This window comes from Candoia aspera, chromosome 2 (genome assembly GCF_035149785.1).
Source record: "Candoia aspera isolate rCanAsp1 chromosome 2, rCanAsp1.hap2, whole genome shotgun sequence".
Lineage (NCBI taxonomy): Eukaryota > Metazoa > Chordata > Lepidosauria > Squamata > Boidae > Candoia > Candoia aspera.
Window position 1 is genome coordinate 149,791,470 of NC_086154.1, and position 51,179 is coordinate 149,842,648.

General features: G+C 43.8%; 2 protein-coding genes and 2 non-coding genes across 4 annotated transcripts; 3 read left to right on the forward strand and 1 right to left on the reverse strand.

Moving 5' to 3' along the window:
* Nucleotides 1-8,272: 8,272 nt before the first annotated feature.
* SSR4 (signal sequence receptor subunit 4) lies at nt 8,273-14,263 on the forward strand. Its single transcript, XM_063294236.1, has 6 exons — nt 8,273-8,426; nt 10,790-10,908; nt 11,412-11,486; nt 12,259-12,348; nt 12,920-12,985; nt 14,132-14,263. The coding sequence occupies exons 1-6, from the start codon at nt 8,360-8,362 to the stop codon at nt 14,234-14,236; spliced, it is 522 nt and encodes a 173-aa protein (XP_063150306.1). The 5' UTR covers nt 8,273-8,359; the 3' UTR covers nt 14,237-14,263.
* Nucleotides 11,032-11,168, forward strand: LOC134492607 (small nucleolar RNA SNORA42/SNORA80 family). The gene has a single exon (XR_010067483.1). It is a non-coding gene; the product is annotated as a small nucleolar RNA SNORA42/SNORA80 family (small nucleolar RNA).
* On the forward strand, nt 12,023-12,159 carry LOC134492608 (small nucleolar RNA SNORA42/SNORA80 family). The gene has a single exon (XR_010067484.1). It is a non-coding gene; the product is annotated as a small nucleolar RNA SNORA42/SNORA80 family (small nucleolar RNA).
* Nucleotides 14,264-17,936: 3,673 nt separating the features above from the next.
* Nucleotides 17,937-48,058, reverse strand: PDZD4 (PDZ domain containing 4). Its single transcript, XM_063294237.1, has 8 exons — nt 47,704-48,058; nt 29,392-29,663; nt 28,425-28,515; nt 26,354-26,452; nt 22,591-22,653; nt 22,154-22,255; nt 21,424-21,534; nt 17,937-20,057 (listed from the first exon to the last, which is right to left on the reverse strand). Exons 1-8 carry the CDS (start codon nt 47,761-47,763, stop codon nt 18,723-18,725), a joined length of 2,133 nt encoding a protein of 710 aa, XP_063150307.1. The 5' UTR covers nt 47,764-48,058; the 3' UTR covers nt 17,937-18,722.
* Between the last annotated feature and the right edge of the window lie 3,121 nt (nt 48,059-51,179).

The following is a 51,179-nucleotide window of genomic DNA, read 5'->3' on the forward strand; positions in this document are numbered from 1 at the left end:
TCAGCAGCCAGGCAAGGAGTAGAGACAAATCAGATCGTTGGCAACAAGCAGCTCCGGAGACAGCAGCAGCACAATGACAGCCAGCAACTGCAGAGGCAGTAGCAGTGCAGCAGCACAGCAGGAGACGAAGTTGCTCTACCAAGCTGAGGAGAATGGATCTAGGACCAGTGGCAGCGCCGCAGCAAAGCAGGAAGCAGGAGACGCGGCCGAGAGAGATTCCGGGGGAAGTGGCGGCTCTGCGGAAAGGCAGGAAGCAGGAGGTGTGGCAGAGACAGGATTCTGAGGAGAAAAGTTGTCACAGAAGGTGGGGAGGTTGGCTGAGGCTGGTTGATCTGGGAGCACGGCTGGGAGAAGAGAACGGTTGTCATCGATAACCTGTTCTCTGTGTGGGCACCTTTTAAATGCTTGACTTTCCCGCCATTTTTGGCGGGGAGCCAATTGCCTTTCAAGCTCTTGAGCTCTCTTTGCCGCTCTCCACTGTCGAGTGGTGATTGGCTGCTGAGTCTCTTCATCAGAGACTCCACCAATCAGCAGCTCTGAAGGCTCTTTGGTTTTCGCCCCCTCACCAACTGTCATCCGGTTCTCCTCCTCCAATCTGTCTTTGGAGTCCTCAGACTCCATCTTTACAGCCACGCTGTAGCCTTAAAGGGCCACTAAGAAAGGGCCACCCCATTTCTAAATCACTATTTTTTTTTAAGTATATGTACCCCAAGAGAGGCTTTCTACAGTGAGAAGTTGGTTCTGTTGGTGCTTAATGTTATTTTTGGGATTACTTTTTTTTTAAAGAAAATTATTTTAAGTTTTGGATTTAGTTTTCCTTCCAAAGAAAATTCCAAAGATTGAGAGTGAACAATTGTCTTTCTGTTATTATTTTTGTATTAAATTTGAAGATATTAGCATTTTCCTACATGTTGAATCGGCCGTTCTGAACTTCCAGTTTTCTGCTTCTACTTTTCCTGGGGAAGTGTCTGCATATCTTACATTCGCTTATATAAACGCATTCCAGCATCCTTTCATATCTTCAACTTTTGCTGGTTAAGCTCCTAGGGTGTACCATAATTAACTGCATGAGACATGGAGGATTTCGAAGAGATACTTTCTGACTTTCACCAGGATTTTAAACAGATTTCTTCTGACTTCTATCAAGCTTTTATGCAAGATATCCAGGACATTGTGGAAAATATGAGATCTAAAATGTGCCATCAGGTTGGGGATGTGGTGGATGAAATTGAGGAATTTAAGAGCGATAGGTTTTTTTGTAAGACTGAGATTGGGATTTTTATTGAGATGCTGGGTGAAGACAGGATAATGGAGTTGGAGAAATCTAAGGGAGAGAGTGATCTGCAAGTCATAAGTAAAATCGATCTCCTGGTGGAATGCCATGAAAAGAATCTGGAATCTTTGAGGGGGCAGTGGGCTGTTTGATTCTTTCAAGAGGAAAGCTCTGCGCACATTGTGGGGATCTGTAACTGCTTTGGTTTGTTTTGAAGTGGGATAAGGGTTGAAGAATTTTCATCTGGTTTGCTTTAAGGATTTGACTGATGCTACTTGCCTTAAAAGATTTGGATTTACTGTTTTGCATTGGCTTTGTTTTTTGGGTTTAATAAGATTGGGATTATTAAAATTGTACTATTAAGTACAATAGCAGACAACTTAGGTGCTTTTTAATTTGATTCTTATTATAGTAGACAGAAATGTATAGAATAGTAGTAGGAAGGGAATAATTAAATATGTTTTACCTTTTGGAGGGGAGAAAGATGTTTAGGTTTATATGAACTTACTTTTTCTTTAATATAAGGGGGAGGAATAACTGTACTTAGTGATTTTTATTATGTGTTAAAGTGGAATGACTTACAGAAATAATGTGGTGTTTTGGTTTAATATAGAGTAAGAGATTGATTATGGAAATTTTTGTATATCCTTGCCGTTAAAAGTCAGAAGCCACATCTTTTTGTAAATTTGAAAAATTTTTCTCCTGTGTTTCCACACTTTTTTAGTTCTTCTTCTTTCTTTATAATTTTTTTGTTTGTAGTTTTTATTCTTCTCTTGAAACCTAATAAAATTTACTACAGTATACTGGTAGGATGACCAGTGAAAAATAGAATAGGACCCCTGTACTTCAACCAGCTTTGTGGAAAAACGGAACAGAAATTCTAAATTCTAAAATACAGGAAAGTCCTCTTCTTCTTTTTTCAAATCTGGTCATACTGAGGAAACCAATTATTTGCATGTAGAAGAAACTGAAGATGTCGAAGAGATGGAGATTTAAGCTTTGGTTCTCACCAAAACTTATCTTGATTCTTATGAAGTATGCATATTAGCAGAATGGCTAAGATGTGAATGGCTCTTTTTCCCTAATGAAAGAATAAAAAACTTCAGCAAAGCTATGCTAAATCAGACCAAGGGCCTATCTAGTCCAGCCCTCTTTCCACAGTAGACAAGCAGACACCTTTGGGTCAAGCAAAACATAAAAGCAAAACATCAAGCAAAACATAAAAGCAGAAACATCTTCCCACTTCTGCTCTCCACTAAAAATGCAGAGTGAAGAAGTTCCACTTATCTTCCTCAGTCTTTTACCATCTGACTTCACTGGGTCATCTCAGGTTGTATCATTTTGAGAGAAGCCTATCTACTCTCTCCATTCTATACCTAAAGCCACCCTGACCCACTTTACCAACTCCCTTGTTTTTATTATCTAAAAAGTTTTACATTTTGCAAGATGCCCTCCATATGGGAGCAGCTCTTATCTCTTCTTTCAATTGCCCTTTTTCTTTACACATTTTCTAGTAGTTAAGGTGCTGGGCTAGAATCCAGGAAACCGAGAGTTCTAGTCCCGCCTTAGGCATGAAAGTTGGCTGGGTGACCTTGGGCCAGTCACTCTCTCTCAGCTCAGCTCAACTCACCTCACAGGGTTGTGGTTGTGGGGAAAATAGGAGGAGGAAGGAGTATTCAGTATGTTTGCTGCCTTGAGTTATTTATAAAAATAATGAAGGTGGGATAGAAAATAAATAAATAAAATAAAGGTAAAATAAAGAACACGATCTCTTTGGATCCAATTGCACCCAGGCTGGTTAAGCATAAAAGAATTTTAGGATTTAAGTGGCTGTGAAGTGAATGGTTACAGCCATTAACATGAGTAGGGTAATAAATGCTGTCATGGGAGGAAAGATGAAAAGGGATGGAGTGACAGAATCACAGAAGGCACCAGGGTAGGCCAAAGATCATTTGAAAAGATAATTTTATTTATTTACTTACTTACTTACTTACTTACTATCCCACCTTTATTATCTTTATAAATAAGGTGGCAAACATACCTAACACTCCTTCCTCCTCCTATTTTCCCCACAACAACAACCCTGTGAGGTGAGTTGGGCTGAGAGAGGGTGACCGGCCCAAGGTCACCCAGCCAACTTTCATGCCTAAGGCGGAACTAGAACTCTCAGTCTCCTGGATTCTAGCCCAGCACCTTAACCACTAGACCAAACTGGCTCTCATTCTTTGCAGAGACCAGACATCTGGGGAATCCTCCATTTGTCATTGGTAGGTATCCGCAGGCTGTTAAGGGAGCTGGGAATCCATTCTTTACCACTGCTTACCATCTACCTACCATTTTCTCATTCCTCATCATTCTCAGCAACTAGCATCTGTTTCATATGGAAAGGATCTTCACTTGCATTTCTCCTGCACGTCAGTCCACCACCCCTTAGCCTGTCCTTGCCAGAACACAACAAACTTATGTTGGACTGTAAGAAAACACTTAAATTGTATGAGTTAAGCTGCCTGTTAAAAGGGATTCAAGTATATATTTCTCAGGAGAACAGAACAATCCCCAACATGGGAATCTGCCTTTTTCAAAGCAGACACCACTGGCTCAGCATCAGATCAAGCCAATATCGTTTGGGCTCACAAGCCACAAAGAGTCGGACCTGGTTAGTACGGCCTGGAAGAGCACCAGGGAACATTATGGCTGTAGGTTAGACTGGGAGTTAAAAAAACAAAAGAACCATCCCAGAAGAAGGAAATAGCAAGCTACTTCCATACTGTTCTGCAAATCTGCATGAATGTGTTCATTTTTCAGGCTTGGCAACTTTCAGACATGTGGACTTCAATGCCCAGAATTCCCCATGCTGGCTGGGAAATCTGGGAGTTGAAGTCCATACATCTTAGTTGCCAAATTAAAAAAAAAACCTGATTTAGACACCAGGAATTGAACTTGATTCAAGGGAATTTTATCTTCACCATCACAACCCCACCATCCCTTTCCCAGTCAGTAGCAACTAGCTCCCTTTTGTTTTAATTGTTTTAAATAATGTACTGTACTGCCAAATTTGGCCATTTCACTGATTATTTTTAATTCCATACCATTCATGAACAACTTTAAAAAACACTCTGGTCCCAATCCAGATGCAGGGGGACCCGGTTTGTTCTATCTCAGGAACAGAACATTTATTCTTTCTCCATCCTTTCTGTTCTTTATTGGGTTACTGATCCATGTATATCTGAAACTTTTGAAAGTTCAGGTAAATAATGTCAACCAGATTACCCTATCCATATACCTAATGGGGCTTTCTAGCTTGTTCCAGACTACATAGCTTCCTTGACAAAATGGCTAGGTTCACCTTGCAGAATAAGAGCTTCCTGACTACAAAGGGTTCTCCACCCATTCCAGAGTCGGCAGAAAATTATACTAACATGACATTTGCAGTCCCCATTTGCCAGCCCCCACCCTGCCTCTACTGCCTTGGTTCTATCTCACTGCCCAATAGCACTGTCCGGATTTTGCTGTGCGGGGTGTGGGAAGCAAAGGGATTAGCTGATTCCTCTGCCTTTGCTGCCCTCCTGCTTCAGCACGTCCTTAATCAGGGGCCACATCATTGCAGCAGGACAGGAACAAAATAGGCCTGGCTGAAGGACTCTGTCTCATTTCTAGGTTTGTCTGTTTCCTCGCCTACCCCCATTCTGCCACAGTCTAAGCTGAATAAGATTGAAAAAATGTTTTGGAATCACAAAAGGAGCCAAGTCATAAGCAGCATTTTAATTTAGGATTTCTCTCCCCTTCTTCTCCTTATATAGGCAACAAATGCCAACTTCTGGATTCCTCTGTCTTCTGTTTGGGAGGCAACAGCCCCATCACTCAACTCTTTCATTATTTCAGCCTTCTGCTCAGCCTGTCAGGGCCACAGAGTTAAAGCACTTACTGTACTGCTGGCTGAGCAATCCAACCCTATTGTGCGATTCCAATGGACAACCATTTAAATTTACCGGCTACCATTTGCTTCCAACATTCCATAGAGTTGAAATGCTTCTATTCATGCATCACATTGTGCTGTATGGATAGATGTGTGCTTGTGGGAGGGACCCATATGCCCCCAGATGGAGCATTGGAATGCCAAAAGGACCCGTGAGCTGAAAAAGAAAGCTCCAATGCTCTCAACAAATCCAAAACACCACTGGAACAGCACAGCACTGCTTGCAACAGCCAGCTCTTTAGAGAAGTGACAGCAGGACAAAGCTGACCAGGACTGAAAGGGGGAAGGTGTGTCCACATTTGGCTCAAATAACCAATAAGCTCTGCTCTGATCCTGCCAATTCCTAGGCACCTAACTCTGCTTTCAACATGATGAAGGGTAACAGCTTTTTCACACCACAATGGCTGCCCTTGAACAGCATCAAATTAGGAAGACAATGCTATTTTAACATTGATACAGCTAAGGATGACTTATGCCTGGATCATTCATAGCCTGGGGATGAAAGGAAGGCAATATCATGGGGAAAGAGCAGGAAAAAGAATGTTGCCAGATTATGTTTGCATCATGGTTAGGTACAAGTAGGGAAAGGTCCAAACCATAATATGGTTTGTTTGATTTGGTTTGGTTTTAGTGAGATGTTTGAAACTTCCTCCCCAACAGTTCAAAAGGTATGATAACATCAGTGATATCATTTTGCTCTTATTTGTGACTGTTGTCTTGGAGTCTCTGGAACAGGGTGGGAATCCAAAATATAAAAGAAGAATGTGCATGCTGCGGAGAGTGAGAGAACCATTTAGGCCACATTCTATGCAATTAACACCTTTTACCCATTGAGTGCTATGAGGTCTGGAGGGTTTCTTTTCCTTGGCATGATGACAAAAGTTTGGTTTACTGTGATGCCCAGACATAAAGGGCATGTATCTATGGCAGAGTAGACTAGACCAGTGAGATATAATACTTCTAGATATAAATCTATGGAAAGGAGACTGAAGGCTTCACTGGAGAATCAGGGGATCACTCATATTGGTTTCACCTAATGACAATTATACAGCTTTAAGCCATACAAGCTCCAGTGATCAAGCTCAAACTACAGTAATGTGACCCAAAATCATGCCTCTTGTTTAACAATCACTATTTACAACACATGATTAAATTTTGTGATGGCTGTTCATTGTGTTGGAGACATTAATGGTTTACATCCAAACACCCTGGCATCAGCCATTTCCCTCTCCCGATGATGGGATTTAGGTTGACTTCCAAGTGAACTTTTAATCCTAAATGACACAACCAAGATCATTATCTGATTTTTTAAAGTATCTTCTGGAGACTTCCCTCACATTACAGCATGGTTTATTGGATAACCCACAGTTGGATAAATTATTTCAGGCTAAGCCACAAACCATGTTTTACAAACCAAACAAACTTTTAGGTTTACATCTATCTTCTATATATCACTACAACTCTCATATGTTTGATACTTTGTAACCTCTAACTGGGCGAAATGGTGCATTGTAGGGCAACAATTTTTGAACCAAGGTACCTCAAATGGGCTAATTTACAGAATGCATCCAAAATCCAGGACACATGACCCCCAAGGAATAGAAATTTGGCAAATTTTATAAAATATTTTATATCATAAAACATTTCCTGGGTCAGCTCCTGATGTTTGACTGTGTTCAACATTGGCTACTTTCAAGGCAGATACATCTCTCCGTGAATTTTTAAGAACTTTCCCAGTACATTAGAAGCTCTGCCATTGTTGAAGACTGAGGAATCTGGTAAGGAAATATCTCTGAAACAATGACCCAACAGGTCACAGACTGTCTAGTAATAAACTAGCAAAAAACAAATTATGGTATAGTGTGATACATGAACTTAGTCATAATAGCAAAATGACAAAATGGACAAAACCAGGATTATTTATTGAAAGCAGTATTCTTCTCTATCTCACTTAGTAACCATGTGTCAGGTGAATGAGCACCACAGTGATACTGTAACCTTAAATTGCCGCATTTCTTCAGATTAACTTCCAGGGCTTCAAAATAGCACACTTGTTGCCAGAGAGCCGGGATCTGGGTGTACAGAGCAGACATGCACAACTTCTGCGCCATGGCAGAAAACTGTATTTGCAGCATTCTGTGTAATAAACTGGATAGTTTCCACACCCAACTTTCTATTTTCATAGATGTCACTGTGGCTCATTTACCTGAAGAAGCACATTAGTTACTACCAGAAGCAGAAGAATCAGCTACCCGAACCTTCTTACTTCAAGGCCAAATTCCCCTGTTAGTTGAAATGATTAACCTAACCCTTCATTAGCTTTGGCATCATTTCCCCGTTTGACTGTAGAGTCGGGTCACTTCTAACAGTACATGCCGGTCCGATATCCTGGGCTGAGTGCAACCCCCAACCTTCCCCACATGTAACTGGATCACCACCCAAATGTAGGCTTTTTGCTGCAGCAACGTGCAGGCGGTTGGAATATGTTCGGCGGAATTATTCTCCGTAACATTTAATTAGCCGAAAAAAGGCGGCTCTTATCTCAGTGCTCTTCTGAGGAGGTTGCATCTCTTAGATCTCTGTTCCACGGCAATCGATCTATTTTGCAATTGCTCCAAATACCTTTTCTCAAAAAGTGTTTTCTAATTATACTGTTGTTAAGGAACAGCGATTGGGCGGCCATTGCAAATTGATTACCGCAGATATACTTATCCCTAGTTTAGCACCGTCTAAGCAATTACTCCACGAGCGCTCAGTCAGCAGCAGCCGCCTACCAGCGCGCGCGACCGGACCCAACCCTTCCTCGGGAGAAGAAACAAGTTCTATGTGACGCCTGCGCAGTTTGAATCGCTTTCAGCTGGTTCCGCCCCCTCGCCATTGGCAAGGCAACAAAAGTTCCGAGCAGCCATTTTAGGAACATTCCTTTCGCAGAAGGCCACGTTTCTTTTCGCTCAACTTGCCCCGTGTCACGTGGCACAGCAGCGGTTGCTGGATTAGCGCCGCCTCTGCTGATTGGCTGGCGGCTTTTCCCGACGTTCCTCGCGCCGGAGGCGGATGGCTCGGCCTCGCTGCAACAGGTTGGTCGTTCCTCGGTCTTTTCCTGCTTGGTGATGGCGGGGGCCGGTTTGGGGTTGCCGTGGCTGGTGTCCGCGTTGTTGGTGCTGAGCGGGGCGCGAGGTATGGAGATCTTCCGTGGCTTTTCTTGTGGCCTCTTTTCCTTTCTCATCCTCGTGCGAGTCCCTTGGCTCCTGGTCTGGTCTGGCTCGGCTCGTGGGCCCTTCCGAGGACCTTTCCTCGTGACCCGCATTTCTTCTCCCAGAGATTTCACCAGCTAGTTTGAGGGCAGTTTCCCCAGCCCGGTCCCTATTTGCTGCCCTGAGAATAGAATTCGCAGATAGTCCTAATCATAATAGCTAGGGATTATGGAGCTTGTAGTCCTAACACATCTGGCGGGTATCTGGATGGGAAGTCTGTTAGTTAAGGTTGGAGAGGCCGTGTTGAAGTACCTGTTCTGCTCTGAAATTATTTCGTTTGTGCCGTTAGAAAAATGGGATGGCTATTTACTGTTTCGTGTCTCACCTACCTCCAGGCAAATTGTCAGGGTAAATGAAGACAGGAACTATGGAGAGTCCTGAATATCACAGAACAACTAGATTTTAAAAGGTTGGCTTTATTGGCTGTTGATGCATCGCCCAAAACTGTTATTGGAACATTTACATAAAGGCTACCATGAATTTCTTTGATTTTTTTTACACACTTCTAAATAATATCTTGTCTCTTGGAGCAGTTTTATGAGGCAAGGAGTTGGGTTTTGTAGAACTATTAAATGCAGCCTGAGATATTTTTGCCTCAAGCACAATCTAAGCCTTATTCCTTAAAAGTTGTGGAATTGACTTATGAGGAAATATACCCAGAACTGGGTTGCTCATGCAGTGCCTTTTCTATATTAAAACAAGTTGTAAATGTTCCTTTTTTCTTAATCACCATAGTTAAAGAAGGCAGTTGCTATTTGCTGACTATTTGGGTATTCTCTGTTCTGTTATTGAAGATAATGCATCATTTTAACCAAAAAAGTAGTAGCTTATAGTCTTTTTTTAGAAGTGTATGAAAATCACAAAGTCATGAGCAGTCTTGAATTTCACATTTCCTGGAGCTTGATGTTACATAAGAATGAGAAACAGAGATTTAAAAAGCCTCACAAGTAAAGGGCATGGTGGAACCCCATCTGAATTATTCAACAATTTTCATAAGAGACTATAATGCTTTGTAGATTAACTAGGCCGGATCTCAGGTTGCATAGCAGTATGGTAAACCAAAGAAACAATAGCTATTTTTGGTTTGCAAATATAAAAAATTATATTCAAATTACTTAGAACTGTTTCTAGCATGAATTTTAAAATCCTTCCATTAGCAAAGTTGGCAAATAATTTTGAAAATGCACTAAATATAAAGCAAAACAAGGATAATTATCAAATGTATCAAAATAAATTTAAAGTATATTGTAGGAGGGGAGCAGCATTAATTGGTGGTAGTGAAAATCAAGAGCAGTTTGTCTGAAAATGCTACCAAGTCCTCCTGTTTTTTAAAATGCAACCTTAATTCATAGTTAGGTGTATATTTCTCATATTGTAAATAGGAGATAAGGTTTGGGGGAAATGATTTATCAATTCATTTTTACATTATCTTTAGCTATAATTGGTAACCAATTTCTTTCAGAAAAAGGAAAAAAAAATGAGATTTTTAAAAAAAAAACCTATCTGTTTGGGGGAGCAACATAATGACTGATAGTCTCTTAGCTGCTAGCTATATTGTGTAAAATAGAATGTTGGTTTTAATTTCTACCTCTACACATACATCTATCCTAACTGCCTTAAGCAAATCTTCAGTCTCTAAGTGCTTTCTATTCATGAAACTTTGGTCCTCTTCACATTTTAATTATCTTGCCGCTGCATCTCAACTTAATGGCAAGTTTTGATATAATGGAGCCTTATAATTCATATATTCCCTATGAATGAAAATAGTTTAGTTATGAGCTTGATTATTGTTTGCACTGTACTTGCTTTCTTAATGCATGAACCAATTTACATCCAAAGCTTTTGAAGCAGCTTCCAAATTATATATATGTATGTATGTATAGTATAGGTAGATAGATAAACAGTGTAACAAATTCAATATTCCCTACTCTAGAACAGTTTAATCTATCATCTTCCTGAACAAGAGATTCCATAACTGAGATGCCTTCACACTGAAATGAGGTGACTCACAAGAGCTTCAACTTTAGAAATGCTTGTGGAAGAGAAAACTCAACCATCCTTATTCTGGGAATATAAGCACATAGCTATATTTCTGAACTGTGAGGTAGTTGTAGTAGCTGTTGATTATGGTACAATGCAATTTCTAATAATGCCTTGAGACATTCCAGTATGATATGGTGAGCTCAGTAAGGATTTCATTTCTTTGAACATCTTCATTGAATGGTAACTCCCACTTCAAGCTCTAAATATTTTATTTTGATAAAAATCATTTTTCTTTCCTGGCAGCTGAAACCTGCACAGAACCAGTTATCTCCCCATCCTACTATACTACCTCAGATGCTGTTATTTCTTCTGAAACAGTCTTTGTTGTTGAGATCTCCCTCACCTGTAAAAATGGAGCACAAGTAAGTGCCTGAATGATTTTTTTTTTTACATCTTAAATGAAATACAATCTGGAAAATTTGCCACAGATATAATAAATTATGTTCTAGTGATTATGATAGGACAGTGAATCTGTCCCATCATGTGCATGGCTTTGGATTTATGGTAGCTCCCTTTCCATGGGCTTCCCATAGTGGACTCCATGCCAGAAAAACTTGTCTCCCCGAACCATTGGCTGGTCTGACTTACTGTAGTCCTAGCTACTGATGTGGGTGGTACATTTAAAAATGACAGAGAAGTAGCCATCTGAGTTCTTATATTGATAGAAAATCTTGACTCCCCTTTCCCCTGAATTTTCTATTAAAGGCAAGTTTGGAGGGTGTGCTGGCATTTTATCTGGTGGTAGGGAATGAGGTCTGTCTTTCTTGTTATTCCAGGTTCCTCTTGCAGGACAATTAGAATTTCATGATGAGAGTATTTTGTGGATTTCTGTTACTCTGATACTCATCATACTTCCTTTCTGTAGAATGTTGCCCTCTATGCAGATGTCAATGGCAAGCAATTCCCTGTTACACGGGGTCAGGACGTTGGTCGCTATCAGGTAAGAATAAGCATGATTCCTGCTGTAGTTAATAAATGCTAATTTTACCCTTTGAACAGGTCTATATTGGGACGTCAATTGAAATTGTAGCATTTTCATACATCAGCAAATTTGAAAATACTTGGATTCAACTTTTCTGGAATTTGTGAGGTTATTGTTAAAATTCTGCCTTGGTTTGTCTTCATATTCTTAGAGTCTTGGTTTCATTATTTAAAAATGTAAAAGGAAGAAACTGTCCTTGTATCAACAATTCTGGTTCATAGTTTGATTCTTTAATGTGAAATACAGATTCCTAACTATTACAATCTAGAAGGATTGTGATATGAAAATCGTGCAACATATAAGTAACTTATAGGCAGAACTGAGTTTTGCCTGTGCTGGAGGCAGCCTGGAAGTTTGATTAAATAAATAAATGACATAACAATGCTTACTCTTTAGTAGGATTAAGGGCATTTGAGATTGGCGATAAGAATAAATTGCCAGTCCTTATACTGTATAACTTTCGGTAAGGAAGGCAGTGGTTTTGCACCTTAAATGCATGGCTCTGGTTTTGTGGTGGGTCTGATTCTGTGAGCCCCTCCTTCTGTTCTCCATGCTAAAGGAAATTGCCACTCCGAACCATTGGCTGGTTTGGTTTATTATAGCCCTGGCTACTGAAGTGAGTGGCACATCTGCGTGAATGTCTTTGGTTGTGTGTTCATTTGTGTACCTGTGCTGTCAAAGAAAGATGCAGCTTCTCTTACCACTGATCCTGTGTCTTTTTCTTGGGCAGGTTTCTTGGAGCATGGAACATAAGCTGGCTCGCTCTGGCACCTATGAGGTGAAGTTTTTTGATGAAGAGTCCTATAGTATCTTGCGCAAGGTGAGATTGCTCTGGTGGATGGAAGGAAAAGATTTAAGTAGACTTTGTAGACTGTGCAGATTTGTGATCATATAGTAATAGGGAAACCAAATGTTTATGTTTTAGTATTAAAGTTGGCAGGTTGACTTTCCTTCTAGTAGCGTAATTAAGGAAAAAACTCTCGGTCTTGGAGCTGTAGTCCCATGAATTAATCCCATACTGCTGTCTATTGTGTGAAAAAAAAATGACATAATTGTAAGTAAGAGTAGAATATTTCCCTTGTTACTGACATACCACAGCATGTCTATGCGTACTTGGAACTGAGACTGGGGCATCCTCTATCAGGTGACCCATGGAGATTAAAATTTAAGAACTACCTCACCTACATTGACATTGAGCTGAAAACACAGTCCTAGTACTCTGTTTCACTGCTAGGTGTATTGTTAACCCACCATGCTTTCCTCTGCTAATTCTATCCATATAGTGTCTCCGGTGTGAGTAGATGATGATGGTGTCAAGATTATGCCATGGGCCTTTGATTAATTAATTTGAGCCTTAACTCAGCTATTGAATTCTCCTCCCTCCATCTTAGGCTCAGCGCAACAATGAGGATGTCTCGGAGATCAGGCCTCTCTTTACAGTCAGCGTGGATCATCGGGTGAGTAAAATACCTGCAGCTTCTGTGGGCATGGGGCTACTATAATAGGTAGCTGATACAACCAAGCTGGACCTTAAATACTGTAACCACAGTTGATAAACCAGGCTATTTATAGCATAGGCTACTTTCTGAGTGCAGTTTGTGTGTTCTGTGATGGTTTCTTTACAGTTACTTGATCAACTATATATTGCATTCTTGTACTTGCCACAAGAAGAGAATTAATGCCCCCAACCTCAAGGAGGAGGATATTATTTGTACCACTTAGGGTTTGATCCAGGGATAGATGAGATAAAAACTATTTAAGATGTTTTTTAAGTATACAATCCCTGGCAAATTACAAATAGCGTACAGGGCGTAGGGAAAGGATCTGTGTATCGTTTGGTGCATGTTCCCAGAAGTCCAGCTTCCAATGTTTCTAAATACCCAATTTGCGTTCAATATTGAAATTTTGCTGTATCATAGAAAAAGGTTCCTAAACTTTATACTAGCAAGCACAGAATGGCTGCCAGAGAGGATCGTATCAGTACATAAAATGGCTGTCATAAGGGGCCATTCATACATTAGACATTTCATAGGAGGCAAACTAGGGAAGCTAAAAAGTTTGTCTGTTTCAAAACAGGTATTCCTTTGATTCTCCATTAATAGGAAGATTGCTCGAATTTATTTCCTCCAAATGTGCACACTGCAAGCATATATGCCACACCTACTTCTGCCCAGAAAATCCCAGTGGTCTCCCTTGATAGGCTGCATTTGGGCCACTCCCTCAGTACTTTTACTATTTCAAAGTTTCCCTCTGCTCAGTATCAGTACCTTCCTTTGACTGTTTTACTAAGTAATGAAGAGAAAGAGAAAAACCCTACAACTGCGCAGTTGATCTAGTTGATTATTCCCCACAGTTTGGGCAGTTTTATTACTTGTCTGAGGTTTCTTACACTACAGACAGGCCAAATCTAGTTGTAGTTCCTTATGTTCAGATAATGTGTCCTGGTACAACTGACCTCTCTGCTGCTGCAGTTGAGTCCCTTGCAGTCCAGAGAAGGGTTAAAAAAATAATAGTAACCAGAAAATTCAGTTTCACTACTTCTCATTCTTCCCATTAACCATACTCTATATTCAACATGTTTCTGTTCCATCTTCCCATTGCAGGGTGCTTGGAGTGGACCATGGGTCTCCACCGAGGTACTGGCAGCTTTAATTGGTCTCCTGGTATATTATATGGCATTCACTGCGAAGAGCAACATCCAAGCATAAAGCACTTCAATAAACTCTCTATACCAACTTTGCTGTTTTCTGCCTTTTCTTTGGAAGGTAAAGATTTCCCTCATAGCTGTCTTTGCCACATCAAAAAAATAGCCTCCATGTGTCTTGTCAGCCCCTGATTCTTAATTTCTATCATGTGTTGCTTTGGTTTGAAGCAGGTCAGAATAATAGCTGAGTGTAAGAGCCTGCTGCAATTTGATCAGAGAGCATTTGCTGATTTTCCTTCTTGCTGCCTTTCAAAGTAGTTTTTTGGGGAGAATCAGACTGCACCTAAAGAAAGAACTAAAAGGACCCAATATAGCAAATGCCTTCCATGGAATTGGAGTTCCAGAGAGAAGCAGAGGATACACACATGCCGTAAAGGTGCATACTTTTCTCTGCCAAACTAACATTCTGAATTGTGACTGGCTTAATATGAGGGATTGACTGGGATGTCTGATTACTTCCCACTCCTGAGTTAAGGCCTATTTTCTTTTGCCTTAATCCCACCAAGTGTTGGAATTATCAGGGGTCAAGTCAGCATTGTCTCATAAGCATAAGGGGGTCCCTCTAGAAAATTGTGTCTCTATTGTGCTTGTGGGATGTCACGTGGGTCACCTAATTCCTCCTCCTCGGGCTTGGGGATTAACAGTCTCCATTACCTCATGGGCAGACATGCAAGCAATTAAGCTGCACAATGCAGCTCCTCGCACTTTTTCTATTCCACATAGAAAGTGTCTACAAAGAACCAGTGATGATTAAGTGTTTTCTACTATGAATCTACTTGTATCCAGATCTACTGAATAAAAGTAAGCTATCTCTATTTTCTTCATCTAACTACAGTGTGAAGACTGAATTTAGTTCTGAACATAATTAAGCTTAATGTGCAAGTTCCTTTTTTGGTTCACGCTTCTACTCTGCAAGATTGCTGTTAGCTGCTTGGAGTTCTTTTATTGACCTTTAAAAACTCGATCATTAAGGAATGCATCTCTGGGTGCAGTCATAATTATGCTATAGCTCATTATTTGTCTAATGACAGCAGTTCCTGGCATGAGCCACTGCAACAAGGGTGGGATTACCTCACTGCTCTAAAGTTGTGTTCATGCCAGATTAAAGGGGAAAGCCTGCCACGAGGGGGCTGAAGGGAAAGTATCACAGATTATAATATACTAATCCTAGACAGGCAGTGAATCTTCCTAATTTAGAAATGGGTCCTTTTCCAACAGTTACACTGAATGTAAGGCTATTTCATTTGTAACATGTGTCACTATTACAGTCCAGTAAGATCTTTAGCTCCTGTTAAAAATCCTGCTCCTTCATATGAACCAGTGTAGAAGCCAAATTCAGTTACAGTTGTACAGACCATTTTGTAAATTAAAGGAATATTAAATATTATTTCAAACTCCTCAGTTTTAAGTGAAGTATTTTTCTAGAAATCAGAGTGTTTACTACAAAACAATGGGAAGAGCACAACAGGAAGGATTCGTGATGGAACTTGCTACTAACTTTAGGCCATATTTATTCCATTCTTTCTATGTCTAGCTGTCTCCTCTTCTACAGGTAGCCCTTGTTTAGGGACCACAATTAGGACCAGCAACTCAGTTGTAAAGCAAAGTAGTTGCCAAGTAAAAAACTTTTTTTTTTTTATTTTCTATCCCACCTTTAGTTTTATAAATAACTCAGGGTGGCAAACATGCTCCTTCCTATTTTCCCCACAACAGCAACCCTGTGAGGTGAGTTGGGCTGAGAGAGGGGGACTGGCCCAAGGTCACCCAGCCGGCTCTCATGCCTAAGGCGGGACTAGAACTCTCAGTCTCCTGGTTTCTAGCCCGTTGCCTTAACCGCTAGACCAAGCTGGCTCAAGTGACTGTGACTGTTTATGATCTTCAGCTTTCCTCTGCAGACCCGCAAAAGTTGTAAATGTGGGCATCGGTCACAAAATTACTTTTTCATCACCATCATAACTCTGAATGGTCACTAAATGAGGCAGTCACTAAGCAAGGACTACCTGTAAATGGAACAGGCAGTGGAAATGAGTTCTCTTCAAACATGGAAATAAATTTAAAAAATGGAGATAGGGCTGAAAATTAGGCTACAGGCATAAGACGGTATGGCTGGTGCTTCCTGTAAGATAGAGGGACATTTGCATCCTAACCATTTTCAAAGTACTGGACAGTTTCTATTCCTTCTGCTAGGTTGTTACCTGGAGAGGGTGGTGCAAGCCCTGAAGTGTTTAATTGCTGATTTGAATTGTAGCTCATTTGAAGGCTTGTGTGTTTGTTCTGCACTGCCAATCTCTTTAAGTGGAATGAAAGTTAGCATGCTGGGTTCAGCCTTGCTTTGCCTGGCATAGGCATAGTTTTTCTCCTGGATATAATTTTTTAAAATCTCTATTGCACCAGCTTAAATAGTATGTTTCTTTTTTCTTCACAAAAAGCTCTGAGACTTATGCTGTGAATGCAATACTTTTCCCTATATACATAAAGCTTCCAGGGTTCATAGGAAGGACAAGATACAGATCTGTGTTTATTATACGTCAAACGCAATACTAAGAACAGTATTCCGTTATATACTCTGTAAACCAGCAACAGATAAAGATGCTGATGTGTAATAATACTGGAATATCTTCACTTACTCTTTTTTGGCCGCTGTCCTGTGTTATAAATTGTGAGTTTTTGCCGCTATCTAAAACTATCTTAAATTGCTCTCAACAGCCAAGAAGTATCTTTGGCTCATCCAGCTTACAGCTGGGTGCTACTTTCATGGGCATAGCTCAACAAGTTTCAGGGATATATCCCAACTTAACTACCTGAGTCCTTTTTAAATGGAGATTCCACTAATCTAAGATTTCATACAAGTTTTATATGCTATTTTAGGATATTCAGAAAATATGAAAATGTTCAGTAACTCGGGCTTCAGAAATCATTCCACTAGTATGTCTCAGAAGTGACCCGATTCACACAATACGTATAGTAAGCCATTATGAGGTTTATTTGGTTCTGGCTTAGTGTGACCTCAGTGTTCAATGTGCACTAATGTGAACTCAACCACTTGTAGTCCATAAACTCTGGATTATAGCTTAGCGTGATTGTGAATCCCACAATAATGCTTGATTAAATAAAATGTGGTCGAGCAATTATGTAGCGTGGGGTGGGCAACCTTTTGGCAGCTTGGGAATTACACTTCATGTTTTTTGGGTGGGCAGAGCTGGTAATAACTGGAAGTAGGTGAGGTCAGCACACACACGGAGGAGGCTAGGATTTTCCATATTTTCCTGTTTTTGATGGGGAGGAGAGCTTGCAATTGGGGAGCTTCAGGTTGTTCATCCTGACAGAGTGTAATAGGTACACCTAGTCATTGGTTGTAGCCTAATGTTGTAGACTCCCAATTCTTGTGGTCAGTTTATGAGTCAGCGTGCCATGCAAACTTGGAAAACTGGATTAATTCCATAAATGATGGTTCAATAAACTAAGCTTGCCATGCAAGTTAGCTGCTGTGTACTGCAAACTGACGTTTTCACCCCTTTCCACTCCTGTTGCTGTTACGGAACAATCTGCCTTCCCACAAAGGCTCATCGGCAATGTTGGCTCTCCTTATTGTAGGGGTGTTCTAAAGCATGAAAGGGTTTACTAATTTTAGGCACTCAGCACCAGTTTCAAAAATAAATACTTAGGCTACTGATTTGTGTAGTCAGTTTTCAATGAATAAAAACTTTTTTTTTTTTTTTTTTATTGTAACAATGTAATTTCAGCCTCAGGTACAGGGTTTGCCACAAGCTATCCATTGCACAACCTCCCTACACTAAGCTACTGCCTCTTGCTGAGCCGGGAGGGAATGGCAGTGACGCGGTAGAAAATGCAGGAAGGGGACCCTCAGTCACTTGTGGATTGAGCCTCCAGGGCTCAGACTTCCACCCGGGGAGAAATTAAAAAGTGTAAAACCACAATCACAAAAGAGAAAAAAGAGAAAGAAGAAAGATGTCACAACATCCCAATTTGGGAGGAGAGGAAGGTTTCATTGGTCCTGTTGATGGGGGTGAGCCTCCTTTTCTTGTGCTCTGCACATTGTCTGTGGATGAGAGTTGGTTCTTTGTGCTTCAGGATGGGATCAGCATGGCCAAGCTGGCAAAAGCTTTCCCATAAGTGAAAGGGGACAGACTTGCGCAACTGCCTTCAATAGCGATGGTGCACACATCAGGAAAACAGACTTTACTCCCTAGCAGGCTCCTGATGGTAGCAGACTTAGTGGCCTCTTGCCCCCCCCGGTCCTTAAGGCAGGATGGGATGCTGGGCTTGTTGTCACACTCTAAATTTGGTTTAGAGAGGAGGGCTCTTTGAACCCACGGAGCACAGATGGTAATAGTAAAAGGTCCCAGGCATGTTCAAAGAGCAATCTTCCTATTACTCAAGGAGGAAACTGCAGTATTTATTCTCCATTCTCCAGCCCGCCCAGGAGGAAAGAATGGTGCAGCTCCCCTCCGCTGTTCTTTCCCATGTGCTCAAACGGTAGTGACAGACAGCAGCGGGTTGTAAACTCTGCGTCCATCTGCTGAGCGAGTGCCGTGAGCCAACATCTCTTGGATGGTAATCCAGTTGTCCAAGATGCGTCGACTCCGTTTCTTCATGGTTTTACGATGGCTCAGGGCCAAGATGTTGACCTCACCAGAAACCCCTCGAGCTTCACTTCCTTCCCTTTCTCTCAAGCACTCCAGCCGGCTTTGCATCATGAACTCGCGGCGTTTCCGCTGCTCACGAGCTCGGATCAAGTGCTGCTTCCGTTCCTCCTTGCTCCAGTAACGTCCCATCTTCATCTCGCTGACCGCGTCGTCATCTGTGGTCATGCCGCTGCGTTCCTCGCGGATCTTCATGGCCCTGGCTTTGAGCAGCCGGTCCCTCACCGGTCTCTTGGCCACGTAGCGTGTGCCATCGCTACGGACCTTCACTTTCCACTCCATGCGGGGTTCTCCTTTGCCCCCAAGCGAGTCCTTGCAAATGCTGGCTAAGCACATAGGGCTGATAGGAGCAGGCAGCTCTTCCCGCTGACGTCGACTCAAATAGGGGCTGCTCTCCCCAGTCGCCTTGGGGCTGCGCCGAACACGCTCTTCCCGGCGGAACTTAGGATGTGGTGGGGAAGGAGGAGCAGTGTGGTTGAGGTTGGGGGTCTCGGCCAAGCGACGCAGGGGGCTTTCCAGCAAGGGGGTGCTTCGACAACTTTCTCCAGTGTTATAGGCACTTGTGCTGTCCTTGTCGGAGCGTTCTGGCAGCTCAGTGATGTCTGACAGCTCGTGTTTCTTCGGTTCCCCTTCCAAGGCGTACAGCCCTTCCTCCTCAAGCAGCCAGGCCTTCATGCAGCGTTCACGGAGCTGTTGCATCTTCTGTGCCCGCAAGATGTTGCGGCACTTAAATTCCAGGTGGCGGAGCTCCTCCTCCAGCAAAGCCACCTCATTGCGGTTGACATCCAGGGCGGCACTCACTAGCCCAGGCTCATTGCCGTTCTCCAGGTGACACTTGAGCTCCAGCAGCTCGCGGTAACGTTCGTACTCCTCGTCAGTAAGACCTGGCATCAGGTCCGTGCCCACAGCACTAGGAAGCTCCCCTGCCAGGAGTGAGTCCATGCTGTAATGGAAGTCACGAGGCTGGAGGCTGGGCCCAAATTTGCGCAGGCTGCCTGGGGTGTTGGCAGCACTGGGAGCTTCATCTCCTAGCAGGTCGTGCTCAGAGCTCTCCTCGTTGCGGGTGCTTTCGTCTGTCCGGCCAACTCCGCTGTCTAGCTCCTGGCTGTTAGTCAGGGGTGTGGCTGCGTCCCCAGAAGTCTTTTCTTGTAGTGGCTCATCCTAAGGAGAGGAGGGAGAGGGCACCATTCAGGGAAAGAAGTACAGATACCAGCTTCTACTCTAGTTTTTGGCCCAGAATTTCCTATCTGACACTTCTGTGCCAGCCTTAGACCCTTGCAGCTAAACTCTTATAGGGGCCAGACTCGAATCTGGCAAAGGCGAAGGGAGCAGTTGTACATTCCACAGCTTATTCCCATGTAAGCTGGAAAACGGATTGAGGATTTTAACTCCCTTCACCAAGATACAGGCAGCTACAAAAGCATTGCCACTGCTTTCCTCTTATTTGTCTCAACTCTTGACTACAAAGGTTGCTCCAGCCCCTTTCATCTCACAGCAAGAAGAGATGAACGATGAAAACAGTCCACTTAGGCATATCCGTGGCTGAAATTAATGCAGCCCATTTTAGGCTTACACAATCTACTTTGTATTTAGCAAGGGCAAAGCATGGGCTGAAAGCGAAGTCAGATGGGAAATAGTGCTTTGGGGGCTAAAGTCAATCCCCTACTGCATCCTATGATCCATAAGCTGAGATGACCTTAGATACATGAAATTCCAGATATATCTGAGTTACTTTCATTCAAGTATCCTAACAATCTAATTAAATATTACTATGTACAAGTGTGTGTTTTTGGGGGGGAGGTGTTACGACTGTCATGGACAATTGTATTCTCAAACAACCTGGAGTCAGATTTTCTTGTCAGTCTACTGCAAAACAGTAGACAGAAGATCCCAGTCTCCTTTCTGGTCATCCCAGCTTTAGTGTGCCAAAGTCCAAACAAGCGGAAGTCAGCAGAATTGATAATCCCTTTTCACAGATTGAAAGAAGGGGAACGACCAAATTCCTATGGAAAAGATCCGCAGCCAGCTTTGCCCCAGGGCAGGCAAGAGAGCAGAATCTGACTGTAAACCAGTGAAATGGGAACTGGAGGCAAATGGAAGTGCACATCACCTGCCAGAATGCTTGGGTTAGTTCAAATCAGTAACAGGAGAGGCTGTAGTTCAGTGGTAAGGACTAAGGTTTAGGCCTGGCTGTTTCCAGGTTGGGGTGGGAAAGAACCCTTGAGCAAAGCCAGATTTACTGCTGCTAATCAAGCCAGACAACACTAAGTTAGAAGGATCAGCAGAGTGGCATAGCGTTCAGGCAGCTGTTGTGAGTAAATTCGTCCTCTATGCATTTGATTGGGATTCTCTGAATGTTCCACCGTGGAACAGTCCCATTATAAATCACTCATGTCGTGCAGTACAATATACCAGGGTGAGCAATTTCTCTACTTGGTGCCCTGCAAAACGTATTATCTGCTTAGTAGCAAAAGCTTCAACCTGTTCTGCAGGGCAAGCACTTAACTTCCTTTTCTAAGCCACATACCTGCTGGCCTGGTGGAGAAAGCAGCCGTTGTGGTTTTATTCCAGCTTCATGGTCAGAGCCAAAATCATCCAGGAAATCCTCACGGTCACTGTCCTTCCAACGTTTGGACAGCTGGAACGGTGAACAGAGTCACAGTGAAAAAGACCAGGAATTCCAGTTTCTATTAGAATAGAATACCGTCTTATTTAAGTTTCAGGTGGACATCTTTTCAGCCCTTCCTGGAAATCCCAAGGATTGAGCCAATACAGGTAGTCCTCGCTTACCAATGGTAATTGGGAACAGGAGCTCCGTCACTAAGTGACGTGGTGGTAAAGCATGACATCGCATGACCGCACTGACTTATGATGGCAGTTCCAGCAGTCCCGGTTGCCCCACTGACTTTGCTTGTTGGAAGCTGGTGGTGAAGTTTGCAAATGGCGATCACACAACCTCAGGACATGGCATTATAATTGCTAGCCAGTTGCTGAGTGCCCAGATCGCAATCATGTGACTGCAGGGATGCTGTGATAGCTGCAACTATGAGAACCCATCGTAAGTATCCCTCATTCAGCGTTGTTGTAACTTTGAACAGTCAGTGAATGAGTGGACATTAAGTGAGGACTACCTGTATTTCAAGCTCTAGCCCCCCGCCCCCCCGCAGTAATCTACAAGTGTTCTCCGGCTGTGTTACAACCCCACTCCCCCATTCCTCCTTTTCTTTTAGCATGAACTGCATCTAAATTCTTCCCACCTCAGTCTCGGGCCTAGCCAGCAGCAGAGAAATGTTTGTTCGCTCCTCCTGGGTAAGAATTGCTACAGCCTCCTCTCGGTTTTGTACCTCCATGCCATTAATCTAAAAGTGAAGAAAATGTATAGAAAAACAGGTTGATAGCTGATACTATTTATTTATTTATTATTCACATTTCTATCACTGCCCATCTCCCCCCAAAAGGGAGATACCAAATTAAATCAATAGATCAGTAAATGAGTACAGCCAGCCTTTCCAAACTGGGTCTTTTCCTTTCATCTTGGATTACAACCTGCATCATCTCAAGCCAAGAAGCCAATGTTGTGCTGACTAGATATTATGGGAGTTGTAGTTTACTGCAAGTTTCGGAGGGCTATATTAAACTATCCTTGTTAAAATCCACAGCATCCCCCCTCCAAATTATTTCCCCTAATGTTCACCTGGACAATGCGGTCACCTTCTCGAATTCGTCCATCCTTGGCTGCAATACTATTAGGACTGACCTAGTAGAAGAGAAACCCACATTAGGAGAACTGCTAGAGCTTTTTGCTTCCTGTGGTTGGTAACCATGAGAACTGACTAACCTTGAATCTGGGCTGGGCAGCCGGTGGCACTGCAGGTGTAATTTTTCACCACGGACCACGTCCAGCAACTTCTAGAGGCCTATAGGTAGCTAAGCCCCACTTTAAGAGCTAGGCAGAGAACCGAGAAGCCCCCAACTCTATCACACATCCCAACATGGTCAAGTGCTTGTTTTACAGAAGATAATGTACCTGAAAGTATATCTGTCTTCATTTGTAGGCTTCCTCTCTTTGAAAGACTTTCCAGACCAGACCAGATTAAAAGATAAGGAATCATAATTACAGAGAGTGGGCAGAGAGGTGACATTATCCATCCACAGTTAACAGCTAGACTGAGCAGGCACACAGTTCAGATGTTCACAAGGTTTCCTGTCCTAAATGTGCAATTCTGTATGCATTCTCCCAGGTATACTGGCATCCTCTTTTCGGTGATGTTTCTTTTCTTTTCTTTTTGTCTTTAACACGTAACCAGCCACCCCAATTCCAGCAAATGCCAAAGATCCTTTCTCTATCTTGACTCAGAGCTTAGCTCTGCTCTGCACTAGTATGCCTTAAGATCTGGACAGTTGATTCAAAGACCTCCTATGTTACTTGATACCTCTATTTTCATATTGTAGGACTGAGGGCCCGCAACATGAGATTTGAAACAATAGGAGGAAATCCAGGTTCCAGAGACTTCCAGGTGGAGAAATGACAGACTAACACACCTTCACATTGCAGGGACAATGCTGAAGCAGAGGCTGCTGGATGGGCAGTGAGCCCAGACCTGTGGAGCTTTTCCAGAGAAAGAGAAGCCGTGAGATTGCCCACCTGTGCTCCGGAGGAAGAAAGATCAAGCTCACAGCCTCAAGTGGAGCCTGATAAAGGACACTGAGTTTGCCAACTCCACTTCCGAAAGCGTATTAGAGTGGAGGAAATTTTTTAAACTATAGAGATCTTCGGGCCAGCAGAATATGTAAACCACTGGGGTAATGGTATGTGGGAAAGACCTTGGGAGATGGAGTGAAGAGATGCTGCCCAGGGAACAGTCAGATAAGAGACAGCATAGCCTGCAGCTGGAGAGTGGGTGGGGCAAGAGGCTCAGAAGGGACTCTCCCTAGTTTCTCAGGCTGTAAAGGAGACAGCAGGAGAACTGTGTTTTCAGACTTGCAAGATTCTGTCAATGTAGCCTTACAATAAAGTAGAATTAGCTTATCTGGTCATGTTTCCTGTCTGGTCCACCTGGTCAGGCTGACACCTAGTGTGTGTACCTCCAACCTGAAGGATTAAAGTAAAAAGTAAAGAAATAATTATATGGATTTAAAAAGAATTAAAAGCAAAAAAGTTTGCCATGGGTGGGAACTAAGAAAGTTTAAAACAGATTAAGGGGATAGCTGAATTTGGAATATTGTTTACTGAAGTAATTTTGAACTAATTAAATAAATAATACATACCTCCATGAGAAAGAGGATTGCTTAAACTTGTTAAGGATGATGGATTGATTTCATTAAACAATTGACTGCAAAGGGATTTAGTTTTTAATGATTTTCAAATGCACAATTAAGAGAGAGATTTAATATAAATAAAAAAGTAACTGGAACTGAACAACATAAGATGGTATTCGAAATCGAACTGTGTACAAATGCTGGACATGTGATTGCTCAAATGCATAAACTTTTGTTGAAGTGTGAAATGGAAGAAGAACAAGTTAAAGAGTGTATGCTAAAATGGGCTAAGAATTTTGGTTATAATGTACAGATGGATCAATGGGAGAGAACGTGGTTAAAAGGATTGAAATTCACAGTGTGTTATAACGTAAGAGAGAATTTCTATAAAATGATGTACCATTGGTATATGATTCCAGAGAAATTATCTAAGATGTATAAAGGTACTTCTAGTCAGTGTTGGAAATGTGAAAAACATGAAGGGACATTTTACTATGCATGGTGGACTTGTGAAAAAAACGAATATTGGATACAAATACATATGATGATGCAAAGAATTTTAAAGATCAATATTCAGATGAAACCAGAATTTGTTTTCTATTGGGAGTTATGGATAACCGATTAGAAAAGACTCATGGAAGATTGGTTTTGTATACAGGTAGTCCTCCCTTAACAACCATTCATTTAACAACGGTCTGAAATTACAATGGCCTCAGAAAAAGTGCTTTACAACCTGTACTCACCCAACAGCCACAAAATGTTGCACCACCCCCGCAGTCATGTGATCACAATTTGGGTACTTGGCAGCCGGCTTGCATATATGACCAGTTGCAGCTTCATGTGGTCACATGATTGTGATTTGGGACCTTTTTTGACGGTTTTTGGCAAAAAAACATCCATTGGGGAAGCTGGATTCACTTCACAACCTCAATGATTCACTTAGAGGAAATCAGGCTCCCTCAGATCAGTGGCTATTTACTACCATTCCAGACTGGGCCAACAACACCTGGGCATAAAAGCTTATTTGGCCAGGAAATTCCCCTTGGGATCGTCAGCACCTCTTGCCCTAAACTACCCATTCAAGCTGTGAGGAGGAAGGAGCAAAATATGTTGACCATGGGCTTGGTAGAAAGGTGTTAATAAATGAGTGACTTGGAGGCAAATGTCTTGCAAATCTAATCCCTACCTTAAAGATATATTTACAGCAGTACCAACTGTTAGAAGAAAGAATAAATTCCACAGTGCATTAGAGATGCTACTGTGATACTTCAGAGAGTATTGATTGATTTTTTTTATTGATTTATGTCCATTTAAACTAAGACTGCTGGTATAGAATGCAACAAATTGAATAGCTGTTGGATTTTATTCAACAAATGTTCCTGGAATCTTGATTTGGGGCAAAACTAGAGATGACATTTATAACCATAATGGTTGTGATTTTTTTTTTAGATTGTAAATAGCAACTGCAAGGTACTAACCATGACTGGTACCACAGAGAATAGAGGAAGCAAGCCATGATCCTAAAGAAAATCTCCACCAACTCAGACTGCTAACTCTGAGCCATAATATTCAGGATGACCACTAGGTGGCAGCAAAGGGTTACAATGGTCTGTATCTCTTTTCTGCCATCTGGTGGTCACCTGGAGTTTTATAGGCCAGCTATAGTAGCCCTACACAGAAACTGCTATTTTATTAGGAAGGAAGCCTCTATAGAATTTACACATTTTTCCTTCCTCAGTGAAGATAGTCTAGAGCATTGTTTCATCATTCTGGCTGGGGAACCAGAATTCCACACAGTTGAAGTCCACACAGCTTAAAGTTGCTGAGATTGAGAAACACTGGTCTAGAAGATTTCCTCCTATCTTCAATTTGGAGTCTGAGCTTCTGCTGTCTCTAGTAATAACCACCTCCACTCCCCCACCAAGGATGCCCTTGCCAAGTGATGGAGCTATGCAATACAACATTATGCTCATTCTCTAAACATAAGATCATGTGCAAATAGATGTGGTACTGTGATTCACCCCCACACATACTCATGCACAAAGTGAATACAATCAAGGGAATCAGGAACTCTGTCAGTTCTCTCCTGCTTCATATAGCTTGAATCCCAATATGTAGCTCTCTCTTTCCCCTATTTTCCTATTTTAGCCTCCCTGGGCCACATACTGTGCCCCTTTAGGCGCTGCCCCTGCCCCCACCTCTCCAACGTAGATGCCTACATCGTCCTCGTCGTCAGTTCGATAACAAACCATCAGGCCCAGCTTGTCCCGGTGACTGGATTTGTACAACTCCACCTCCTGTGAGACAGAGAGAAACACCAGACAAAGATCACCCAGTGTAGCAACCTATCTGTCTCCTTAGATGACCTGGGAGCAGAAAGTTCCTTTGTGTAGGACCTGTACAGGTAGTCCTCGACTTACAACCATTCATTTAGTGACCATTTGAAGTTACAGTGGTGCTGAAAAAAGTAACTTATGATCGGTCCTCGCACTTACAACTGTTGCAGCATCTCTGCAGTCATATGATAAAAATTCAGGTGCTTGGCAACCAGCATGTATTTACAATGGCTGCAGCGTCCCGGGGTCATGTGATCACTATTTGCGACCTTCCCAGCCGGCTTCCGACAAGCAAAATCAATGGGGAAGCCAGATTTGCTTAACAACCACATGATTCACTTAACAACCATGGCAAAAAAGTCATAAAATCAAGTATGACTCACTTAATGACCACCTCAATTAGTGACAGAAGTTCCGGTCCCAATTGTGGTCATATGTTGAGGACTACCTTTAGTCTGATTCTCAATACTTCCTGCAGTCAGCTGACCAGAAGTTCCAGATCTCATTAAATTGGCTCTGTTTGGCTGCCTTTCCCCCATTTATACTCAAAGAACCAAAGACCGGTCTTCTACATCAGTTATTTTTCTTTAAAAATGTCACCTACTCATATATAGCACAGAAGTAGGTGGGTAGCTCATAACATGCCAGCTGCATGCAGCCCTCTAAACTCCCAAAGCACCCTCATTTTGCTGCCCAAATTTGGTGGTGTATGCTTATCTGTTCTCTCTGCAATAAAAACAGTGCAAAATAGGTACACCCAAGCAACTAAAAGACTTCTTGCATCTATTTTGCTTTCTTTAAAACAAAATCCAAACTGCAAGGATAGCTCTGCATTTCTGGACCTGCCCTTATAGACCTTGGAAATCAAAATAATAAAATAAATTGTGGACCTCCCCAGCCACTCCCTTCCAGTGACTTAGATATGACTAAATAAGGTTCAATTCAAGCATACTCAGCACTTGATGGCTGTGATCTCAGCTGAGCATTTATGAATGAATGTGTGAATAATGAACCCACCCACCTTTGTATCACCTCTGATGCACTGTTTTTCAGTGGCATTCAGTCAGCCATCAACAGGTCAAGTACTGAGTACCAATATTACACACAGAAATGTGCAGGTCAACTGTCCTCTCATATTTCTCTGCTAAGGGCATTAGTCTAATATTCAAGAAGACCAGGTGAAGATCTGCCAGAATGTGCATTAACTGTTCTTTTTAGTAGTAATTCTTAAGGGTGGAGATAGGTCTTCTAGAAATAGAGTGGAGGAATCTGTAATGTGTTAACAGCAAAAATGTTCAAGGGTAAGGAGAATAAGGAGGATCTGCCACAAAACGTTGCAGTACATCGTCCCTCCAGAAGGTGGGGCCATGTTTAAAATTCCAGCCCACCACTTGGTCTTAGCAGGGCATTCTACTACCTTCTGCCACTGCACTCTATTTTCTTTCTAATGATTCCATGCCATTAAGTGGATTCTGAGCATCTCAGCTCAAATTCCGTTGTTCCAGAAGAGTAGCAAGCTGCCTGTTTAGACCATGCCTTCTCCTGGCTATGTTTCCTCCTTTAGAGTTTGCAGCTGGAAAGAGCAATCTGCTCCCCTTTTAAAAAGGTAGCCCTTCCTTCTTGTTTCAAAGGTCTCTCACAGTGACAAAGAGGCACCACTCTATTTTTGGCACTGGCAGAGGATGCTCAAATATTTCCCACAGCGCAACCTGCACCCTTTTTAGAAAGTGTGGCTGTAAACATTTTGCACCAGTGCCTGTTCTGGATTTGGGGAGCTTTTGCAGAAAGCATCAACTGAGCTGATTGTTTTTAGGCATTCCGAATCTAGCTTTGATTCAAATTTATTCAGGTGTGAAAACACATCATGGTAACCCAAAATCCTCCTCTATAGGCAGAAACTTGAAATGAGATTCCAGCTTCAGCACACCCTCACCTCATATTCTAGGTCTTCTGCTCGCTCAGCCTCTGGAGCACCTCCTTCCATGAATTCCACAGGGTCATAATATTCATGTGCAATTGAAGGGCTTTGAAGAAGAAAGAACACAGGATAGAAAGGTGAATTTTCCTCTTTCCCACTTTTTCCCACTTAGAACTTTCCCATGGCTCTGTCCTATCAACTGCAATTTCACCAGAGGCAAATAGATACAAAAACTTGGAACTTGGACATGGTGCTTGCTCATAGTCACCCAGGGTTCAGAGGATATAATTTTACACATGCTCATAGTTAGCTTGATTTCCCTGTATTCATATAGGTTTGCTAACAGCTAATGAGAGTTTCTCATCATTGATGCTGGGGAAACAATGTATCTGTTAGCCAGTTTATTTTTTAAAGAAGCCTCACCTGTTTTTTTGCCTTTAACATCTGACCAGTGTGCAGGGTGAGGGCTCACAGATGCACTTAAGTGTCTATAAGAGCTACCAGTTCTGGGTGCAAAATTCTGAGTGACCACCAGATGACAGTGGAGAGGCACTCTAAATTCTGTTGCCATCTGGATTTTTGCAGCCAGACAGCTCTAAAATATTGCCAGCAACTAGATGAATTCAGTGAGTTGCTGTTAAATGTAGACTTATGGAAGCATGGACTTCCTGAAACGTGGACGTATGTAATGATTAACTGAAGGACTGGCAGACTTAAGATAGGAGAAAAGGAGCCAGGGTTTTCACTGGACAATATGAAAGGAACATTTCTACTGCTTATTTTTTGTTGTTATTTATAGATGCAATAACCTGTTCTGATATTTTAATGTATTTAATGCTTGCTGGATTTTATTTAAGTTGCTAGATTGATATTTTTAGCTATCCTGGACTGGTTTGTACCAGGCATTTGCAAAATATAAATACAACCAATGGTAAATTAAGAAGACAAAAGGATATAATGTCTTCCTCAGGATAATGCTCACAGATCAGGCAGCCCATAGGGTTCCATTGTCACAGCTGGAGGGCTTGGGGGCCGGATCCTGCCTAGACCCAGTAGGTGTTCAAAGGTGATGTCTGTCTGGGTTCCACTATCGACCAGTGTTGTGACATCTCCTTGAGAAGTGGATCCCTCACCACCTCCACCCCGGCTACGAGGACTGCGCCGTAACACCTGGATGACCAGAGGTTCCTTAGAACACCGGAGGGCCTCAAGGGTCTGTTCCTGTGAGAGACGGGACAGTTCCCGACCATTCACCTGGATGGGGAAGAAGAGAGAAAGAGGATGTCATAACATTATAAATCCCTACGCTTTCGTCAGGTGTCCATTGTGAAGTCATCCTCAGATATCTTGATACTTGAGGCATTACTCGTACAGTACTGGCTTTGCAAGTTCCCCAAAATGGCTTCCCCTCTTTTTTCTGTGAAATATTTTCTTCTTTATGAAAGTTGCAGCAGACTGGCATCCAGTTTATTTGCCAAAGGTGGATTGCAGTTTGCCTTTTCCTCAGTTTCCTGCTGCAAGAGCCAGTACTAAAGCTGGACAAAGAGAGACTTCTGGGTTAGACAGCAGGTTCCAAATGTCACAAAAGAGCAGCTATCATTAAATTATTTAAGATATTATCACTGTATTTTCAGTTCCATGGAGAGTGAAAAATTGTTACTCCAAGAGCCAGAATAATTTGGGTATTTGGACATGATTTGGGTATTAATTATTGAATACACACACACGCAGAGTATATCTATCTATCTATCTATCTATCTATCTATCTATCTATCTATCTATCTATGCAAATACCTATATATGGTACCATGTATCTATATGTGGTATCATGGGATCTTCACCCTTGGGTTATTCCTGGCTGCTGCCCTTCAGACATTCCCAACCACTCCAGGTCACATCCATACTATCCCAGTGTCATGTTCACTGTTGCGATGTTTATGCATCGTAACGGTTTACTTGCCAAGGTGCTGATACGTGTGCTGGCTGGGAGGGTGCTGCTGAGAGACCTTGTACGGGAGACGTGCTGGACTATGCCAGGGAGGAATGTGTTTGGGCTATCTCTTAAATGTCAAGGTCTTTTTACCCGTTGATCAGCAGGGCTCGTTAGGAGCACCTGGGAATGTGGGGTTGTACTGTATGCGAAGGAGGGGGTGGGCTGATGTTTGAAACGCTGATATTTAGTTTGAGTTTAGGCGCGCTTTTCTCATTCTCAGCTTTTTACCTGTTTGCACTCTTTTCTAAATAAACCCAGAACCTGAATTGTGATTTTGAGTCTGAGAGTCTTATTTGGATAAAGGCAATCATCACATAAAGCTGAGAATCATTACTTTAAACTAGCCTCGCACTCTTTACCGGAAAATTTCCTTGCGAAAGGGGAACTAGCGATGGCAGAAGGGGGAAAGGATCCTACAGAGTTCGAGGAGGAAACGGGACAATTTCCAGAGTCGACGTTCCCGAGCAGGGACCCGAGCCCCATCCCAACCCACCCCACACCCGTCGGGGGACTCCAACTCTACCACAGGATCAAAGAAACCCCCGGCGGATGATGTGACGGGACAGGAACAATTTTTGTGGGATGCCCTGATGGACCCCCGGCCCGGCACATCACGCTCCACCTGGAAGCTCCGCTGGCCAGACACTCTGAGGGGGGTGCGTCCAGATGTGTCAGGGAGCCCGCTACCTGAGGGGCCGGGGCTGGAGGACTCCGCCACACCGGATAGAATCAGGGTCCTGGAATCCAAAATCGAATAGATGGAACATGTCTTGCGCTCTATGTCAGCTGCCTTTGGTGACCTGGTGAAGATTGTCCGAGGTCCGGGAGCAAGCGGCCCGCCTAGCCTCCCGCCCTCACCATCGCAGACTGCTGAAAGGAGAAGCCAACCACAAGACTTCCCATCAGGTCCGCGAGGGTCCACTCCTGTTGGGGGCGCCCCTAGTCGTCCATCCGCTGGGGTCCCACAGCTTGCAGGCACTCCCCGGGATTTCCCGGTGAAGTTTGATGGTGACCCCGCTAACCTCTCATTCTTTCTCACCAATGCCACCAGTTACATGAGACGCCATGGCCACCTCTTTCCTTCAGAGGAAGAAAAGATCTCGGCGGTGGCCATGAAATTGAAGGGCAGGGCGGCTGACTGGTATGTCCAGCTGGCAGAGATTGAAGTGCCAGCCCTGGCCACTTTCGATGCCTTTTTGGCTGCGCTGAAGCGCTATTTTGAAGATCCCTTGGCTAAAGAAAGGGCTAAGGATGCTCTTAAAGAACTAGTCCAAGGACAGAAGCCTGTGGCTGATTATGCTCTTGAGTTCAAGGTTTTGGCAGGTAAAGTTCCTGAGTGGTCCGAGGCCACCTTGATTGATCGTTTTAAGGATGGCCTCAATTGCGAAGTCCTGCGCTGGGCGCTTGGGCGAGACGATCCAAACTCTTTACATGACTGGATTTGCCTCGCTGGTAAAGCTGAACATGCCCAGCGCACCGTTATGATGGCCACCAAGGAAGACAAGGCTGCTGCCGCTACCCGAGCACCCTTTCTACCATCAACCTCGAGATGGGATACAGAGAAACAACGTCGCTTTTTCCGGGGACAATGCATCACATGTGGAAAACTGGGTCATCATGCCGTCGACTGCCCTAAGGCTAAGGCACCGGATCGCCCATCCAAGGTACCACAAAAGCCGACCAAGAAACCCCTCAACCCTCCTCGCAGATTGACGGCGGCAATGGCTACTGCAGACGACGAGGATGTCTACACTCCGGGGGACGATTTAACTGCCCTCGACCAGCTGGCGGAAAACGCTTTCCACCTGCCTTAACCGGCGCCACGGGGCAGGTGGTAGAATCCGGGTGTAGTTCTGAAATGGTGAGTGCTGATTGCCCTATCCTCGCAGTCAAAATTGAATTGGGATTTCAATCCAAATCCATCAAGGTCTGGGCTTTACTGGACTCAGGCTGTTCCAGATGTTTAATCCATCCTGACTTAGTCAAGGCATTGGATTTGCCTTGCTTCCCTCTTCCCAAGCCACTGCTTTTTCAGCAGCTTGATGGCTCCACAGTGGGGGGGGGGGCTGCCACACAATTTACTGGGGAAGTCGCTTTGCGTATGGGCTCCCATTTCGAACTCCTGCACTTCATCGTCACACCGGTGGGGAATCCTTTAGTTGTGTTAGGGATTCCATGGTTCACCACTCATAATCCTTACATCAATTGGCGGTCCCGCTCTATTACCTTTGAGGATGGCTTCTATCAAGCTCCTCTTTTGGGACGTTCCATGCCTATGATGGTGGGGCGGGCAGAAATTGTTGATTCTGTAGCTTCTCCATCCCCCTTAGAGGGTCTACCACCTATGTACTCAGACTTTGCTGATGTTTTTGGGGGGGGGGGAGGCTGACCAATTGCCCCCCCATCGTAAAGGAGGAGGCCGACCAATTGCCCCCCCCATGTTCTATTGAGCTCCTTCCTGATGTTCCTTTGCCGAAGCCGAAGATTTACCCTATGACTAAAAAGGAGCTTGCCGCCTTGCGGGAGTTCATTGATAAAAACCTGGCTCGCGGCTTCATTGAACTGGCGAATTCGCCTGTTGGAGCCCCAGTTTTGTTCCGGGAGAAGAAGGATGGCACCCTCAGACTTTGCACGGACTACTGCAGGTTAAATTCCGCCTCCCTCTCCAACAAGTACCCTCTGCCTCTCGTCAAAGACATGCTCGCACATTTGTCCACCGACAGAGTTTTTTCAAAGTTGGACCTCCGCGAAGCTTATTATCGCATTCGCATTCGGGAGGGGGATGAATGGAAAACAGCTTTTAATTGCCCATTGGGCTCTTTCCAGTATAAGGTTCTCCCTTTTGGTCTGGCAGGGGCTCCAGTGGTGTTCATGCAGCTTATCAATGAGGTTTTACATGACCACTTGTTTAAGGGGTTTTGGTGTATTTGGATGATGTCCTCATTTATACTAAGTCTTTAGCAGAGCACGAGCGACTTCTTAACCAAGTGCTCACCAAGCTTCGGAATGCCAAGCTTTATGCTAAGCTTTCTAAATGTGAATTCCATAAGTCTCGCTTGGATTACCTTGGTTACAGGATTTCCGACAAGGGCATTGAAATGGATCCTGTTAAGGTTCAGGCTGTGCTTACTTGGGAACGGCCTCGAACCCGGCACCAACTTCAAAGTTTCCTGGGGTTCGCCAATTTTTATAGATCCTTTGTCAGGGGGTTCACGGAGATTGCTCTACCCCTAACGGATTTATTGCGCACGAAGGGGGTGGGGGAAACTCGCAAAGTTAAGAACCCGGGGGCCGTGCTCAATTGGACTCCTGCCTGTCAGGCTGCTTTTGATCAGTTAAAGGCTCTCTTTACTGAACAGCCCATCCTTTCCCACCCTGACCCAGACCTTCCGTTCGTTGTTCAGGTCGATGCTTCTGATTTTTCTATTGGCTCTATTTTGTTGCAAAAGGATTCCACTGGGCTTTTGAAGCCTTGTGCCTATCTTTCTCGAAAGTTTTCTGAAACGGAGAGGCGCTGGCATGTTTGGGAGAAGGAGGCTTTTGCTGTTAAAGCTGCCCTGGAGACTTGGAGGCGCCTCTTGGAGGGGGCTTCTTCCCCTTTTGAGGTTTGGACAGATCACCGCAACCTCGAAGCACTCCGTTACACCCAGACGCCTCAGCCCTAAGCAAATTCGTTGGGCATAATTTTTCAGCCGTTTTAATTTCCACCTTAAATTTATCCCAGGGAAAAAGAATTTTTTGGCTGATGCACTTTCCAGACTGCCCCAAGACGAGGGCCCAGTTTCTGATGTCATTGGCACTGTCCTCTCGGGGCTGCAACTAGGTATAGTGGCTGTCACACGAAGCAGCACTAGGGGCCAGCAGTCGTCTTCCTCGTCTCGGATGTCACCGCTCCGCCCTCCGGGTTGCAAGCCACCTCCATTGTCGGGTGGATTGCGCTCGGCATTTATTTCTGTGTTGCGGTCGGACCCCTGGGTTCTGGCTAATCCTGACAAGGTGTCCATTGAGCACGACCTCGCCTGGGTTGGGGGACATCTGTATGTGCCTGACTCTCAACATTCTGCTGTACTGGCCCATTCTCATGACAGTAAGCAGTCTGGTCACTTTGGTTTTCTCAAGTCCCTCCATTTGGTCCGCAGACAATTCTGGTGGCCCACCCTCCGGAAGGATGTCAAAGCCTATGTGGCTTCCTGCCCTGTGTGTGCTATGTCCGAGCGTTCCGCTGGTAAACCACAGGGGCTTCTGCAGCCTGTGGCTGACCCTTCTCACCCTTGGGAAGTTATCTCCATGGATTTTATTGTGGACCTGCCCCCCAGTCAAAAGAAGACCGTCATTTGGGTAGTCAAGGACTATTTTTCTAAGCAAGCTCATTTTGTTCCCTGCGCTTCCATACCCTCGGCGCAACAGCTGGCTAAGCTTTTCTTGGTACATGTATACCGTCCACACGGCTGCCCCTCTCGTTTGGTGACCGATAGGGGCACACAATTTACTTCGAGGTTTTGGCGGGCTTTTTGAAGCTGATTGGCACTGAGCAGGCCTTGTCAACCTCTTGGCATCCCCAGACTGACGGCTCTACTTAGGTCCTTAATGCCACATAGGAGTAATTTCTTCGCTCATACATCAACTATCACCAGGATGATTGGGTTGACTTGCTCCCTTTTGCTGAGGTCGCTTACAATAATGCTGTTCACCAGAGCACTGGTCAAACACCTTTTTGCGTTGTTTCTGGTAGGGATTTTGTTCCCATTCCGGAATTTCCCCAACCTCCCGCTCCAGCTATTGCCGCCTGTGATTGGGGCTCTAAGCTGGCTGATTCCTGGCCCGTTATTCAAGCTGCTCTTCGAGAGGCTCAAGCCGCCTATAAACTCCACGCTGATAAGCACCGTCGCCGGCAGCCCGTCTTTAAGGTGGGGGATTTGGTCTATCTTTCATCTCGCTGGCATCCGCGCCCGCCTCCCCCTCCACCAATCATGATTGATGGGCAGCAGCACTTCGAGGTTAAGGAGGTGCTCGACTCTCGCAGGCTTCGAGGTTCTCTTCAGTACCTGGTCCGCTGGAAGCACTTCCCTCATCCTGAATGGGTTGCTGCACGTGATGTTCTGGCTCCAGATTTACTGCGTGATTTTCATGTTGCCTATCCTTCCAAGCCCTCTGCTTAATGATTCGTTTTTTTTTGGGGGGGGGCGGTATGTCATGTTCACCGTTGCGATGTTTATGCATCGTAACGGTTTACTTGCCAAGGTGCTGATATGTGTGCTGGCTGGGAGGGTGCTGCTGAGAGACCTTGTACGGGAGACGTGCTGGACTATGCCAGGGAGGAATGTGTTTGGGCTATCTCTTAAATGTCAAGGTCTTTTTACCCGTTGATCAGCAGAGCTCGTTAGGAGCACCTGGAAATGTGGGGTTGTACTGTATGCGAAGGAGGGGGTGGGCTGATGTTTGAAACAACGCTATTTAGTTTGAGTTTAGGCGCGCTTTTCTCATTCTCAGCTTTTTACCTGTTTGCACTCTTTTCTAAATAAACCCAGAACCTGAATTGTGATTTTGAGTCTGAGAGTCTTATTTGGATAAAGGCAATCATCACACCCAGTCATATTTCTTTGCAGCTGGTGATTATGGGATTCCAGCAGTTGCATTCAGACAGCCTTACATTCAGTCCATTTTAGCATTTGCCAACGTCATATCCTCCAGAGGTCCTGGATTATAATTCCCATCACCACCAAACTGATAGTGATAGACCGTACTGCTCAGGTCCATCTGTAGGGTGCCATATTAGGAAAGATAGCTACAGTTTTGAGGGTTGACCCTAGATGACTAGTTGGTTCAGGGCCCTAGACTAACATGATTCCATTTCCACAATTTACAGTAGAAAAGCACACAGGCTTGTGAACCCCACAAAGTTTGGTCATCCCAGCCACTCATTGTCTCAAGAGGGCAAAGGGGTTTATTGCAAACACAGTGCAATAAAATTGGCATGATAACAGTTTGTTAAGTATGCTAATTACAAAGTTAATGGCTTTTATAGTTCCTTCTTATCCTAGAATAATGTTTTAGCTTTCATGCAAATTATTACAAATTGGTGCACGGGAGTTCCTAGAAAAGACAGGAAGGTCCTACAGTTTGGGAATGCCACCCTTTCTGGATTTTACCAGGAGAAATGTACATGTCTGGCAATGCTTCTTCCAGGAATCATTCACAGCAATACAGAATGGACCCGCAGCAATAAAATGCATTAATTATTATTCATATAAATGTAATAGTCCATTGGGATCTTGTTTCAAATGCAAAAGCACAAAAGAAAAGTATGATCATTATTAGGAGAATCTATTTATTCAGTACTCAGCTTCTGTAATACAGACAGTCCACAAATATTAAGGGGAATTCATAAATCAAGAAGCTCAGTAAAACATATAGGATATATCTAATTTTATCCTCATAACCAACTGTAAAAAAGACATAACTCTCAAGGGTAATAAACCTGAGGCTGGGAATGGAAGCTCATTAAGCTGAATACTCTTTAATTTAAAAAAGCCTGCATGGGGTTTTTTTATATTAGAGAAAGAGCCATCTTCACAGTCTATTAACTCTATGACTGCATTTCATGATGCAAACCACATATTGGAAATTCTACAGGTAACCCTATACATAACCATTTTTTTTTTAAAAAGCACAATTTATTTGGTTTTTTGCCTTCCAAATGTCTCCCTTTGTCCTCTAAACCAGTGTTTCTGGCATGCTGGCTGGGGGATTCTGGGAGTTGAAGTCCACACAACTTAAAGTTGCCAAGGTTGAGAAACACTGCTCTAAACCACTTTTTTAAATGCCTGTGTTCAATTTGAATTGTGTGCAGCTACTAAAACCACAGGCGATGTCAGAACAGTTACTTATGGTTAGTGCTACCAACATTTCTTATAGAAAGGACCCCTGTCTTGTTTAAGAATGGACCTTGGAGCTTGTTCTTCTGGAAAAGAAGGTACATCAATTCACATCATCTGAACATTTGACTCTCTAGGGCCATTCGTAGGTCTTTCATGCTGCTCCTCGGGTCCCAAATCAAACCAGAGCTTAAGTGGTGGTTACTTTGAGAGTAAGACTTGGGGCTAATTGCCCAAAGCCAATTTTGTAGAAAGCCTGGGAGGGCACCCAGTATAATAGAAATGGTTCTTACCACACTTTGAATATTCAAAGAACCATCCCTGAAAGACCATTCAGTACAGGTAGTCTTTGCTTAATGACCACAACTGGGATCGGAATTTTCATTGCTAAGCAAAGCAGTCATTAAGTGAAGCAGACCCAATTTTATGACCTTTTTTGTGGCTGTTGTTAAGTGAATCACTGCAGGTGTTAAGAAAACTACATGGTCATAAGCGAATCACACAGTTCCCCAATGATTTTGCATGCCAGAAGCCAGCCAGGAAGGTTGGAAATGGTGATCACGTGACCATGTGACGCTGCGATGGTCATAAATGTGAACTGGTTGCCAAGCACACAAACTGTGATCACCTGACTGCAGGGACACTGCAAGAGTCGTAAGTGTGAGGACCGGTCATAACACATTTTTTCAGCACTGTCTAGGTCCGAACCATCACCAAACGAATGGTTGTTAAGCAAGGACTACCTGTACAGTATATGATCATCTAACATACCTTTCCCATCCCTGTAGTATGGGTTTTGTTAGTATCCATCAGGATTGCTGAGATTCTTCTTCTTCTTCATCATCATCATCATCATCATCATCATCATCACCACCACCATCTAAAATGGCTAGGAAATCCTACCCTATCTAGCACAAGTCCTTATTGCTGCCAAATATAAACACCCCAACCAGCTAAGGGAAATCTGTCCAATGTTTTCTTCCCAAATAACAGCTATACAAATCTATCTCAAACAGAGCTTCTGTTTAGACAAACGTCTTTGAGAAAACCCAAAGTCAAAAGCATCTCCTTAATCAGGCAGACTTTATTCATCACTGGCTGACAGTTATAATGACCTTGTTAGGTGGGCCTGCATGCAATAGCAGCCCAGTTCATTCATTGTGCTAAGCCATGGTTGGCTTTAATCGGTTTGTTGAAAAAGCTGCTGTGGATAGTTCATATATTTTGCTTACCCAGAAGTTATGGTTTATGGACTACAGTGCCCCCAACCGAACAAAGCAGCATATATTGTAGCTTCCCCAGAGGGGCATACCTTAAGGCCCCAGGTGGCTCCTGAAAACCTTGGTGCAGCCTCAGAGGTCTCCAGAAACTGCCACCATACTGCAATTGTTATGATCTCAGAAGAGGGGAAATTACACAGCGCACATATTGGTCAAACTTAATTTGTATCAGACGGTAAATGAAATAAAACTGAATTCAATTTCTGACCTGGCTTCACACCATACTTTTTGAGAGGTGACTGACTCCAGCATGCTACTTAAAGGCCATGTTTGGGCTTCAGTTCAAAAACCTTATACATCATTAGACTGACATGCCCTGTGAGCCTAACCAGGTGTGCTGCAGGCGACGGGTCTGCTAGAAATGCAAAACACACTGCTGCTCTGTTACAGCTGGCTTGAACTGAAGAAGAAAAGGAGTTGCAGTGAACTGAACCAAACTGACCCTATATTGTCTGTAGGGCCCTTAACAACTGGCGGAATTCATGGGTTCATTTAGCCCAATATGGACTGCGTTGTTTGGCTGTGCTCCCCAGGGTGACCCTACCAATGTAGATGGACTCCAACTCGTCATTCTGGACCATTGGCCATATTATCTGGGATTCAAGTCCAGGAATAGGTTGCCCATTGTGAAAATAATATTCACCACATATAGGTTATAGAGGCCAGATAAGTTGGCATGAAAAGAGCAGTTCAAAGGGAGAAATAAGCTGTTTTGCCTGCTCCCTCTGTCTGGGAAGGAAGATAACAACAGAGACCGGTCTTGCCAGGGTTCCTAATGATTAGCTCACTTTTGGTTTTGTTCAACTCTATAAGCATGTTCAAAATTCTTGTGTCTGTAGTGGTAAGCTAAGAAGAGGACACAGTAAAGGAGCCATTAGATTAACAAAGAAAGAAGCAAGAGAAGGGGCTTGTTTACACACTCAAGGGTTGTATTAGAGCACTGTTTCTCAACCTCAGCCATTTTAAGATGTGGGGACTTCAACTCCCAGAATTCCCCAGCCAGCCATGCTGCCTTGGGAATTCTGAGAGTTGAAGTCCACACACCCTAAAATTGCAGAGGCTGAGAAACACTATATTAGAGGTAGTCCCTGGCTTGCTGTTACCACCCCACCCATCCAAGGCTGCAGTCTCTATATACACAGAAAGCTGTTGTGTTGTCACTAAAAAAAGAGACCAGTGGAGAACTTTTGTCATGGATTCTGTCCTTGTAGTTTATCTCACTTCAGTTACTGATTCTCAGAGGCAGATAAGAGTTGGTATTGCAAGCCCCCTTGGTTTAGGCAATTCTCAAAAGAGTCCTGATACTCCTGAAGTGCAAAGAACAATGCCTACCTCCTCACAAACCTCACACTGATAAATCATTCCTATCATTCCTAATTTTCCAAACCCAGGTAGGCTCCCCTATCTGGGCTCCCAGAAGGCCCACACGGCACACCCATTTCCCACATTGTGTGTGCTCTGTCACATGCAAACACAAGGCAAGACACGGTGCAGTTACTGTGGGAACTTGCCCAGCCACCACTTCATTATGCGTCACAGACTGACGCACCTGTGGGCTTGTCATTGTGCAGTGCACCCTCGTACTGTATGCAGAAGGATTTCACGCATCACATTGCCTTTTGCTTAACAGACGTTTGTGTGTGCGTGTGTGTGTGCGTGCGTGCATGGGTGCATCTCTCTTTCTCCATCACTGCAGCTGCAGTTACCATGGCAACTGGAGTGATTGATACAGGCATCTGCAGCTGGGGAGAAAAAGGAAAATATGGGGAAAGGGGATCAAAAGCAAACCACATCTCCTTCCTACTCCCTATCCTCAAACTCTAGAAATCAAGGCAGGGGCAGGGGGTAGGAATTATCATCCTTTCTTCTTCCATTTGGGGCTGTGGAAGTTCAAGGTGGGCAGGGGGTAACCCAGGAAAATAGATAATTCGCTTGCTTGACTTGAGGGCCACCAGGGGAACATTCCCCAGAGCTGGGGTGGGAGAGGTAAGATCTAGAGAAACAAATAAGAGAGAAGATTGTGGGTGAGGTGGGGATAGGAGGCAGACGATGGAGCATCAAAGAAGCTACAGGGTGGAGGAAAGCAGCTACATTAAAAAAAAAAAAGACAAATGAGTTGGGGAGGGGCTGTGGGTAGGAATAAGGAGGACATTATTTGCCTTAGGAAGGCCCTGTAGGAATTTATAACAAATGCTAATCACATGCCTGGACTGCCATCCAGCCTCAGCCCTTCAGCTGATGGTTCCACACAGCTTTCCTTTGTGTGTTCCTTTTTTTCTTCTTCCTTTTTCCCAAATTGCTCTTCCAGTGATTCTTCACCATTTTCTAGATCCTACTTTACCAGCTCTTTTTCTCTTCCGCATCTTTCCACTGAGCCATGACCACCCCCCTCCCCACTTTTGTAAAAACCTTTGGCTGGATTCTAGCATTAGAATGCACAGTTCAATCCCACTAGAGCAGAGGAAGCTATCAGCACGTGTGCACTCTAGAGAGATTTTTGTGCAGGTCTACTATGATCATTTCAAGTGGGAGAAGAAAACTACCTATGCGTAAGAAGCATTATGAAATGATGGGTGCCACAGGAGTCATGAATATTTTTCTAGATACATATGGCATTATTTACGAGTGTAACTACTATGTTTTTGTCTGAAAATATATGGTGTATAATGTCTGTCCACAAGGTGTTTATAATGTTTGTCACTGCATGGGACCATCTTCAAGTGTCATTATCTGTTTAACCAGTGTTTGTGTGTGTGTGTGTGTATATTTGTTTCTATCACAAGAAACAGCCATATTCTTAACCTGTTAAGGATTGTATGCATTTGTGTGTGGGTACACACTGAACGTGAGAGAAAGAGAGGAGTTATACTATATTTTGCCCATTTGGGGGGGGGTTGGTGTTGATTATGCATATAATCCTTAATATTGATAGTGTTGATATATTTGCATATACATTGCATAACCAGATTTGGTTTGGCCTGATTGATGTGTGCTTTTACAAATGTGTTGGCAAATCACACTAAACCCAAATCAAACCAACCACACAAAGCTTTAATTTGATAGTCTTGGCCTGTCAAACTTTAAGTACTGTGCTCAGGTCATAACAACCTAAGTCACAACTAGAGGTAGTTCTTGGTTAACAACTGCAGTTGGGACTGGTAACTCTGTCACTAGGCGATGCAGTCGTTAAGTGAAACATCACATGACCACACTGGACTTACAGTGTCAGTTCTGCTGTGGTCATTAAGCAAATCACCTACAGTCGTTAAGTGCAACATCACGTGACTGGGACTTGAGACTTACTGCTAGCTCCTTCATTGACTTTCCTTGTCGGAAGGCAGCTGTGAAGCTTGCAAGCGGCGATCATGTGACCACCATAAGTTTGAGGATTGGTCGTAAAGCTACTTTTACAGCGCCACCATAAGTTCGAACAGTCACTAAACAGGGTAATCATTAACCAAGGACTACCTGTACCCAAATGTATTTCCCCCTTGGGAAGTAACCCACTGCTGGCAAACCTTTCTTTGCAAAAGACCATCTTAATCCCAGTCCAGCATTTTCTACCAAGATGCAGCCAGGCCACCAGGTCTTGGGCAATTCACAAACCTGTAGTAGTATTCTACATACAACAGTATATCATATTCAGAGTATCCTTTAGATTATTTAATTATCATTTAGCTAAGTCTAAGCATAGTATTCCTCCACAGGTTATCAAACCTGGGCTTTTTTCTCTCAGGGTCCCTTCCCACTTTTAAAAATTAAGGAGGACCCCAAAAAAGTTTTTGTTTGTATGGGTTATATTTATTGATATTTACCATATTAAAAATTAAAACTGATGCATTTGCTGCTTCCACTTCTCATGATTGTTTGATGGGATTTTAATATTGTATTATGTTTTAGCATAGGCTGGCAAATAATTTTGATTTTGCAGACCCCTGAGAGGGTCTTGGGGGGACCTCCAGGGGTCCAAGGACCACACTTTAAGAAACACTGCTCTAGACAACTGCAAGAGTTTCTTTGATGCCATCTAGTGGCTAAATGAGTTCTTGCAGGCCAGAGCTAGTAACCCTAATCTATCCTCCTCTCATTTGTGTAGTGTTTTGTGGTGGCAATTGGTCCATTAAACAGTTTGTGAAGTTACATAAGGGGAGAAGATCATTTTGTACCATGAAAGAAAAAGGCTATGGTTAAAAGTTATGTGACAGGCCCTGCTACTTAGTTGCCATCAACCAACAACAAATTTTGACAGACGTTAATCAACCATCAAAGCCACAGACGCAGGGTCCGCTGAGAAAACTCATTTTCTTGAATGGGTCTGCTTAGAAAAGACTGGAGTTCTGTTTCATTACTGCCTTAATCATATGTGAACATAAGGACTAGTATATACAGATGTCTACATTCTAGTGGTTAAGGCTCCAGGCTAGAATCCAGGAGACTGAGAGTCCTAATTCTGCCTGAGGCATGAAAGTGACCTTGGGCCAGTCCCTCTCTCTCAGCCCAACCCACCTCACAGGGTGGTTGTTGTGGGGAAAATAGAGGAGGAAGAAGTATTAGGTATGTTTGCTGCCTTGAATTATTTATAAAAAAAATAATTAAGGCGGGATATAAATAAACAAGTAAATAAATTTTTCATAACTTTATGACTTGTGGCTGAACATGGATCCATCTGATTTATATACACACAAACAAAGTGTGTATGAACTCTGTGAATGCAGTTTGGTCTATTCTGAGCAATTAATGTCAGGCTCAAATTATTCTACTTCAGACATATTATGCAAAGACCTGTCTCTCTGGAGAAGGCTCTAATGCTGAGAAAGGTGGAAGGAAAGAGAAGAAGAGGACAACCAGCAGCAAGGTAGATGGACTCTGTTACCATGACAATGGGCCTACCATTGGAATTGCTGAAGGACCAGGTGAGGGACAGATCGTTATGGGGAAAGTCTATCTGTGTGGTTGCTAAGAGTCGAACCAACTTGACAGCACATAATCAATCAACATGTAATCAATCAACAACAGATGATCAAATAATAAAACATACAGGAGTCAGTCAACAGAGGGAGAAATTCACACACCCCATCCAAACAACAAGATGCACATCCCAGTTATACTCGGAGAAGCAAAGAGCTTTGGAGTTTACAGAAATAGTTTCCACCCCTAAAGTTCAAAGCAAGAGGCTTGTTGCCTGTTGTCAGCATTCACTGTATACTGGGAGTTTGGGAGATAAACCTGGAAGACCTGAATGTGGACTGCAAGCCCTTTGACTGGCTTAGAATTTGGGGATTTACAATATTATTGTATTTAGTGGTTGCCAGGCTGATGGCAAAATTCTAGATGAGATTATAGTCATGCAAATTGAGAAAAAAAGAAGGAAAAGCTGGAAAATGCCATTTGAAATTATAGATACATCATAAGAGTTCAGATATTTCAGTGACATTTTGGATATATTTTAATATTGGTGATCTCTGGAAATGTCTTGATGTACATGTGATTAATAAAATATCTGGGAGAAATTGTGCCCTATTACAGGTGCCCATTAATGTACCCATTAAAACTGTATACGTTAAAACTATAATGTGAGGCCTGGGACCTTTCTCCAGAGCTGTTACAATGCTCTCCATGCAATGGACATGGAATTTGCTGGCTGTACTGCTGATCCCTACCCTGCCTCAGCTGCATCTGGGCGATGATACTACCCTGATTTTTCATGTGCAGTGCATGATAAGCAAAACGATTGGCTGATTCCCCTGGTTTTGTTATCCTCTCTTCTGCAAGTCACCAGCCAGCTGGAAAAACATCTGCCAATCACAGTCCTGCAGCAGGAATGAGGGCAGGATCTAGTTGTGGAATTCTGTCTGTCATCTCTAGGCTCCACCCTGTGCCTCTTCTACCCTCTATTCTCTTACAGTCCAAGGTAAATAAAGTTACAAAGGGAGCTGCGTCACAAGGACACTTTTACTTAGTCTTTTTCTTTTCCTTTCTCTGAGAGGCAACACAAATGCTACCTTCTACATTCTTCTATGCTGATGTGTTCAGTCCTTTAGCAGTAGATAAGGTTGACCTGAGACCAGAGGAGAGGGTGTCTAGGGGGTGCCCTCATCAGCCTGAAATGGCCAATAAGCACTGCTTTGATCCCACCCACTAGTAGGTCATCTGACCTCACCTCCACCTTAATGGGTAGCAAAACATAAGAGATTTTACATATTTTGCAGCTGTTATTGGATGGTCTTGGCATAAGAGGGAAAACACTGTTTGAACTGTAGCACAGCTAAAAGGAGCATAAGATTGTGCCACTCATGCACTGGGAATGAGATGAAGGCAACATTGTGGGGACACGGGAATCAAAAAGATGCAGCCAAGGGTATATTTATGCCATGGATAGGTGCAAGGAGGAAAGGCCCATACACTTTTAAGATCAGACCATTTTAATTCTCAACTGAAAGGTAATACTGTATTCCAGATTACTTAAATCTTTATTGAAATTCTTTTCTTTGGCCACCCATATATTTCATAACCAAGAGACAAATAGCAATTTCTATCATTTGCTTGTGGTAATGAATAAAACATTTGACCATACGGTATTTTTTGTGTTATGATTTTTTATACTCTGGATACAAGCAAATGCTAGTAATCTTTGGATTTAAGTAAGTTTCCATGAGTTAAGCAAGGTTTATTTGCTGACTTCTTTATCATGTAATTTTTTTTCATATTTTATTTATTGTTTGACTCTTTGAGAATACTTTTGTTCCAGTCATTGTGATGTTTTATAATAAGAAAGAAATTCTAAAGTGTTTCATTTAAATGTCAGTGAAGGTAAAAATGTTAAACTAGAACTGATGCTGAAAACTAAATGCAATGTCTCCAATCCAGTCCCCTGTACCAGATGGACCAACTTTCATTGTTCATGGTGGTTGGAAATTATGAGTTACAAGACATCATAAAGTCAGAAGCTTAGGAAAGACTGCTTTTAAATATTACTAAACTCAAATAACCTATGTGTTCAATCTATACCCCACCTTTCTGTTCTAATAAATAGTTGCTAAAAACAACTGGAATATATATTCAGGGTTAGGTAATGTGGTATCCTCCAGGTGCTGTGACCATAAGAACTACCCACCATGGCCAATGGTCAGAAATTATGGGTCAAATACCTGGAGGGACCAGGACCCCAACTCCTTAATTTTGTTTAATCAAGAAATTGAGTGGGGCCGTGCACAATGGAACAGGAAGAGACTTAGCTCTTCTGTTCTTGCTGCCACCTGTTGAAAACCTAGGCTGCAAAGCAGGGCTTCTGGAGAGGAGGGAAACGCTGAGAGTACCATAAGATCTCTTTGCTCAGCTCACAGGATAAGCCACAGGTTCTCTTTTCATCCTGTTTATTTCCCACAATGAGGGGCAATTTTATTACAAGAAGATGAAGGTAAAAAGAACCTGCAGGTCTAAGTCTCTTAATTAGCTGACCAGATTGTTCTATTCTAATGCACAGACTCCCTTGGCCTTTCTCTGTAAAAAGACAATTTATCATATTGAGGACATTGGTCAAATCCCTTCTGTTTCATGAAAATCTGATTCCCACGGTCAACAACTGGAATGAAAGTACAAAAGGCCACACACACACACCCCCACGGCTCTTGCCAAATGCTGTGATGACTGGGAATTATGGGGTCTGACGTCCAACCCATGTCGGGGTGAGGAAGGCTGATGAGAGAAGACGTTAGGAACACCTATCAACCATAGGGATATACAGAGAGCAATACGGCATGCATTGGGATTTGATTCTCAGTTTGTATAATGAGTTTATTTGCCACTTCCATGCCGTAAATCTCTAAATCAACAGCATTTAAGTACTGAGGAAGTAAAACAAAAGAATGTATGGTCCTTTATGGGGCAAGCAAGAATATGTACACAAACCCAAACACAACCCCTGTAATGTACATACTGATAAATGTACAAAAAATAGCCATGTAACTACTTTGCCTACAGAAATACATAATACTGTATATTTCGGTTCTGCATATAGGCAGGTACAAATTTACTGTGCAGCCCTGTGAGAGAATATTGGAAAACGCAGCCTGCTTGAAATGTATACCCTTTTAACCCTTTTTTTAAAAAAGCCTCTTGCTTTTCCTAATCACAATACAGCTTCCGTCTCTATGACCCAGACGAGCAGACTTCGTCTGATTTTGTACCCATGACCCACGATGAGAGAATGGGATGGGAAAAGACCTGGATAAATGGCACATACAAAGGAACGAGAGATGAGAGAAAGAGAGAAAGAGAAGAAATGAAGGAATGACTGAAAACTAGACTGATGGGAGAGATAAAAAGACAAAAAGAAGATGGGATGGAGGAGTAAAGAAACAGATACCTGAGTAGGCAAAAAAGGCAGAACGATTAAATCGGTAAGGAAACTGAGGGACTGAAAGGAGTGACTGGGATGAAGGGATGGAAGGAAGTGAATGAATGAATGAATGAACAAATGAATGAATGAATGAATGAATGAATACCTGTCACTCTCCTCTCAAACCATTGCTTCACCCTTCGCTGCTCAGTGCCATTCATCCCAATTTATTCTCCCCCCCCCCCCGTTTTTTGCAGAAACCCTCTCCCCATTATTTCAGGCACTGTAGGCTATGGGAAAGGGGGAGACTAGTTGCTAAGCAACCTCCCCTCACTCAGTACCTGATCCCTCCCCCATTGCAGCATTACCCCCCCCCCAATTCTCCTAATGGTACACCAAATCCCCACCCCACCCCCAATAGATAACCTGGGATTCCTATTCTGATGTCCTTCCTCCCCACCTCACAAACACCTTTAATCACTCTAGATCACCTCGCCTTCCCCCAGACACCTCCATCTTCCAGCCCTCCTTCTTCCTTGCCCCCCCCCGCCCCCGCCAGGACTCTTCTTCATGTCCCAAACAGCCCTTCCAGTTGGAACCGCTGGGAACTCTCTTGACCCTTTCCAGAGCCTTCCTTCTCCCCAGACGACCCCATTTCCCCCCTTTTTCATCTTGCACGGATATACCACCCCATGCTCTTCAGTCCCACGAGTCACCTCAGTGCTTCACCCACCTCACCCCATCGGTCCGATCCCAAAGATCAATGCCTCTCCCATCCCTGCCCACCCCCGCCCTCCCCCCCTCTTACCTGCAGCATGACCCGATATTGTTCTTCGGGTTTCTCTACCACACACATGTTACATCCCATGGCGATGCCGCTCGAGGGGGGGGCCGAGGGGGCCTAAATTTAGGAATGGGGTCAACTCATGGGGATCCTACAGGTGGGGGGGCGAGTCGCTCGCCCTCCCGGCCCCCCCACCCTGGCATAGCCCTGGGCAGGGAGGGTGGAGGTGCCCTCCGGTGCTTGCCCCCCATTCACCCCCCTGGCGGCATAGCGGCGGGCTTAGACAGAGCAGAAAGGGGGGGGGGGACGGCAGGAGATGTTTCCTCCCCCCTCTCTGCTGGAGGTCGACGCAGGATCCCCCGGAGGCGAAGGGGAAGCCTGTCGCTGCTGCGAAAAAATGCACCCTCGTCCGCCGTCTGGTCTGCCTCGCTCCTTCGCTCTGTTTGCCAAAAGGAGGAGGGGAGAGGGCGGAGTGAGCGGGGGGGGGGGGACGGACGCGGCGTTTATAAATATGGATGACTTCGGGGAGGGTCTCGGAGCCCAGCCGTTGTTGGCGCGACGAGCCTGCCAGTCCCGCCGTCGGTTCCTCCATGGATTAGTCTTTCGGGTGGCCTCCTCTCGCTCTCAGCGCTGCCGCTGTCGCTCGCCCGCCGCCATCCTCCGTTTTCCCTCCGTCCGTTGTCCGTCTACTGTCCATCCGGCTAGTCTGCTCCCGTCCTGTCCGGAGGGGCCGGCAGCACCCGTCCCGCCCGTCCCGCCCCGTCCCCTGGCCTGCAGATGCTGGCGCTGCCTTTTAGCATCGTCCCCCTGCACCCTACTTTGCCCTCGCCATCTGCCTTCAGACCTTCAGTCTCAGTTCATGCACCTCCTTGCCAGGGCCTGGTGCTTTTCTCATTGTTTAGGGAATGAATATAACTTACCCATTCAGTTTTTCATTCTATCCAAGGATTCCATATCAAAACTCCTCTTGTCAGCTGCCACAGTGGAAAGGTGAAAATGGCAAAAAGGCTAAGACTGAGAATTAGCCATAGAAAGGGAGGTTAAACAAAACTGGAGAAGTTGGTAGATGTGGCTGTTTTCTGGCTCCATTCATTAATTATCCATTTACACCCACTCCCATTGATGCTTCCCTCTGGATAAAGGCTATTCTAATGTCATATTTTCTATAGCAATTAGCATACTTTTGGACATGTAAGCAAGCCCAGGATTTCTAATATGAAGATTACAACACTATAACAAAAAGAGAGAATTGTATGACAAGCAGCATTGTCTAGTAGTAAGGCCTTGGATTTCTCAGCCGAACCTACCTCACAGGACTGTTGTTGGGGCAAAATGGGAGGGAGGAGTGCTGCGTATGCCTATTACGATTGGGTGGTGGAACTGCCAGTCAAAGCATGGAAATGTGGAGCACCACCTCCCAATTTATATTCCAGGAGGATGGGGAAACTGAGAAGAAAGATTGGTCTGAGGGAGGCTGAGTCCCAGCCTGCCTGCCAAAACCTCCATCTGTCAGGGAGACAGGGCCAGGGCCGCAACTAGTGGGGGGGGGGGCAAGTGGGGCATGTGCCCTGGGCACCGTGCTGGGGGGGGTGCCAAAATCAGTGCTGGGGGGGGCGCCAAAATGGGCACGGTATCCATGTTTGCCCTGGGTGACACAGATCCTAGTTGCGGCCCTGGACAGGGCTAGAGGTTTTTAGTGCCAAGGGAGGGGGGAAGGTAAGTGAACCTGTTTAAAACCCATTTTTTTAGTTATTGAATAAAAAGTCTATTTATTCGTTTGTTCCTATGTTAACTAGATCTCTCTGCTATCCTGCGTCCATCCAGGCACTACATTCCATCCAGGTACTTTCCTTTAGAGACTTGAAGAATTTCTAAAGCAGAAAAGGGGGTTAGCAATGACAACAGAACAAAAGGAAACTAAAGGGAAAGACCCCACAAGTGGGAGGGGGCTATGCCACCCTGCCTTGCACTTCTGAACAAAAGGTGGGATATAAATCTAACCAAGAAATACATAAACATCTACCATGTAGCATGATTACTAGTATCACGGCCTCTAGCAAAGGGGATAATGGTTTGCAACTGTGGGATATAAGGAGGAGAGGGCAGCCTGACAACTGGTGAGAAGATAAGCACAGAAAAAGCAGCAGGGTCACTTTCTCCATGCCTGTCATTGTCCTCTCTGTTTAACCCCACCCCCACCCCCAGAAAAGGCAATTTCACAACACCCAGTCACCTCCAAGAACCTGCCTCAGAACCAAGTTATATGAATATGTCTGAGGAGAGTTTCACAGTTGCCTCATAAGCATGCTGTGGTTTGCTTGGAGGTTAGACAAATTCATAGGGTATGCCCTTCCCCCACAACGCAAGTTCTCCAGATGCGCTGGACCAGAATGCCCACATTTCTTATATTCCAAAAATATGGGATTTGACATTTTATGAAGAACACTGGCTCAGCGGAGTCTACAGATCCACTAAGAGGATTATCCTACATAGCTGGAAAGAAAGTCAGTCTGTAGATGTGAAAGAGTGGGCTCAAAAGATCTATTCTCTGTTGACCTTGGAAATGTCCATAAACTGTAAAAATGACAAGACAAAACACGATGTTTCTATATGACCTAGATTTAATAACATGTAATAGGGCTGAGCTTGCTATATATTAATATTCTTTCTTTTTTCTTTTTCCTATTTATTATTATCATTGCTCTTTTTGATTGCATTATCACTGTTGTATCGTTTTTTAATTTGTCAGTGAATTTCACTTAAAATATTTTTCACACCAAAACAAAACTCCCCCAACCCCCAAGGTTAGGGTGGTGTGTGTGAGCAGGGTTTTTCCTCTTCCCCCACCACTGATGCCAGCTCTGGGAATGGGGCAGAAACAAGGCAGGAATTAGGGGGTGGAAGCCAAGAGCAAGGAGGACCATTTGTTATGGCAACGCTTGCCGCGGGGTTCCCCACAACATCTCATAAATGATTCCAGGCATGGAGGGAGTCGAGAGGTAAATTGATTCTGTGATTCATTGTGACAGGCCAGGGCTGATGAAGAGCAGAGAAAGAGCAGCCGGTACAAAGAAGTAATGGGGCTATGAAACGCACAACTGTTCGTAGAGGAATTCCTCTCCCAAGGCTCACACTGGCTGAATGGACGCCTCCCCAACCTCACGCCTATTGTTGGGGCACCAGCCTCTGAGGTGGACCGTGTTGATCCAAGCAGCCTCCACCCCATTTCGGGGCAGCTTCTCAAGAGACCATTGCTGTATCGCAGTTAGGAGGCAGCTGTTCCAGTCAGGAGAAGTAGGGAGCCTCGCCCGCCCTAGGTCACAAAAATGATGCAAGTGCCCCAAAGACCAGAAATTATAACCATTATAATCTTCCTACCATTCAGTGTTCTCTCATTTAGTCTTCTCTGACTACAGTACGTGGTTATCTGCCTAAGGACTGCCTGTGTGTGTTTGTGTGCATGTGCATTTGGAAAAAAGGAATAAATATTGAGATCTTTA

Bases quoted from the DNA above. Each gene is read 5' to 3' on its own strand.
- SSR4 (XM_063294236.1), top strand. From the start codon at position 8,360: ATGGCGGGGGCCGGTTTGGGGTTGCCGTGGCTGGTGTCCGCGTTGTTG. The intron at 12,349-12,919 runs GTGAGATTGCTC...CCTCCATCTTAG, and splicing joins CCTATAGTATCTTGCGCAAG to GCTCAGCGCAACAATGAGGA. The intron at 12,986-14,131 runs GTGAGTAAAATA...TTCCCATTGCAG, and splicing joins CAGTCAGCGTGGATCATCGG to GGTGCTTGGAGTGGACCATG.
- PDZD4 (XM_063294237.1), bottom strand. From the start codon at position 47,763: ATGGGATGTAACATGTGTGTGGTAGAGAAACCCGAAGAACAATATCGG. The intron at 22,654-26,353 runs GTGGGGGCAGGG...CTCTTCTACTAG, and splicing joins TAGGCATCTACGTTGGAGAG to GTCAGTCCTAATAGTATTGC. The intron at 21,535-22,153 runs GTGGGAAGAATT...TCACCGTTCCAG, and splicing joins TGGCTAGGCCCGAGACTGAG to CTGTCCAAACGTTGGAAGGA.